This window comes from Anser anser, assembly GCF_964211835.1.
Source record: "Anser anser genome assembly, chromosome: 15".
In the NCBI taxonomy this organism is placed as follows: domain Eukaryota; kingdom Metazoa; phylum Chordata; class Aves; order Anseriformes; family Anatidae; genus Anser; species Anser anser.
The window spans coordinates 18,834,472-18,906,560 of NC_139736.1; the positions used below are offsets into that span (position 1 = coordinate 18,834,472).

Consider the following 72,089-nt stretch of genomic DNA (forward strand, 5'->3'; position numbering starts at 1 on the left):
TTTGCCTGAGTAGTACGTGACTACGTGTGAGATGATTCCGAACCCCGGTAGGATCAGAATATAGACTTCTGGGTGTCCGAAGAATCAGAATAGGTGTTGGTACAGGATTGGGTCTCCTCCTCCAGCGGGGTCGAAGAATGTGGTGTTTAGGTTTCGATCAGTTAGTAATACTGTAATACCGGCGGCGAGTACGGGGAGTGATAGAAGGAGTAGGATGGCGGTAATTAGTACGGATCAGACAAATAGTGGGGTTTGGTATTGTGAGAGTGCGGGGGGTTTTATGTTGATGGCTGTGGTGATAAAGTTGATGGCCCCAAGGATGGAGGAGATACCGGCTAAGTGGAGTGAGAAGATAGCCAGGTCTACTGAAGCTCCGGCGTGGGCAAGGTTACCTGCTAGGGGAGGGTAGAGAGTTCAGCCTGTGCCGGCGCCAGCTTCTACAGTGGATGAGACTAGTAGTAGGAGGAATGATGGGGGGAGGAGTCAAAAGCTTATGTTGTTTATTCGCGGGAATGCTATGTCGGGGGCACCGATTATGAGGGGGACTACTCAGTTGCCGAATCCTCCGATCATGAGCGGATGCAGTGCAGTGAGTCCAGAGAGTGCACTGGCACCACTGGGCATGAAGTGCAGTGAGTCCAGAGAGTGCACTGGCACCACTGGGGATGCACTTCAGTGACTCCAGAGAGTGCACTGGCACCACTGGGGATGCAGTGCAGTGAGTCCAAAGACTTCACTGGCAAAACTGGGGATGCAGTGCAGTGAGTCCAGAGAGTGCACTGGCACCACCGGGGCTGCAGTGCAGTGAGTCCAGAGAGTGCACTGGCACCACTGGGGATGCACTGCAGTGAGTCCAGAGAGTGCACTGGCACCACTGGTGATGCAGTACAGTGAGTCCAGAGAGTGCACTGGCACCACTGGGGATGCACTGCAGTGAGTCCAGAGAGTGCACTGGCACCACTGGGGATGCACTACAGTGAGTCCAGAGATTGCACTGGCACCACTGGGGATGCAGTGCACTGAGTCCAGAGAGTGCACTGGCACCACTGGGGATGCAGTGCATTGAGTCCAGAGAGTGCACTGGCACAACTGGGGATGCACTTCAGTGAGTCCAGAGAGTGCACTGACACGACTGGGGATGCAGTGCAGTGAGTCCAGAGAGTGCACTGGCACCACTGGGAATGCAGTGCAGTGAGTCCAGAGAGTGCTCTGGCACCACTGGGGATGCAGTGCAGTGAGTCCAGAGAGTGCACTGGCACCACTGGGGATGCAGTGCAGTGAGTCCAGAGAGTGCACTGGCACCACTGGGGATGCAGTGCAGTGAGTCCAGTGAGTGCACTGGCACCACTGGGGATGCAGCGCAGTGACTGCAGAGAGTACACTGGCACCACCGGGGATTCACTGCAGTGAGTCCAGAGAGTGCACTGGCACCACCTGTGATGCAGTGCAGTGAGTCCAGTGAGTGCACTGGCACCACTGGGGATGCAGTGCTGTGACTCCAGAGAGCGCACTGGCACCACTGGGGATGCAGTGCAGTCAGTCCAGTGAGTGCACTGGCACCACTGGGGGTGCAGTGCAGTGAGTCCAGAGAGTGCACTGACACCACTGGGGATGCAGTGCAGTGAGTCCAGACAGTGCACTGGCACCATTGGGGATGCAGTGCAGTGAGTCCAGAGAGTGCACTGGCACCACTGGGGCTTCAGTGCAGTGAGACCAGAGAGTGCACTGGCACCACTGGGGATGCAGTGCAGTGAGTCCAGAGAGTGCACTGGCAGCACTGGGGATGCACTGCAGTGAGTCCAGAGAGTGCACTGTCACCACTGGGGATGCAGTACAGTGAGTCCAGAGAGTGCACTGGCACCAGTGGGGATGCAGTACAGTGAGTCCACAGAGTGCACTGGCACCACTGGGGATGCAATGCAGTGAGTCCAGAGAGTGCACTGGCACCACTGGGGATGCACTTCAGTGACTCCAGAGAGTGCACTGGCACCACTGGGGATGCAGTGCAGTGAGTCCAAAGACTTCACTGGCACCACTGGGGATGCAGTGCAGTGAGTCCAGAGAGTGCACTGGCACCACTGGGGATGCACTACAGTGAGTCCAGAGAGTGCACTGGCACCACTGGGGATGCACTACAGTGAGTCCAGAGAGTGCACTGGCACCACTGGGGATGCAGTGCAGTGAGTCCAGAGAGTGCACTGGCACCACAGGGGATGCACTGCAGTGAGTCCAGTGAGTGTACTGGCACTACTGGGGATGCACTTCAGTGAGCCCAGAGAGTGCACTGGCACCACTGAGAATGCACTTCAGTGAGTCCAGAGAGTGCACTGGCACCACTGGGGATGCAGTGCAGTGAGTCCAGAGAGTGCACTGGCAGCAGTGGGGATGCAGTGCAGTGAGTCCAGAGACTTCACTGGCACCACTTTTGATGCAGTGCAGTGAGTCCAGAGAGTGCACTGGCACCACTGATGATGCAGTGCAGTGAGTCCAGAGAGTGCACTGGCACCACTGGGGATGCAGTGCAGTGAGTCCAGAGAGTGCATTGGCACCACTGGGGATGCAGTGCAGTGAGTCCAGAGAGTGCACTGGCACCACTGGGGATGCACTGCTGTGAGTCCAGAGAGTGCACTGGCACCACTGGTGATGCAGTACAGTGAGTCCAGAGAGTGCACTGGCACCACTGGGGATGCACTGCAGTGAGTCCAGAGAGTGCACTGGCACCACTGGGGATGCACTACAGTGAGTCCAGAGATTGCACTGGCACCACTGGGGATGCAGTGCAGTGAGTCCAGAGAGTGCACTGGCACCACTGGGGATGCAGTGCAGTGAGTCCAGAGAGCTCACTGGCACCACTGGGGATGCAGTGCAGTGAGTCCAGAGAGTGCACTGGCACCACTGGAGATGCAGTACAGTGAGTCCAGTGAATGCACTGGAACCACTGGGGATGCAGTGCAGTGAGTCCAGAGAGTGCACTGGCACCACTGGGGATGCAGTCCAGTGAGTCCAGTGAGTGCACTGGCACCACTGGGGATGCAGCGCAGTGACTGCAGAGAGTACACTGGCACCACCGGGGATTCACTGCAGTGAGTCCAGAGAGTGCACTGGCACCACCGATGATGCACTACAGTGAGTCCAGTGAGTGCACTGGCACCACTGGGGATGTAGTGCAGTGACTCGAGAGAGTGCACTGTCACCACTGGGGATGCAGTGCAGTGAGTCCAGAGAGTGCACTGGCACCACTGGGGATGCAGTGCAGTGAGTCCAGAGACTTCACTGGCACCACTGGGGATGCAGTGCAGTGAGTCCAGAGAGTGCATTGGCACCACTGGGGATGCAGTGCAGTGAGTCCAGAGAGTGCACTGGCACCACTGGGGATGCACTGCAGTGAGTCCAGAGAGTGCACTGGCACCACTGGTGATGCAGTACAGTGAGTCCAGAGAGTGCACTGGCACCACTGGGGATGCACTGCAGTGAGTCCAGAGAGTGCACTGGCACCACTGGGGATGCACTACAGTGAGTCCAGAGATTGCACTGGCACCACTGGGGATGCAGTGCAGTGAGTCCAGAGAGTGCACTGGCACCACTGGGGATGCAGTGCAGTGAGTCCAGAGAGTGCACTGGCACCACTGGGGATGCACGTCAGTGAGTACAGAGAGTGCACTGACACCACTGCGGATACAGTGCAGTGAGTCCAGAGAGTGCACTGGCACCACTGGGGATGCAGTGCAGTGAGTCCAGAGAGTGCACTGGCACCACTGGGGATGCAGTGCAGTGAGTCCAGAGAGTACACTGGCACCACTGGGGATGCAGTGCAGTGAGTCCAGAGAGTGCACTGGCACCTCAGGGGATGTAGTGCATTGAGTCCAGAGAGTGCACTGGCACCACTGGTGATGCAGTCCTGTGAGTCCAGATGAATGCACTGGCACCACTGGGGATGCTGTGCAGTGAGTGCAGAGAGTGCACTGGCACCACCTGTGTTGCAGTACAGTGTGTCCAGTGAGTGCACTGGCACCACTGGGGATGCAGTGCTGTGACTCCGGAGAGCGCACTGGCACCACTGGGGATGCATTGCAGTCAGTTCAGTGAGTGCACTGGCACCACTGGGGATGCAGTGCAGTGAGTGCAGAGAGTGCAATGGCACCACTGGGGATGCAGTGCAGTGAGTCCAGAGAGTGCACTGGCACCACTGGGGATGCAGTGCAGTGAGTCCAGAGATTGCACTGGCACCACTGGGGATGCAGTGCTGTGACTCCAGAGAGCGCACTGGCACCACTGTGGATGCAGTGCAGTGAGTGCAGAGAGTGCACTGGCACCACTGGGGATGCCCTGCAGTGAGCCCAGAGAGTGCACTGGCACCACTGGGGATGCAGTGCAGTGAGTGCAGAGAGTGCACTGGCACCACTGGGGATGCAGTGCAGTGAGTCCAGAGAGTGCACTGGCACCACTGGTGATGCAGTGCAGTGAGTCCAGAGAGTGCACTGGCACCACTGGGGATGCACTGCAGTGAGTCCAGAGAGTGCACTGGCACCACTGGGGATGCACTGCAGTGAGTCCAGCGAGTGCACTGGCACCACTGGGGATGCAGTGCTGTGACTCCAGAGAGCGCACTGGCACCACTGGGGATGCAGTGCAGTGAGTGCAGAGAGTGCACTGGCACCACTGGGGATGCACTTCAGTGAGTTCAGAGAGTGCACTGGCACCACTGGGGATGGGTTTCAAGCCAACTGCATTAACCGCTCATGCTTCTTTCTTATGAGACGTTAGTAAACCAATTACATAGCCTTGTCAAGACTAAATCACAGGTAAAAATCCTGTACATCTCATGTGGCCAACCACTCCCAACTAGGATTCCAAGAACCAGGAGGTTCGGTGAAAATAGGGCTAGTGCTATTAGAGGGGTGATTATTAGGGTAAGCCCTAAGCTGTCTTTAATGGAGAAGTATGGGTGGAATGGGATTTTGTCGCAGTCTGATACGATTCCTAGTGGATTATTTGAGCCTGATTCGTGTAGGAAGGTTAGGTGGACTAGGGTGATTCCTGCAATTAGGAAGGGCAGTAGGAAGTGGATGGCGAAGAATCGGGTTAAGGTTGGATTGTCTACTGAGAATCCTCCTCAGGCTCATTCTACTAGAGTTTGCCCAATGTACGGGATGGCTGAGAATAGGTTGGTGATTACGGTGGCCCCTCAGAATGACATTTGTCCTCATGGTAGGACATACCCTACGAAGGCAGTTGCTATTAGGGTGAGTAGGAGGATTACTCCTGTGTTTCAGGTTTCTTTGTATAGGTAGGAGCCGTAGTAGAGGCCTCGTCCGATGTGTAAGTAGATGCAGATAAAGAAGAGCGAAGCACCGTTGGCGTGGAGGTTGCGGATGAGCCATCCGTACTGGACGTCTCGGCATGTGTGAGCTACTGAGGAGAAGGCGAGTGAAGTGTCTGCGGTGTAGTGTATGGCTAGTAGCAGGCCTGTTAGGATTTGTGTGGCTAAGCAGATGGCTAGAAGGGAGCCGAAGTTTCATCAGGCAGAGATGTTGGAGGGGGCGGGTAGGTCGATTAGGGAGTTGTTGATTATTTTTAGTAGGGGATGGGATTTGCGGATGTTAGGGGCCATTAGTGAGTCTGTGTGTTATTAGGATTATTACCAGGATGGAGAGGGCGAAGGATCCTAGGTAGGCCTTAATTAGCCCTGTGTGTATTGAGGTTGCGGCTTTGCTTGCGGCTACTTGTAGTTCAGCAAGGCCCTCTGGCCCTATTTTTTTGAGTCAGGAGAGGTCGATCAAGTGTAGGGCAATGTTTTGTCCCTTTTCTAGTAGGTTTTTGGAGAAGAATCGGTGTACTAGGGGGTTGAAGTACCCTAATGCAGAGGAGAAGTTTATGAGGGGGTTTGGTTTGGGGTGAGTGAGGGTGTGTGTTATGTTCGATAGTTCTAGGGCTAGGATGATTCCTAGGATTGTTATGAGGATGGCAGCGGTTTTGGTGATAAGGGGTATGGTTATTGGGGGGGTTTTGGTTGGTGTGATGAAAGAGGTAATGATTATTCCTGCTGTAATGCTGCCTAGGGCGAGTCGGGTTAGGGGGGCGGTGATTAGTGGGTTGTTTTCGTTTATTGATACTATTGGGGGGATTCGGGTTTGTCCAGCTTGGACTAGGATGGTTATGCGGATGCTGTAGGTTGCGGTGAATGCTGTGGCTATAAGGGTTAGGAGTAGGGCTCAAGTATTTAGGTATGATGTGTTTAAGCTTTCGATGATGAGGTCTTTTGAGTAGAATCCGGCTAGGAATGGGGTTCCTATCAGCGCCAGGTTTCCGATGGTTAGGCAGGAAGTAGTGACTGGGAGTATTTTCTGTAGGCCTCCTATCTTTCGGATATCTTGTTCTCCGTTTAGGTTGTGGATGATAGACCCTGAGCATAGGAATAGTATGGCTTTAAAGAAGGCATGGGTTGAGATGTGTAGGAAGGCTAGTTGTGGGAGGTTTAGTCCGATAGTGACTATTATTAGTCCTAGTTGGCTGGATGTTGAGAAAGCAATGATTTTTTTGATGTCATTTTGGGTTAGGGCGCATGTGGCAGCGAATAGGGTTGATAGAGCACCTAGGCATAGGCAGGCAGTTAGGGCTGTCTGGTTGGTGGCTAGCAGGGGGTGCATGCGGATGAGCAGGAAGATTCCGGCTACTACTATGGTACTGGAGTGCAGTAGGGCTGATACTGGGGTGGGGCCTTCTATTGCTGCGGGCAGTCATGGGTGGAGTCCAAATTGGGCGGATTTTCCTGCGGCTGCGAGGATTAATCCTATGAGGGGGAGGATTGGGGTTTGGTGGGGGTGTACGGCTTGTTGGATCTCTCAGGTGTTGAATGTTGAAGCTAGTCATGCTATGCTCAGGATCAGTCCGATGTCTCCGATTCGGTTGTAGATTACGGCTTGTAGGGCGGCGGTGTTGGCATCTGCTCGGCCTTGTCATCAGCCGATGAGAAGGAAGGACATGATTCGTACTCCTTCCCAGCCTACGAATAGGAGGAATATGTTGTTTGCGGTTGTTAGGAGGAGTATGGCGACTAGGAATGTCAGTAGGTAGGTGAAAAATTTTGTTACGTATGGCTCTGAGGCCATGTATCATATGGCGAATTGTAGGATTGATCATGTTACAAATAGGGCGATTGGAAGAAATGTTATTGAGTATTGGTCTATTTTTAGGCTCAGGGGGATTTTAAAGTTTATAATGAATTTTCACTCCCAGTGGCAGGTGACAGATTCTACTCCCGAGTAGATGAATGCGGTTGTAGGGGCTAGGCTAATTAGGAATGCGGTTTTAACAGCGCGGGTGGTGGCTTGTGGGGTGTTTTTAAAGTTTTTAAATAGAAATGGCAGGATGATTGGGGTTAGGAGGATTGTCAGCGTGAGTAGTGTGAGGGAGTTGATTAGTAGTGTGGGGTTCACTACTTTTACTTGGATTTGCACCAAGATGGGTGGTTCCTAAGACCAGTGGATTGCTGTTATCCTTTAAAAGTAAGGGGGCTGAGGTTTTAGGCTCAGATGTAAGAGTTAGCAGCTCTTGTTGGTTAAACCCTCCCCTCGGCAGGTAAGAAGGTTTGAACTTCTATTCTTAGAATCACAGTCTAATGTTTGGTTTAAACTATACTTGCATGAGGGGATTCCGGAGATCAGTTCGGGTTTGAGGATTAGGAGGAATATTGGGATAATGTGGAGTGTTATGAGCAGGTGTTCTCGCGTGGTTGAGTTTTGCATAGATGTGATGTGGGAGGGGATTGAGCCTCGTTGGGTCATTAGTAGTATGAATAAGGTGTAGGAGGCGGTTAGTAGGGTTGCGATTCCTGTTAGGATGATCGTGAAGGCAGATCAGTTGAATAAGGTGATTATAATGGTTAGCTCTGCTATGAGGTTTGTTGTTGGGGGTAAGGCTATGTTTGTTAGATTGGCCAGCAATCATCAGGTAGCTATGAGTGGTAGGAGAGGTTGTAGGCCTCGTGTGAGTAGTAGAATTCGGCTGTGCGTACGTTCATAGTTTGTGTTGGCTAGGCAGAATAGTATGGAGGAAGTTAGTCCATGGGAAATTATTAGGATCATTGCCCCTGAGAATGATCAGTGGGTTTGGATTATTCCTGCGGCGATAACTAGGCCTATGTGGCTAACGGATGAATAAGCGATTAGTGATTTTAGGTCTGTCTGTCGTAGGCAGATTGAGCTAGTCATTAGGGCGCCTCATAGGGCCAGGGTTAGGAAGGGGTAGTGCAGGAGGTTGGACAGTGGGCCCATAAATAGAGTGACTCGTATAATTCCGTATCCTCCTAGCTTTAGTAGTAGGGCGGCGAGGAGTATTGAGCCTGCGATGGGTGCTTCTACGTGGGCTTTTGGCAGTCAGAGGTGTAGGCCGTATAGTGGGGCTTTTACTATGAATGCTATGAGCAGTGCTAGACCTGATAGTATTCCTGTCCATGAGGTGGATAGGGTTGGGTGGGTTAGTTGTAGGGTTGGCAGGTGCAGGGTGCCAATTTTCACGTATAGGTGTATGATTGTGATTAGCAGGGGTAGAGAGCTTACTGGCGTGTAGAATAGCAGGTAGATGCCAGCGCTTAGGCGTTCTGGTTGGTTCCCCCATCGGGTGATTAAGATTAGGGTGGGAATGAGGGTTGCTTCAAATGAGATGTAAAATAGTGCTAGTTCTGTGGTGGAAAAGGCTAGTAGGATGAATGGCTGGACTGCGACTAAGGTTGAGATAAAGATTCGTTTGCGTTGTAGGGGTTCTTGTTGCAGGTGGTTTTGGCTTGCTATGATTATGAGTGGGAGTAGTCAGCAGGATAGTACTAGGAGGGGGGATGAGATTTGGTCAATTCCTGTTCAGTTGGATAAAAATTTGTAGGGGTAGTAGGTTGGGATTAATCACTGTAGGCTTAGGGCAGCGATTAGGAGGCTGTATAAGGTGGTGTTAGTCCATAGAAATTTTGGTGGAGACAGCAGGGCTGTTGGAAGAAGTATGATTGTGGGTAGGATGATTTTTAGCATTGCAGGAGGTTTAGGTTGTGTAGATGGTCGGAGCCATGTGTGCGGGTGGAGGCTACTAGGATGGCCAGGCCTGTGCCCGCCTCACACGCTGAGAAGGTTAGCATGAGAATTGGTACCATGGTGAATGAGGAGACTTGGTTTTCGATGGATCATATTGATAGGCCTACGAATATCGATAATATTATGCTTTCAAGGCATAGTAGGGCGGATACTAGGTGGGTTCGGTGGAAGGCTAGTCCTAGTCCGCTGAAAATGAAGGCTGAGTAGAAGCTTAAATGTAGGGGCGACATAAGAAAGTTACAGGGTTGGCTGTAATCTGCTGGGTCGAAACCAGCTATCTTTTTGGTTAGACTAACTTTCTGTTATTCTGCTCATTCTAGGCCCCCTTGAATTCACTCGTAGGCCAGTCCGAGTGTTAGGAGAAGGAGGATCACTACAGTTCAGGTGAGGGTCATTAGGGGGGATTGGAGTTGGACGGCTCATGGCAGGGGGAGTAGGAGGGCGATTTCTAGGTCGAATAGGACGAACAGGATGGCTACTGAGGAAGAATCGGACTGAGAATGGTAATCGAGCAGATCCAAGTGGGTCGAATCCACATTCGTACGGTGAGAGTTTCTCTGAGTCGGGGTTTATTTGGGCGAGTCAGAAGTTTAATGCGGTTAGGGCGGCGCTTAGGATTGATGATAGGGCGAATATGAACATGAGTGCGTTCATTGCTCTCCTCTGGGTTTATACCAGATTCTAGAGATTGGAAGTCAATTGTAATTAATATACTAGAAGAGCAAGATCCTCATCAGTAGATGGTTATGTAGAGGAATAGTCAGATGACGTCTACGAAGTGTCAGTATCAGGCTGCTGCCTCGAATCCGAAGTGGTGGTCTGATGTAAAGTGGAACTTGATCAGTCGGAAGAGGCAGACGGTCAGGAAGGAGGATCCGATGATTACGTGGAGTCCGTGGAATCCAGTGGCAACGAAGAAGGTAGATCCGTAGACGCTATCGGCGATTGAGAATGGGGCTTCGTGGTATTCTATTGCTTGTAGGGCTGTGAAGTAGAATCCCAGGAGGATCGTTAGGGTTAGGGCGTGGATGGCGTGTTTTCGGTTTCCTTCTGTGATGCTGTGATGGGCTCACGTTACGGTAACGCCTGAGGCTAGTAGGATGGCTGTGTTTAGTAGGGGGACTTCTGTCGGGTTGAGTGGTTTAATTCCTGTTGGGGGTCATTGGCCTCCTAGTTCTGGGGTTGGGGCCAGGCTCGAGTGGAAGAACGCTCAGAAGAACCCTAAGAAGAAGAATGCTTCGGATGTGATGAAAAGGATTATGCCGTATCGTAGGCCTTTTTGGACTGTGGGAGTGTGATGGCCTTGGAAGGTGCTTTCTCGTACAATGTCTCGTCATCATTGGAGTATTACTAGGAGTATTGAGATGAGGCCTAGGGTTAGTAGTATGGATGAGTTGTAGTGGAATCACATGATTAATCCTGAGGTTGTGAGTAGGGCGGCGGCTGCCCCGAAGATTGGTCAAGGGCTTGGGTCAACTATGTGGTATGAGTGTGCTTGGTGTGCCATTAGATGTTTTCTTGTAAGTATAGGCTTAGAAGGAGCACGAAGACGTAGGCCTGGATTATGGCTACTGCTACTTCTAGGATGGTTAGGAGTAGTAGGATGATTATTGTTAGGATGGATACTGCAGGAAGGGTGGGTATTAATGCAATGGAGGCTGTAGAGATGAGTTGGATGAGTAAGTGTCCTGCTGTAAGGTTGGCTGTAAGGCGGACTCCGAGGGCTAGGGGGCGGATTAGTAGGCTGGTTGTTTCGATCAGGATTAGTGCGGGGATTAGGGGTGTAGGGGTACCTTCGGGTAATAGGTGGGCTAAAGAGGCTGATGGTTGGTTTCGTAGGCCTGTTAGTAGTGTGGCGAGCCATAGTGGGAAGGCTAGGGCTATGTTCATAGATAGTTGGGTGGTTGGGGTGAATGTATATGGAAGGAGGCCTAGAAGGTTGATTGTAAGAAGTATGATTATTAGGGATGTAAATATTATGGCTCATTTGTGGCCATTTTTGTTGAGTGGGACTATTAGTTGTTTTGTGATTAGGTGAAGGAGTCATGTTTGGATAGTAGAAAGGCGGTTGTTGATTCATCGGTTGTTTGGGGACGGGAATAGTAGGGCTGGGAAGAGTAGGGATAGTAGGATTAAGGGGATGCCAAATAGATTGGGGCTGGAAAATTGGTCAAAGAAGCTTAGGTTCATGGTCAGGATCATGGTGTGGGTTTGGTAGTGAGGGAGGTCTTATTTGATGGGGGGTTGGTTGTGGTGAAGGCTAGTAGTTTTGGTTGGATGAGGAGTGCTAGGGTTAATCAGGTTATAATTATGATTGAAAATCATGGTGCGGGGTTAAGCTGTGGCATATCATTAAGGAGGGGGAAGTCCCTCTTTGGCTAGCTTAAAAGGCTAGTGCTGTTGCATAGCTTCTTAATGATTAGGATGATGATAGAAGGGACGATCAGGCCTCGAAATGTGGGAGTGGGGTTGATTCTACTACAATGGGTATGTAGCTGTGATTAGCCCCGCAAATTTCTGAGCATTGTCCGTAAAAAATCCCAGGCCGGGTGGTAATGAATGAAGTTTGGTTTAGTCGGCCTGGGATTGCGTCTGTTTTAACTCCGAGCGTTGGGACTGCTCAGGAGTGGAGTACGTCTCCTGCAGTAATGATCACGCGGATGGGGGATTCTATTGGGATAACTACGCGGTGGTCAACTTCTAGCAGTCGGAAGTGGCCGTTGGGTAAGTCTGGGGTGGGCACTATGTAGGAGTCGAATGATAGGTCTTTGAAGTCTGTGTATTCGTAGCTTCAGTATCATTGGTGGCCGATGGCTTTTAGGGTGAGGTCTGGTTCATCGATTTTGTCCATTATGTAGAGGATTTGTAGGGATGGGAGGGCGAGGAGTACCAGGACGATAGCAGGTAGGATTGTCCAGATCAGCTCTACTTCTTGGGCGTCTACAGCATTGGACGAGAGTTTTTCTGTTAGTATGTGGGCTAAAAGGTAGAGAACTAGGCTGCAGATAGCTAGGGCAACGATTAGGGCGTGGTCATGGAATTCAACGAGTTCTTCTATGATGGGTGATGAGGCGTCTTGGAATCCTAGTTGGGAGTGGTTGGCCACATGAGATGTACAGGATTTTTACCTGTGATTTAGTCTTGACAAGGCTATGTAATTGGTTTACTAACGTCTCATAAGAAAGAAGCATGAGCGGTTAATGCAGTTGGCTTGAAACCAGCATGTGAGGGTTCGATTCCTTCCTTTCTTGTACTTGGACGAAGGCCGGTTCCTCGAAAGTATGGTATGGGGGAGGGCAGCCGTGGATTCATTCAACGTTTGTGGTAGTTAGTTCTGGTTGTAGGACTTTTCGTTTGGCCGGAAAGGCTTCTCAGATGATGAATATTAGTATGATTACGGCTACTATTGAGATTAGGGAGCCGATGGAGGAAATGGTGTTTCATAGTGTGTAGGCGTCGGGATAGTCCGAGTATCGTCGGGGTATTCCTGCTAGGCCTAGGAAGTGCTGGGGGAAGAACGTTAGGTTTACTCCTGTAAATATTACCCCGAAGTGGGCTTTTGCTCATGTTTGGTGTAGGGTAAACCCAGTGAGTAGTGGGAATCAGTGAGTAAATCCTGCTAGAGGCCATCCTAGTATAGGTAGAAGGTAAGTAAGGCCAATTTGGGGCTGTAAACTAGGATGATGGCGATTCAGCCTAAGTGGGAGATGGACGAGAAGGCTAGGATTTTGCGTGTTTGTGTTTGGTTCAGTCCTATTCAGCCTCCTAGTGCTGTTGAGGCTAGGGCCATGGCGGTGAGTAGAGCTGGGTCGAGGGATTTGGATGTTAGTAGGAGCAGGGTTAGTGGGGGGAATTTTATGAGGGTCGAGAGTAGCAGGGCTGTTATTAGTGGCGATCCTTGTAGTACTTCTGGGAATCAGAAGTGAAATGGCACTAGGCCCAGTTTAATAGCGATTGCTGCTGTCAGTAGTAGACAGGAGGTTGGGTGGTTTATTTGTGTGATGTCTCATTGGCCGGTGACTCAGGCATTGGTTATGCTAGAGAATAGGACCAGGGCGGAAGCAGCTGCTTGGGTTAGGAAGTATTTCGTTGCGGCTTCTACTGCTCGTGGGTGGTGGGATTGGGCAATTAGGGGAATGATGGCTAGTGCGTTGATCTCCAGTCCTGTCCAGGCCAGAACTCAGTGGTTGCTGGAAATTGTGATTGTGGTGCCCAAGATGAGGCTGAAGGTTATGATTGGGGTCGCGTAAGGGTTCATTAGTAGAGGAGGGGGTTAAACCATCATTTTCGGGGTATGGGCCCGATAGCTTGATTAGCTGACTCTACTAGAAAATAATATAAGGGAAGTATGGAGAATTTTGATTTCTCTTGTGTGGGTTCAATTCCTACTTTTCTAAGGTCAACAGGAAATGAGAGGGCTGTTATACCTCTATGTTCACTTTATCATAGTGACCCTTTGTAGTTCAGGCACATTTCCTTATGTAAGGAGGTAGGCCTGCATAGCAGATAGGTATGCTGATGTGTCAGAGGCACAGAGCTAGTGTGAGGGGTAGGAAGTTTTTTCATAGTAGGTGCATTAGTTGGTCATATCGGAATCGTGGGTATGAAGCTCGGACCCATAAGAAACCAGAAGATAGTAGGAGGACTTTTGTGGCTAGGATGACGGGGAATAGTTCTGTGGGTGGCCCTAGGGCGCTTGGGTTTAGGAATATGATGGCTGTAAGTGTATTTATTAGCATAATGTTCGCATATTCAGCTAGGAAGAATAAGGCGAAGGGTCCTGCGGCGTATTCAACGTTAAACCCTGAGACTAGCTCAGATTCACCCTCTGTGAGGTCAAAAGGAGCTCGGTTTGTCTCTGCTAGGGTGGATACGTATCATATTATTGCTAGGGGTCATGAGGAGAAAATGAAGTATAGAGGCTCCTGTGCGACGGCAAAGGAGCTGAGTGTGTAGCTTCCGCTTAGTATGATTATTGATAGCAGGATTATGGCCAGTGTCACTTCGTATGAAATGGTCTGTGCTACTGCCCGTAGGGCTCCGATTAGTGCGTATTTTGAGTTCGAGGCTCAGCCTGATCATAGGACTGAGTAGACGGCTAGGCTTGACATGGCTATTAGGAAGAGAACTCCGAGGTTTAGACCTGCTAGGGGAAATGGGAGTGGTAGTGGTGCTCAAGTGGTGAGGGCTAGGACAAGGGCTAGTATTGGTATCAGAATGAATAGAAGTGGGGAAGAGGTAGAGGGTCGGATGGGCTCTTTGGTAAATAGTTTCAGTCCGTCCGCAAATGGTTGAAGTAGGCCAAAAGGCCCGACAACGTTAGGGCCTTTGCGGGATTGTATGTAGCTTAGGATTTTCCGTTCTACTAGGGTTAGGAAGGCTACGGCAATCAGGATTGGGATGATGTATAGGAGGGATATAATGAGGCAGCTTAGTGTTGTTATTTGAATCATGGGTGAAGCTAGGGAGAGGATTTGAACCTCTGGGGAAAGGGCTTAAGCCTTCTGCACTTGCCGGGCTCTGCCACTCTAGCTGGTCCTTTTCTAGGATTGAAAGTGGTGGGGGAAGGCCCTCTTCACGGTTTAGTTGGTTTCACTGCTTAGAGGGGGGGGGCGTGCTTGTGGTATTGGCCCCACTTTCCCGGTCCTTTCGTACTGGGGAGAGTGTGTCATAGATAGAAACCGACCTGGATTGCTCCGGTCTGAACTCAGATCACGTAGGACTGTTAATCGTTGAACAAACGAACCCTTAATAGCGGCTGCACCATTAGGATGTCCTGATCCAACATCGAGGTCGTAAACCCCCCTGTCGATATGGGCTCTTGAGGGGGATTGCGCTGTTATCCCTGGGGTAGCTTGGTCCATTAATCAATTATATTGGGTCTGGTCACTGTTAGCACTTTGAGGGGTAGCTCTAGGTAAAGAGGTATGGTCTTGTTTTTGGAGGATTTGTTCTCCTCCAAGGTCGCCCCAACCGAAAAATATCGACCAGGCTCTGCGATGGTAGTGGCCCCAGTGGGGTTGATTGAGGATTCGCGGTGGTCGTTGATTTTTAAGTTCCACAGGGTCTTCTCGTCTTATGTTCACATCCCCGCTTTTGCACGGGGAGATCAATTTCACTGATTATCTGTGAGAGACAGTTAAGACCTCGTTTAGCCATTCATACAAGTCTCGATTTATGGGACAATTGATTGCGCTACCTTTGCACGGTTAGGATACCGCGGCCGTTAAACCTAAGTCACCGGGCAGGCATCACCTTCAATACTTGTTTAATTTGCTGAAGGCTATGTTTTTGGTAAACAGTCGGGCCTTATTAATTTGCCGAGTTCCTTTCACAGATTTTAATCGCTCTTATAGGCGCTCCTGAGTCGGGTTAACAGGGTTAGTTAATACGTGGTCTTGTAGGGGTTTTTGTATCTGTCTAGGTCTGTTAATAATGTTTCTATGTAAGCTTGCGCCGTTAGAGGGGTGTGGCCCTGAGTTACTTATTTTAGCATTAATTCTCCTATATTCATAGGTTGACCTGTTTGTGATAAGGGAATCATCTTATTTTGGTATTTTTAGGTGGTGGAGCTTTGACGCACTCTTTTTTGATGGCTGCTTTAGGGCCCACGGTAGGATCAGTAGTAAGAATTATCCGCTAGTCGAGGTTGTGTCCTTTTTTAATGGAGCTGTCCCTCCATTAAAGAGCTCTTAATCATCTCATTAGGGTTCAGGATGTCCGGTAGGGAGGATTAAGGGGGAACTTAGATTCGTTTCACAGGTAACCAGCTATCACCCAGCTCGGTTGGCTTTTCACCTCTACTGACAAGTCATCCCACTCTTTTGCAACAGAGACGGGTTCGCTCTCTTTAACTGCTTGAAAGTAGCTCGCTTGGCTTTCGGGGGGGCAAACTTTAGTTCACTTTGCTTGGTTGTTCTCGCTAAACCATGATGCAAAAGGTACAAGGGTTGATCTTTGCTGTCTGTCGCTTTGATTGTTTCACTGCTATTTCATCTTTCCCTTACGGTACTGGGGTCTCTATCGCGTCTAAGTGTCTTTTCTATCGCCTATACTAAGACTGTAAAATGCTTTACTTTAATTAGTTTAGTAAATTCTTTAGTTTTGGTGTACTATTTGTGTGGTTGAGCTAGAGGGGGGGCTTCAAGACGATCCGGTCTAGTAGATATCTTTCAGGTGTAAGCTGAGTGCTTTGGTGTTATAGCTACGTCTTGATATTCTAAGTACACCTTCCGGTACACTTACCTTGTTACGACTTACCTCATCTTCAGCGTATTTATGGTATTAGTTATGTGGGATGTGGCTTTTGAGGAGGGTGACGGGCGGTATGTACGTGCCCCAGGGCCGGCTTAAAGTAGGCTCTATTGTCCCACTTTACTGCTAAATCCGCCTTCCAGAAGTGGTTTCACGCTTCTTTCCGTGTGCCCTATGAATAGGGAATGTAGCCCATTTCTTCCACTCCATAGGCTATACCTTGACCTGTCTTATTAGCGGGGTGCTATTGTGTCCACTGTTGTGCTCTCATTCGAGGTGGGCTGGCGACGGCGGTATGTAGGCTGTGTTGGCAAGGGGTGGTTGGGTTAATCGGGGATTATCGATTGTAGAACAGGCTCCTCTAGGTGGGTTTGGGGCACCGCCAAGTCCTTAGAGTTTTAAGCGTTTGTGCTCGTAGTTCTCTGGCGGATACTTCGGTAAAGTAAGTATCAAGATTTAGGGCCAGGCATAGTGGGGTATCTAATCCCAGTTTGGGCCCTGGCTTTCGTGGGTTTAAATCAGTCGTTAGTTCCTAAGATCATCTTAATGGTGTGTTTAGGTGCATCTTGGGCTTATGACAGCTCAGTTGCATTTTGATCTTAGTTAGCTAGGATAGGCATTTTACCACTCTTTACGCCGTGTCAATAGGACGGTTGATTTGGGTTTCTTGTATGACCGCGGTGGCTGGCACAAGATTTACCAACCCTTGAAGTTAGGCTGTTGCTATAACTAAGTCAAGTTTGCACTCATTGCTTAATGTTAATTACTGCTGAATACCCGTGGGGGCGTGGCTTAGCGAGGCGTCTTGGGCTACTACTTGGGTGTGCCTGATACCCGCTCCTCAAGGCCTGTATGGGGGTAGGTGGTCGAGGGCGTTTACACTGGGGCGCGGATACTTGCATGTATATATTTAGCAAAAACCAACCGTAAGGTTAGGACTAAGTCTTTTGTCCGCAGGCATGTTTTATGCCATCTTGGCAACTTCAGTGCCATGCTTTGTGTTAAGCTATGTGGACGGGGGTGTGGTTAGCTGATAGTTGAGTGGTGAGTGAGAGTGAAGTATATGAAATTATTGCTTGTGTTTACTATTTTTAGTACTGGAGTTTCTCTAATAAGTTTAAGTTATTTTGTATGTGTTTGTGTGTATATATACATCGTTCCGATGATGTCATGGAAGGGATGATTAATGGAGTTTTAGAGGTAGTTTGCTGGGATTGGGCGATGAAGGTTTATGCTACATGGTGGTTAGCGAAAGTTTACTGGTTTAGTTTGTGAAGCGCAGGGGTTGCGCTTAATGATTTGTTGTTTTGTGCTATGTCCAACGAGCATTCATCCAATAGCCCCATTTAACCCGGAGGGTGGAGGTAACATTAACTGAATGTGGTCAAAGTGCATCAGTGTCAGGATGATTCCCCATATACGCCAACCGTCTCATCGAGGGACCCTTGAAATATAGGATAGGCCGTGAGGCAGGTGTGTCCAGGCTTAGATTGTGGGACCCCCGAGATCACTGGGAATAGCCACCTGTGAGGTAACCCCGGAAAAAATAAGAGGAACCAGAGGCGCCAAAAAGCTGGAACATGCCGCGATTACGCATTGAGAAGGTGAAAGTACTCACAGATGCCACTTTGAAGGGCAAGGAGGGGTGAGTGAACCCAATGGATGGCCCTGACCGAGGAACCAGAGGCGCAAAAATGTGAGGAGGGCGAGGGGTTTAGGGGGAACGTATGGGCCTGAAGCTAGTCATACCGGACATTATGTGCAACGGGTTGCTGATTTCACGTGAGGAGTACGATTAATAAATCCGTCTGATACGAACTGCATGAGATATGTGGTGGAGAGTTGTTGTTGGAGCATGTCCTGTGAGCATTCATTAAAATGGGGTCTTGTTATGCGCTTGAGTGGAGTTGTATTGGGTGTTGTGGGGTATGGTCCTAGAACATTCATGCCGGGTGGTTTGGTAGGAGTGTGTTTAAGGGTTTAATGGCCGTGTACATGTATGGGTTTAGCACCTGCTTATAAGATAGTCCGTATATAATGTATATTACTGGTACTATAGTATGTATGTATATGGGGTATATAAATTTATGCACGAATATGCATAACCAAATACCCCCGCCTCGGGGGGGGAGGGGGGGGGGGTTAAGCATAATGGCATAGATGGGGTAGAATTATTGGGGGCTTGCGGTTAGTTCCTGTAGTTGAGAACAATGGCGGCTTTTCGAGCCGCAGGCCTCGGGTAGTGTCCGGGCAGGAATAATGACTTATTTTATGTTTTTTTTAGGGATTTGCTTTGCGGTGGGTGTTTTGGGTGTGGCGTCGAATCCTTCGCCGTATTATGGGGTTGTTGGTTTGGTGTTAGCGTCTGTGGCGGGGTGCGGGTGGTTGCTGGGCCTTGGGGTTTCGTTCGTGGCTTTAGTGCTGTTTATGGTGTATTTGGGGGGTATGCTGGTGGTGTTTGTTTATTCAGTAGCTTTAGCAGCGGAGCCTTTCCCTGGGGCTTGGGGGGATTGACGGGTGATTGGATGTGCAGTAGCGTTTGTGGCAATTGTTTTTGGGGGGTTGGTGTTTGGGGGGTTTATGGGGGCTTGGAAGTTCGGGGTTTCTACTGTGAATAATGTTGGGGTGTTTGTTGTTCGGTCGGATTTTAGTGGAGTTTCCATGTTTTATTCACATGGGGCAGGGATGTTTTTAGTGGCGGGTTGGGGGCTGTTGTTGACTTTGTTTGTTGTATTGGAGCTTGTGCAGGGGTTGTCGCGGGGTGCTATTCGGGCGGTTTAGGGGTTAGGGTCAGAGAATAGTTTATTGAAAATGCCAGCTTTGGGAGCTGGAGATAAAGGTTTGAGTCCTTTTTTTCTGAGTTTGGGGTACTCTAAGAAGTGGTAAGTCTTCAATCTTTGGTTTACAAGACCAATGTTTTTATAAACTATTAGAGTATTTAGCAGTTGAGTATTTTGTTTTCTAGGGCGCTTGCGGCGGGGAGGAGAAATAGGAGGATAGTGAAGTAGGCGATTGAAGCGAGTTGGCCGATGATGATGAATGGGTGTTCGACGGGTTGGCTTCCTACTCTACTACTGAGTAGTGGGAATCAGTGAGTAAATCCTGCTAGAATGGCAAAGACGGCGCCTATGGATAGGACGTAGTGGAAGTGGACACTATTTGTCTGATCCGTACTAATTACCGCCATCCTACTCCTTCTATCACTCCCCGTACTCGCCGCCGGTATTACAATATTACTAACTGATCGAAACCTAAACACCACATTCTTCGACCCCGCTGGAGGAGGAGACCCAATCCTGTACCAACACCTATTCTGATTCTTCGGACACCCAGAAGTCTATATTCTGATCCTACCGGGGTTCGGAATCATCTCACACGTAGTCACGTACTACTCAGGCAAAAAGGAGCCCTTCGGCTACATGGGAATAGTCTGAGCCATACTATCCATCGGCTTCCTAGGATTCATCGTCTGAGCTCACCACATGTTTACAGTAGGAATAGACGTTGATACCCGAGCCTACTTTACATCAGCCACTATAATCATTGCCATCCCTACCGGAATCAAAGTATTTAGCTGACTAGCCACCCTGCATGGAGGAACAATCAAATGAGACCCCCCCAATACTATGAGCTCTAGGATTTATCTTCCTATTTACCATCGGAGGATTAACAGGAATCGTTCTTGCAAACTCTTCCCTAGACATCGCCCTGCACGACACGTACTACGTAGTTGCCCACTTCCACTACGTCCTATCCATAGGCGCCGTCTTTGCCATTCTAGCAGGATTTACTCACTGATTCCCACTACTCACTGGGTTTACCCTACACCAAACATGAGCAAAAGCCCACTTCGGGGTAATATTTACAGGAGTAAACCTAACGTTCTTCCCCCAGCACTTCCTAGGCCTAGCAGGAATACCCCGACGATACTCGGACTATCCCGACGCCTACACACTATGAAACACCATTTCCTCCATCGGCTCCCTAATCTCAATAGTAGCCGTAATCATACTAATATTCATCATCTGAGAAGCCTTTCCGGCCAAACGAAAAGTCCTACAACCAGAACTAACTACCACAAACGTTGAATGAATCCACGGCTGCCCTCCCCCATACCATACTTTCGAGGAACCGGCCTTCGTCCAAGTACAAGAAAGGAAGGAATCGAACCCTCACATGCTGGTTTCAAGCCAACTGCATTAACCGCTCATGCTTCTTTCTTATGAGACGTTAGTAAACCAATTACATAGCCTTGTCAAGACTAAATCACAGGTAAAAATCCTGTACATCTCATGTGGCCAACCACTCCCAACTAGGATTCCAAGACGCCTCATCACCCATCATAGAAGAACTCGTTGAATTCCACGACCACGCCCTAATCGTTGCCCTAGCTATCTGCAGCCTAGTTCTCTACCTTTTAGCCCACATACTAACAGAAAAACTCTCGTCCAATGCTGTAGACGCCCAAGAAGTAGAGCTGATCTGGACAATCCTACCTGCTATCGTCCTGGTACTCCTCGCCCTCCCATCCCTACAAATCCTCTACATAATGGACAAAATCGACGAACCAGACCTCACCCTAAAAGCCATCGACCACCAATGATACTGAAACTACGAATACACAGACTTCAAAGACCTATCATTCGACTCCTACATAGTGCCCACCCCAGACTTACCCAACGGCCACTTCCGACTGCTAGAAGTTGACCACCGCGTAGTTATCCCAATAGAATCCCCCATCCGCGTGATCATTACTGCAGGAGACGTACTCCACTCCTGAGCAGTCCCAACGCTCGGAGTTAAAACAGACGCAATCCCAGGCCGACTAAACCAAACTTCATTCATTACCACCCGGCCTGGGATTTTTTACGGACAATGCTCAGAAATTTGCGGGGCTAATCACAGCTACATACCCATTGTAGTAGAATCAACCCCACTCCCACATTTCGAGGCCTGATCGTCCCTTCTATCATCATCCTAATCATTAAGAAGCTATGCAACAGCACTAGCCTTTTAAGCTAGCCAAAGAGGGACTTCCCCCTCCTTAATGATATGCCACAGCTTAACCCCGCACCATGATTTTCAATCATAATTATAACCTGATTAACCCTAGCACTCCTCATCCAACCAAAACTACTAGCCTTCACCACAACCAACCCCCCATCAAATAAGACCTCCCTCACTACCAAACCCACACCATGATCCTGACCATGAACCTAAGCTTCTTTGACCAATTTTCCAGCCCCAATCTATTTGGCATCCCCTTAATCCTACTATCCCTACTCTTCCCAGCCCTACTATTCCCGTCCCCAAACAACCGATGAATCAACAACCGCCTTTCTACTATCCAAACATGACTCCTTCACCTAATCACAAAACAACTAATAGTCCCACTCAACAAAAATGGCCACAAATGAGCCATAATATTTACATCCCTAATAATCATACTTCTTACAATCAACCTTCTAGGCCTCCTTCCATATACATTCACCCCAACCACCCAACTATCTATGAACATAGCCCTAGCCTTCCCACTATGGCTCGCCACACTACTAACAGGCCTACGAAACCAACCATCAGCCTCTTTAGCCCACCTATTACCCGAAGGTACCCCTACACCCCTAATCCCCGCACTAATCCTGATCGAAACAACCAGCCTACTAATCCGCCCCCTAGCCCTCGGAGTCCGCCTTACAGCCAACCTTACAGCAGGACACTTACTCATCCAACTCATCTCTACAGCCTCCATTGCATTAATACCCACCCTTCCTGCAGTATCCATCCTAACAATAATCATCCTACTACTCCTAACCATCCTAGAAGTAGCAGTAGCCATAATCCAGGCCTACGTCTTCGTGCTCCTTCTAAGCCTATACTTACAAGAAAACATCTAATGGCACACCAAGCACACTCATACCACATAGTTGACCCAAGCCCTTGACCAATCTTCGGGGCAGCCGCCGCCCTACTCACAACCTCAGGATTAATCATGTGATTCCACTACAACTCATCCATACTACTAACCCTAGGCCTCATCTCAATACTCCTAGTAATACTCCAATGATGACGAGACATTGTACGAGAAAGCACCTTCCAAGGCCATCACACTCCCACAGTCCAAAAAGGCCTACGATACGGCATAATCCTTTTCATCACATCCGAAGCATTCTTCTTCTTAGGGTTCTTCTGAGCGTTCTTCCACTCGAGCCTGGCCCCAACCCCAGAACTAGGAGGCCAATGACCCCCAACAGGAATTAAACCACTCAACCCGACAGAAGTCCCCCTACTAAACACAGCCATCCTACTAGCCTCAGGCGTTACCGTAACGTGAGCCCATCAAAGCATCACAGAAGGAAACCGAAAACACGCCATCCACGCCCTAACCCTAACGATCCTCCTGGGATTCTACTTCACAGCCCTACAAGCAATAGAATACCACGAAGCCCCATTCTCAATCGCCGATAGCGTCTACGGATCTACCTTCTTCGTTGCCACTGGATTCCACGGACTCCACGTAATCATCGGATCCTCCTTCCTGACCGTCTGCCTCTTCCGACTGATCAAGTTCCACTTTACATCAGACCACCACTTCGGATTCGAGGCAGCAGCCTGATACTGACACTTCGTAGACGTCATCTGACTATTCCTCTACATAACCATCTACTGATGAGGATCTTGCTCTTCTAGTATATTAATTACAATTGACTTCCAATCTCTAGAATCTGGTATAAACCCAGAGGAGAGCAATGAACGCACTCATGTTCATATTCGCCCTATCATCAATCCTAAGCGCCGCCCTAACCGCATTAAACTTCTGACTCGCCCAAATAAACCCCGACTCAGAGAAACTCTCACCGTACGAATGTGGATTCGACCCACTTGGATCTGCTCGATTACCATTCTCAGTCCGATTCTTCCTCAGTAGCCATCCTGTTCGTCCTATTCGACCTAGAAATCGCCCTCCTACTCCCCCTGCCATGAGCCGTCCAACTCCAATCCCCCCTAATGACCCTCACCTGAACTGTAGTGATCCTCCTTCTCCTAACACTCGGACTGGCCTACGAGTGAATTCAAGGGGGCCTAGAATGAGCAGAATAACAGAAAGTTAGTCTAACCAAAAAGATAGCTGGTTTCGACCCAGCAGATTACAGCCAACCCTGTAACTTTCTTATGTCGCCCCTACATTTAAGCTTCTACTCAGCCTTCATTTTCAGCGGACTAGGGCTAGCCTTCCACCGAACCCACCTAGTATCCGCCCTACTATGCCTTGAAAGCATAATATTATCGATATTCGTAGGCCTATCAATATGATCCATCGAAAACCAAGTCTCCTCATTCACCATGGTACCAATTCTCATGCTAACCTTCTCAGCGTGTGAGGCGGGCACAGGCCTGGCCATCCTAGTAGCCTCCACCCGCACACATGGCTCTGACCATCTACACAACCTAAACCTCCTGCAATGCTAAAAATCATCCTACCCACAATCATACTTCTTCCAACAGCCCTGCTGTCTCCACCAAAATTTCTATGGACTAACACCACCTTATACAGCCTCCTAATCGCTGCCCTAAGCCTACAGTGATTAATCCCAACCTACTACCCCTACAAATTTTTATCCAACTGAACAGGAATTGACCAAATCTCATCCCCCCTCCTAGTACTATCCTGCTGACTACTCCCACTCATAATCATAGCAAGCCAAAACCACCTGCAACAAGAACCCCTACAACGCAAACGAATCTTTATCTCAACCTTAGTCGCAGTCCAGCCATTCATCCTACTAGCCTTTTCCACCACAGAACTAGCACTATTTTACATCTCATTTGAAGCAACCCTCATTCCCACCCTAATCTTAATCACCCGATGGGGGAACCAACCAGAACGCCTAAGCGCTGGCATCTACCTGCTATTCTACACGCCAGTAAGCTCTCTACCCCTGCTAATCACAATCATACACCTATACGTGAAAATTGGCACCCTGCACCTGCCAACCCTACAACTAACCCACCCAACCCTATCCACCTCATGGACAGGAATACTATCAGGTCTAGCACTGCTCATAGCATTCATAGTAAAAGCCCCACTATACGGCCTACACCTCTGACTGCCAAAAGCCCACGTAGAAGCACCCATCGCAGGCTCAATACTCCTCGCCGCCCTACTACTAAAGCTAGGAGGATACGGAATTATACGAGTCACTCTATTTATGGGCCCACTGTCCAACCTCCTGCACTACCCCTTCCTAACCCTGGCCCTATGAGGCGCCCTAATGACTAGCTCAATCTGCCTACGACAGACAGACCTAAAATCACTAATCGCTTATTCATCCGTTAGCCACATAGGCCTAGTTATCGCCGCAGGAATAATCCAAACCCACTGATCATTCTCAGGGGCAATGATCCTAATAATTTCCCATGGACTAACTTCCTCCATACTATTCTGCCTAGCCAACACAAACTATGAACGTACGCACAGCCGAATTCTACTACTCACACGAGGCCTACAGCCTCTCCTACCACTCATAGCTACCTGATGATTGCTGGCCAATCTAACAAACATAGCCTTACCCCCAACAACAAACCTCATAGCAGAGCTAACCATTATAATCACCTTATTCAACTGATCTGCCTTCACGATCATCCTAACAGGAATCGCAACCCTACTAACCGCCTCCTACACCTTATTCATACTACTAATGACCCAACGAGGCTCAATCCCCTCCCACATCACATCTATGCAAAACTCAACCACGCGAGAACACCTGCTCATAACACTCCACATTATCCCAATATTCCTCCTAATCCTCAAACCCGAACTGATCTCCGGAATCCCCTCATGCAAGTATAGTTTAAACCAAACATTAGACTGTGATTCTAAGAATAGAAGTTCAAACCTTCTTACCTGCCGAGGGGAGGGTTTAACCAACAAGAGCTGCTAACTCTTACATCTGAGCCTAAAACCTCAGCCCCCTTACTTTTAAAGGATAACAGCAATCCACTGGTCTTAGGAACCACCCATCTTGGTGCAAATCCAAGTAAAAGTAGTGAACCCCACACTACTAATCAACTCCCTCACACTACTCACGCTGACAATCCTCCTAACCCCAATCATCCTGCCATTTCTATTTAAAAACTTTAAAAACACCCCACAAGCCACCACCCGCGCTGTTAAAACCGCATTCCTAATTAGCCTAGCCCCTACAACCGCATTCATCTACTCGGGAGTAGAATCTGTCACCTGCCACTGGGAGTGAAAATTCATTATAAACTTTAAAATCCCCCTGAGCCTAAAAATAGACCAATACTCAATAACATTTCTTCCAATCGCCCTATTTGTAACATGATCAATCCTACAATTCGCCATATGATACATGGCCTCAGAGCCATACGTAACAAAATTTTTCACCTACCTACTGACATTCCTAGTCGCCATACTCCTCCTAACAACCGCAAACAACATATTCCTCCTATTCGTAGGCTGGGAAGGAGTACGAATCATGTCCTTCCTTCTCATCGGCTGATGACAAGGCCGAGCAGAAGCCAACACCGCCGCCCTACGAGCCGTAATCTACAACCGAATCGGAGACATCGGACTGATCCTGAGCATAGCATGACTAGCTTCAACATTCAACACCTGAGAGATCCAACAAGCCGTACACCCCCACCAAACCCCAATCCTCCCCCTCATAGGATTAATCCTCGCAGCCGCAGGAAAATCCGCCCAATTTGGACTCCACCCATGACTGCCCGCAGCAATAGAAGGCCCCACCCCAGTATCAGCCCTACTGCACTCCAGTACCATAGTAGTAGCCGGAATCTTCCTGCTCATCCGCATGCACCCCCTGCTAGCCACCAACCAGACAGCCCTAACTGCCTGCCTATGCCTAGGTGCTCTATCAACCCTATTCGCTGCCACATGCGCCCTAACCCAAAATGACATCAAAAAAATCATTGCTTTCTCAACATCCAGCCAACTAGGACTAATAATAGTCACTATCGGACTAAACCTCCCACAACTAGCCTTCCTACACATCTCAACCCATGCCTTCTTTAAAGCCATACTATTCCTATGCTCAGGGTCTATCATCCACAACCTAAACGGAGAACAAGATATCCGAAAGATAGGAGGCCTACAGAAAATACTCCCAGTCACTACTTCCTGCCTAACCATCGGAAACCTGGCGCTGATAGGAACCCCATTCCTAGCCGGATTCTACTCAAAAGACCTCATCATCGAAAGCTTAAACACATCATACCTAAATACTTGAGCCCTACTCCTAACCCTTATAGCCACAGCATTCACCGCAACCTACAGCATCCGCATAACCATCCTAGTCCAAGCTGGACAAACCCGAATCCCCCCAATAGTATCAATAAACGAAAACAACCCACTAATCACCGCCCCCCTAACCCGACTCGCCCTAGGCAGCATTACAGCAGGAATAATCATTACCTCTTTCATCACACCAACCAAAACCCCCCCAATAACCATACCCCTTATCACCAAAACCGCTGCCATCCTCATAACAATCCTAGGAATCATCCTAGGCCCCTCATGTACAGGGCCACACCCCTCTAACGGCGCAAGCTTACATAGAAACATTATTAACAGACCGAGACAGATACAAAAACCCCTACAAGACCACGTATTAACTAACCCTGTTAACCCGACTCAGGAGCGCCTATAAGAGCGATTAAAATCTGTGAAAGGAACTCGGCAAATTAATAAGGCCCGACTGTTTACCAAAAACATAGCCTTCAGCAAATTAAACAAGTATTGAAGGTGATGCCTGCCCGGTGACTTAGGTTTAACGGCCGCGGTATCCTAACCGTGCAAAGGTAGCGCAATCAATTGTCCCATAAATCGAGACTTGTATGAATGGCTAAACGAGGTCTTAACTGTCTCTCACAGATAATCAGTGAAATTGATCTCCCCGTGCAAAAGCGGGGATGTGAACATAAGACGAGAAGACCCTGTGGAACTTAAAAATCAACGACCACCGCGAATCCTCAATCAACCCCACTGGGGCCACTACCATCGCAGAGCCTGGTCGATATTTTTCGGTTGGGGCGACCTTGGAGGAGAACAAATCCTCCAAAAACAAGACCATACCTCTTTACCTAGAGCTACCCCTCAAAGTGCTAACAGTGACCAGACCCAATATAATTGATTAATGGACCAAGCTACCCCAGGGATAACAGCGCAATCCCCCTCAAGAGCCCATATCGACAGGGGGGTTTACGACCTCGATGTTGGATCAGGACATCCTAATGGTGCAGCCGCTATTAAGGGTTCGTTTGTTCAACGATTAACAGTCCTACGTGATCTGAGTTCAGACCGGAGCAATCCAGGTCGGTTTCTATCTATGACACACTCTCCCCAGTACGAAAGGACCGGGAAAGTGGGGCCAATACCACAAGCACGCCCCCCCCCTCTAAGCAGTGAAACCAACTAAACCGTGAAGAGGGCCTTCCCCCACCACTTTCAATCCTAGAAAAGGACCAGCTAGAGTGGCAGAGCCCGGCAAGTGCAGAAGGCTTAAGCCCTTTCCCCAGAGGTTCAAATCCTCTCCCTAGCTTCACCCATGATTCAAATAACAACACTAAGCTGCCTCATTATATCCCTCCTATACATCATCCCAATCCTGATTGCCGTAGCCTTCCTAACCCTAGTAGAACGGAAAATCCTAAGCTACATACAATCCCGCAAAGGCCCTAACGTTGTCGGGCCTTTTGGCCTACTTCAACCATTTGCGGACGGACTGAAACTATTTACCAAAGAGCCCATCCGACCCTCTACCTCTTCCCCACTTCTATTCATTCTGATACCAATACTAGCCCTTGTCCTAGCCCTCACCACTTGAGCACCACTACCACTCCCATTTCCCCTAGCAGATCTAAACCTCGGAGTTCTCTTCCTAATAGCCATGTCAAGCCTAGCCGTCTACTCAGTCCTATGATCAGGCTGAGCCTCGAACTCAAAATACGCACTAATCGGAGCCCTACGGGCAGTAGCACAGACCATTTCATACGAAGTGACACTGGCCATAATCCTGCTATCAATAATCATACTAAGCGGAAGCTACACACTCAGCTCCTTTGCCGTCGCACAGGAGCCTCTATACTTCATTTTCTCCTCATGACCCCTAGCAATAATATGATACGTATCCACCCTAGCAGAGACAAACCGAGCTCCTTTTGACCTCACAGAGGGTGAATCTGAGCTAGTCTCAGGGTTTAACGTTGAATACGCCGCAGGACCCTTCGCCTTATTCTTCCTAGCTGAATATGCGAACATTATGCTAATAAATACACTTACAGCCATCATATTCCTAAACCCAAGCGCCCTAGGGCCACCCACAGAACTATTCCCCGTCATCCTAGCCACAAAAGTCCTCCTACTATCTTCTGGTTTCTTATGGGTCCGAGCTTCATACCCACGATTCCGATATGACCAACTAATGCACCTACTATGAAAAAACTTCCTACCCTTCACACTAGCTCTGTGCCTCTGACACATCAGCATACCTATCTGCTATGCAGGCCTACCTCCTTACATAAAGAAATGTGCCTGAACTACAAAGGGTCACTATGATAAAGTGAACATAGAGGTATAACAGCCCTCTCATTTCCTGTTGACCTTAGAAAAGTAGGAATTGAACCCACACAAGAGAAATCAAAATTCTCCATACTTCCCTTATATTATTTTCTAGTAGAGTCAGCTAATCAAGCTATCGGGCCCATACCCCGAAAATGATGGTTTAACCCCCTCCTCTACTAATGAACCCTTACGCGACCCCAATCATAACCTTCAGCCTCATCTTGGGCACCACAATCACAGTTTCCAGCAACCACTGAGTTCTGGCCTGGACAGGACTGGAGATCAACGCACTAGCCATCATTCCCCTAATTGCCAAATCCCACCACCCACGAGCAGTAGAAGCCGCAACGAAATACTTCCTAACCCAAGCAGCTGCTTCCGCCCTGGTCCTATTCTCTAGCATAACCAATGCCTGAGTCACCGGCCAATGAGACATCACACAAATAAACCACCCAACCTCCTGTCTACTACTGACAGCAGCAATCGCTATTAAACTGGGCCTAGTGCCATTTCACTTCTGATTCCCAGAAGTACTACAAGGATCGCCACTAATAACAGCCCTGCTACTCTCGACCCTCATAAAATTCCCCCCACTAACCCTGCTCCTACTAACATCCAAATCCCTCGACCCAGCTCTACTCACCGCCATGGCCCTAGCCTCAACAGCACTAGGAGGCTGAATAGGACTGAACCAAACACAAACACGCAAAATCCTAGCCTTCTCGTCCATCTCCCACTTAGGCTGAATCGCCATCATCCTAGTTTACAGCCCCAAATTGGCCTTACTTACCTTCTACCTATACACAATCATAACATCAGCCGTATTCCTAGCCCTTAACAAAATCAAAGCCCTTAACCTATCCATGATCACAACCTCATGAACAAAAACCCCAGTGCTAAACGCCACCCTAATACTAGTACTTTTATCCCTAGCAGGCCTCCCCCCATTAACAGGCTTTATACCAAAGTGACTTATCATCCAAGAACTAACTAAACAGGAAATAACACCAGCAGCCATGGCAATTGCCATGCTATCACTGCTCAGCCTCTTCTTCTACCTACGCCTCGCATACCACTCAACAATTACCCTTCCCCCCAACTCCTCTAACCACATAAAACAATGATACACTAGCAAAGCCCCAAGCACACCTACTGCGGTCCTTGCCTCACTATCAATCCTCTTACTTCCCCTGTCCCCAATAATACATGCCATTGTCTAGAAACTTAGGATAACACCCCAAACCGAAGGCCTTCAAAGCCTTAAATAAGAGTTAAACCCTCTTAGTTTCTGCACATTAAGACTTACAGAATATTAACCTGTATCTTCTGAATGCAAGTCAGACGCTTTAATTAAGCTAAAGCCTCCCTAGACAGATGGGCTTCGATCCCACAAAACTCTAGTTAACAGCTAAATGCCTAAACCAATTGGCTTCTGCCTACAAAGACCCTGACGCACCCTAGTGCGCATCGATGAGCTTGCAACTCAACATGAATTTCACTACAGAGCCGATAAGAAGAGGAATTAAACCTCTGTAAAAAGGACTACAGCCTAACGCTTCAACACTCAGCCATCTTACCCGTCACCTTCATCAACCGATGACTATTTTCCACTAACCATAAGGATATTGGCACCCTGTACCTCATCTTCGGGGCATGAGCAGGAATAGTCGGCACCGCACTCAGCCTATTAATCCGTGCAGAACTAGGACAACCAGGAACTCTCCTAGGCGACGACCAAATTTACAATGTAATCGTTACCGCTCACGCCTTTGTAATAAGCTTCTTTATAGTCATACCCATCATGATCGGAGGATTCGGCAACTGAGTAGTCCCCCTCATAATCGGTGCCCCCGACATAGCATTCCCGCGAATAAACAACATAAGCTTTTGACTCCTCCCCCCATCATTCCTCCTCCTACTAGCCTCATCCACTGTAGAAGCTGGCGCCGGCACAGGCTGAACTCTCTACCCTCCCCTAGCAGGTAACCTTGCCCACGCCGGAGCTTCAGTAGACCTGGCTATCTTCTCACTCCACTTAGCCGGTATCTCCTCCATCCTTGGGGCCATCAACTTTATCACCACAGCCATCAACATAAAACCCCCCGCACTCTCACGATACCAAACCCCACTATTTGTCTGATCCGTACTAATTACCGCCATCCTACTCCTTCTATCACTCCCCGTACTCGCCGCCGGTATTACAATATTACTAACTGATCGAAACCTAAACACCACATTCTTCGACCCCGCTGGAGGAGGAGACCCAATCCTGTACCAACACCTATTCTGATTCTTCGGACACCCAGAAGTCTATATTCTGATCCTACCGGGGTTCGGAATCATCTCACACGTAGTCACGTACTACTCAGGCAAAAAGGAGCCCTTCGGCTACATGGGAATAGTCTGAGCCATACTATCCATCGGCTTCCTAGGATTCATCGTCTGAGCTCACCACATGTTTACAGTAGGAATAGACGTTGATACCCGAGCCTACTTTACATCAGCCACTATAATCATTGCCATCCCTACCGGAATCAAAGTATTTAGCTGACTAGCCACCCTGCATGGAGGAACAATCAAATGAGACCCCCCCAATACTATGAGCTCTAGGATTTATCTTCCTATTTACCATCGGAGGATTAACAGGAATCGTTCTTGCAAACTCTTCCCTAGACATCGCCCTGCACGACACGTACTACGTAGTTGCCCACTTCCACTACGTCCTATCCATAGGCGCCGTCTTTGCCATTCTAGCAGGATTTACTCACTGATTCCCACTACTCACTGGGTTTACCCTACACCAAACATGAGCAAAAGCCCACTTCGGGGTAATATTTACAAGAGTAAACCTAACGTTCTTCCCCCAGCACTTCCTAGGCCTAGCAGGAATACCCCGACGATACTCGGACTATCCCGACGCCTACACACTATGAAACACCATTTCCTCCATCGGCTCCCTAATCTCAATAGTAGCCGTAATCATACTAATATTCATCATCTGAGAAGCCTTTCCGGCCAAACGAAAAGTCCTACAACCAGAACTAACTACCACAAACGTTGAATGAATCCACGGCTGCCCTCCCCCATACCATACTTTCGAGGAACCGGCCTTCGTCCAAGTACAAGAAAGGAAGGAATCGAACCCTCACATGCTGGTTTCAAGCCAACTGCATTAACCGCTCATGCTTCTTTCTTATGAGACGTTAGTAAACCAATTACATAGCCTTGTCAAGACTAAATCACAGGTAAAAATCCTGTACATCTCATGTGGCCAACCACTCCCAACTAGGATTCCAAGACGCCTCATCACCCATCATAGAAGAACTCGTTGAATTCCACGACCACGCCCTAATCGTTGCCCTAGCTATCTGCAGCCTAGTTCTCTACCTTTTAGCCCACATACTAACAGAAAAACTCTCGTCCAATGCTGTAGACGCCCAAGAAGTAGAGCTGATCTGGACAATCCTACCTGCTATCGTCCTGGTACTCCTCGCCCTCCCATCCCTACAAATCCTCTACATAATGGACAAAATCGATGAACCAGACCTCACCCTAAAAGCCATCGGCCACCAATGATACTGAAGCTACGAATACACAGACTTCAAAGACCTATCATTCGACTCCTACATAGTGCCCACCCCAGACTTACCCAACGGCCACTTCCGACTGCTAGAAGTTGACCACCGCGTAGTTATCCCAATAGAATCCCCCATCCGCGTGATCATTACTGCAGGAGACGTACTCCACTCCTGAGCAGTCCCAACGCTCGGAGTTAAAACAGACGCAATCCCAGGCCGACTAAACCAAACTTCATTCATTACCACCCGGCCTGGGATTTTTTACGGACAATGCTCAGAAATTTGCGGGGCTAATCACAGCTACATACCCATTGTAGTAGAATCAACCCCACTCCCACATTTCGAGGCCTGATCGTCCCTTCTATCATCATCCTAATCATTAAGAAGCTATGCAACAGCACTAGCCTTTTAAGCTAGCCAAAGAGGGACTTCCCCCTCCTTAATGATATGCCACAGCTTAACCCCGCACCATGATTTTCAATCATAATTATAACCTGATTAACCCTAGCACTCCTCATCCAACCAAAACTACTAGCCTTCACCACAACCAACCCCCCATCAAATAAGACCTCCCTCACTACCAAACCCACACCATGATCCTGACCATGAACCTAAGCTTCTTTGACCAATTTTCCAGCCCCAATCTATTTGGCATCCCCTTAATCCTACTATCCCTACTCTTCCCAGCCCTACTATTCCCGTCCCCAAACAACCGATGAATCAACAACCGCCTTTCTACTATCCAAACATGACTCCTTCACCTAATCACAAAACAACTAATAGTCCCACTCAACAAAAATGGCCACAAATGAGCCATAATATTTACATCCCTAATAATCATACTTCTTACAATCAACCTTCTAGGCCTCCTTCCATATACATTCACCCCAACCACCCAACTATCTATGAACATAGCCCTAGCCTTCCCACTATGGCTCGCCACACTACTAACAGGCCTACGAAACCAACCATCAGCCTCTTTAGCCCACCTATTACCCGAAGGTACCCCTACACCCCTAATCCCCGCACTAATCCTGATCGAAACAACCAGCCTACTAATCCGCCCCCTAGCCCTCGGAGTCCGCCTTACAGCCAACCTTACAGCAGGACACTTACTCATCCAACTCATCTCTACAGCCTCCATTGCATTAATACCCACCCTTCCTGCAGTATCCATCCTAACAATAATCATCCTACTACTCCTAACCATCCTAGAAGTAGCAGTAGCCATAATCCAGGCCTACGTCTTCGTGCTCCTTCTAAGCCTATACTTACAAGAAAACATCTAATGGCACACCAAGCACACTCATACCACATAGTTGACCCAAGCCCTTGACCAATCTTCGGGGCAGCCGCCGCCCTACTCACAACCTCAGGATTAATCATGTGATTCCACTACAACTCATCCATACTACTAACCCTAGGCCTCATCTCAATACTCCTAGTAATACTCCAATGATGACGAGACATTGTACGAGAAAGCACCTTCCAAGGCCATCACACTCCCACAGTCCAAAAAGGCCTACGATACGGCATAATCCTTTTCATCACATCCGAAGCATTCTTCTTCTTAGGGTTCTTCTGAGCGTTCTTCCACTCGAGCCTGGCCCCAACCCCAGAACTAGGAGGCCAATGACCCCCAACAGGAATTAAACCACTCAACCCGACAGAAGTCCCCCTACTAAACACAGCCATCCTACTAGCCTCAGGCGTTACCGTAACGTGAGCCCATCACAGCATCACAGAAGGAAACCGAAAACACGCCATCCACGCCCTAACCCTAACGATCCTCCTGGGATTCTACTTCACAGCCCTACAAGCAATAGAATACCACGAAGCCCCATTCTCAATCGCCGATAGCGTCTACGGATCTACCTTCTTCGTTGCCACTGGATTCCACGGACTCCACGTAATCATCGGATCCTCCTTCCTGACCGTCTGCCTCTTCCGACTGATCAAGTTCCACTTTACATCAGACCACCACTTCGGATTCGAGGCAGCAGCCTGATACTGACACTTCGTAGACGTCATCTGACTATTCCTCTACATAACCATCTACTGATGAGGATCTTGCTCTTCTAGTATATTAATTACAATTGACTTCCAATCTCTAGAATCTGGTATAAACCCAGAGGAGAGCAATGAACGCACTCATGTTCATATTCGCCCTATCATCAATCCTAAGCGCCGCCCTAACCGCATTAAACTTCTGACTCGCCCAAATAAACCCCGACTCAGAGAAACTCTCACCGTACGAATGTGGATTCGACCCACTTGGATCTGCTCGATTACCATTCTCAGTCCGATTCTTCCTCAGTAGCCATCCTGTTCGTCCTATTCGACCTAGAAATCGCCCTCCTACTCCCCCTGCCATGAGCCGTCCAACTCCAATCCCCCCTAATGACCCTCACCTGAACTGTAGTGATCCTCCTTCTCCTAACACTCGGACTGGCCTACGAGTGAATTCAAGGGGGCCTAGAATGAGCAGAATAACAGAAAGTTAGTCTAACCAAAAAGATAGCTGGTTTCGACCCAGCAGATTACAGCCAACCCTGTAACTTTCTTATGTCGCCCCTACATTTAAGCTTCTACTCAGCCTTCATTTTCAGCGGACTAGGGCTAGCCTTCCACCGAACCCACCTAGTATCCGCCCTACTATGCCTTGAAAGCATAATATTATCGATATTCGTAGGCCTATCAATATGATCCATCGAAAACCAAGTCTCCTCATTCACCATGGTACCAATTCTCATGCTAACCTTCTCAGCGTGTGAGGCGGGCACAGGCCTGGCCATCCTAGTAGCCTCCACCCGCACACATGGCTCCGACCATCTACACAACCTAAACCTCCTGCAATGCTAAAAATCATCCTACCCACAATCATACTTCTTCCAACAGCCCTGCTGTCTCCACCAAAATTTCTATGGACTAACACCACCTTATACAGCCTCCTAATCGCTGCCCTAAGCCTACAGTGATTAATCCCAACCTACTACCCCTACAAATTTTTATCCAACTGAACAGGAATTGACCAAATCTCATCCCCCCTCCTAGTACTATCCTGCTGACTACTCCCACTCATAATCATAGCAAGCCAAAACCACCTGCAACAAGAACCCCTACAACGCAAACGAATCTTTATCTCAACCTTAGTCGCAGTCCAGCCATTCATCCTACTAGCCTTTTCCACCACAGAACTAGCACTATTTTACATCTCATTTGAAGCAACCCTCATTCCCACCCTAATCTTAATCACCCGATGGGGGAACCAACCAGAACGCCTAAGCGCTGGCATCTACCTGCTATTCTACACGCCAGTAAGCTCTCTACCCCTGCTAATCACAATCATACACCTATACGTGAAAATTGGCACCCTGCACCTGCCAACCCTACAACTAACCCACCCAACCCTATCCACCTCATGGACAGGAATACTATCAGGTCTAGCACTGCTCATAGCATTCATAGTAAAAGCCCCACTATACGGCCTACACCTCTGACTGCCAAAAGCCCACGTAGAAGCACCCATCGCAGGCTCAATACTCCTCGCCGCCCTACTACTAAAGCTAGGAGGATACGGAATTATACGAGTCACTCTATTTATGGGCCCACTGTCCAACCTCCTGCACTACCCCTTCCTAACCCTGGCCCTATGAGGCGCCCTAATGACTAGCTCAATCTGCCTACGACAGACAGACCTAAAATCACTAATCGCTTATTCATCCGTTAGCCACATAGGCCTAGTTATCGCCGCAGGAATAATCCAAACCCACTGATCATTCTCAGGGGCAATGATCCTAATAATTTCCCATGGACTAACTTCCTCCATACTATTCTGCCTAGCCAACACAAACTATGAACGTACGCACAGCCGAATTCTACTACTCACACGAGGCCTACAACCTCTCCTACCACTCATAGCTACCTGATGATTGCTGGCCAATCTAACAAACATAGCCTTACCCCCAACAACAAACCTCATAGCAGAGCTAACCATTATAATCACCTTATTCAACTGATCTGCCTTCACGATCATCCTAACAGGAATCGCAACCCTACTAACCGCCTCCTACACCTTATTCATACTACTAATGACCCAACGAGGCTCAATCCCCTCCCACATCACATCTATGCAAAACTCAACCACGCGAGAACACCTGCTCATAACACTCCACATTATCCCAATATTCCTCCTAATCCTCAAACCCGAACTGATCTCCGGAATCCCCTCATGCAAGTATAGTTTAAACCAAACATTAGACTGTGATTCTAAGAATAGAAGTTCAAACCTTCTTACCTGCCGAGGGGAGGGTTTAACCAACAAGAGCTGCTAACTCTTACATCTGAGCCTAAAACCTCAGCCCCCTTACTTTTAAAGGATAACAGCAATCCACTGGTCTTAGGAACCACCCATCTTGGTGCAAATCCAAGTAAAAGTAGTGAACCCCACACTACTAATCAACTCCCTCACACTACTCACGCTGACAATCCTCCTAACCCCAATCATCCTGCCATTTCTATTTAAAAACTTTAAAAACACCCCACAAGCCACCACCCGCGCTGTTAAAACCGCATTCCTAATTAGCCTAGCCCCTACAACCGCATTCATCTACTCGGGAGTAGAATCTGTCACCTGCCACTGGGAGTGAAAATTCATTATAAACTTTAAAATCCCCCTGAGCCTAAAAATAGACCAATACTCAATAACATTTCTTCCAATCGCCCTATTTGTAACATGATCAATCCTACAATTCGCCATATGATACATGGCCTCAGAGCCATACGTAACAAAATTTTTCACCTACCTACTGACATTCCTAGTCGCCATACTCCTCCTAACAACCGCAAACAACATATTCCTCCTATTCGTAGGCTGGGAAGGAGTACGAATCATGTCCTTCCTTCTCATCGGCTGATGACAAGGCCGAGCAGATGCCAACACCGCCGCCCTACAAGCCGTAATCTACAACCGAATCGGAGACATCGGACTGATCCTGAGCATAGCATGACTAGCTTCAACATTCAACACCTGAGAGATCCAACAAGCCGTACACCCCCACCAAACCCCAATCCTCCCCCTCATAGGATTAATCCTCGCAGCCGCAGGAAAATCCGCCCAATTTGGACTCCACCCATGACTGCCCGCAGCAATAGAAGGCCCCACCCCAGTATCAGCCCTACTGCACTCCAGTACCATAGTAGTAGCCGGAATCTTCCTGCTCATCCGCATGCACCCCCTGCTAGCCACCAACCAGACAGCCCTAACTGCCTGCCTATGCCTAGGTGCTCTATCAACCCTATTCGCTGCCACATGCGCCCTAACCCAAAATGACATCAAAAAAATCATTGCTTTCTCAACATCCAGCCAACTAGGACTAATAATAGTCACTATCGGACTAAACCTCCCACAACTAGCCTTCCTACACATCTCAACCCATGCCTTCTTTAAAGCCATACTATTCCTATGCTCAGGGTCTATCATCCACAACCTAAACGGAGAACAAGATATCCGAAAGATAGGAGGCCTACAGAAAATACTCCCAGTCACTACTTCCTGCCTAACCATCGGAAACCTGGCGCTGATAGGAACCCCATTCCTAGCCGGATTCTACTCAAAAGACCTCATCATCGAAAGCTTAAACACATCATACCTAAATACTTGAGCCCTACTCCTAACCCTTATAGCCACAGCATTCACCGCAACCTACAGCATCCGCATAACCATCCTAGTCCAAGCTGGACAAACCCGAATCCCCCCAATAGTATCAATAAACGAAAACAACCCACTAATCACCGCCCCCCTAACCCGACTCGCCCTAGGCAGCATTACAGCAGGAATAATCATTACCTCTTTCATCACACCAACCAAAACCCCCCCAATAACCATACCCCTTATCACCAAAACCGCTGCCATCCTCATAACAATCCTAGGAATCATCCTAGGCCCCTCATGTACAGGGCCACACCCCTCTAACGGCGCAAGCTTACATAGAAACATTATTAACAGACCGAGACAGATACAAAAACCCCTACAAGACCACGTATTAACTAACCCTGTTAACCCGACTCAGGAGCGCCTATAAGAGCGATTAAAATCTGTGAAAGGAACTCGGCAAATTAATAAGGCCCGACTGTTTACCAAAAACATAGCCTTCAGCAAATTAAACAAGTATTGAAGGTGATGCCTGCCCGGTGACTTAGGTTTAACGGCCGCGGTATCCTAACCGTGCAAAGGTAGCGCAATCAATTGTCCCATAAATCGAGACTTGTATGAATGGCTAAACGAGGTCTTAACTGTCTCTCACAGATAATCAGTGAAATTGATCTCCCCGTGCAAAAGCGGGGATGTGAACATAAGACGAGAAGACCCTGTGGAACTTAAAAATCAACGACCACCGCGAATCCTCAATCAACCCCACTGGGGCCACTACCATCGCAGAGCCTGGTCGATATTTTTCGGTTGGGGCGACCTTGGAGGAGAACAAATCCTCCAAAAACAAGACCATACCTCTTTACCTAGAGCTACCCCTCAAAGTGCTAACAGTGACCAGACCCAATATAATTGATTAATGGACCAAGCTACCCCAGGGATAACAGCGCAATCCCCCTCAAGAGCCCATATCGACAGGGGGGTTTACGACCTCGATGTTGGATCAGGACATCCTAATGGTGCAGCCGCTATTAAGGGTTCGTTTGTTCAACGATTAACAGTCCTACGTGATCTGAGTTCAGACCGGAGCAATCCAGGTCGGTTTCTATCTATGACACACTCTCCCCAGTACGAAAGGACCGGGAAAGTGGGGCCAATACCACAAGCACGCCCCCCCCCCTCTAAGCAGTGAAACCAACTAAACCGTGAAGAGGGCCTTCCCCCACCACTTTCAATCCTAGAAAAGGACCAGCTAGAGTGGCAGAGCCCGGCAAGTGCAGAAGGCTTAAGCCCTTTCCCCAGAGGTTCAAATCCTCTCCCTAGCTTCACCCATGATTCAAATAACAACACTAAGCTGCCTCGTTATATCCCTCCTATACATCATCCCAATCCTGATTGCCGTAGCCTTCCTAACCCTAGTAGAACGGAAAATCCTAAGCTACATACAATCCCGCAAAGGCCCTAACGTTGTCGGGCCTTTTGGCCTACTTCAACCATTTGCGGACGGACTGAAACTATTTACCAAAGAGCCCATCCGACCCTCTACCTCTTCCCCACTTCTATTCATTCTGATACCAATACTAGCCCTTGTCCTAGCCCTCACCACTTGAGCACCACTACCACTCCCATTTCCCCTAGCAGATCTAAACCTCGGAGTTCTCTTCCTAATAGCCATGTCAAGCCTAGCCGTCTACTCAGTCCTATGATCAGGCTGAGCCTCGAACTCAAAATACGCACTAATCGGAGCCCTACGGGCAGTAGCATAGACCATTTCATACGAAGTGACACTGGCCATAATCCTGCTATCAATAATCATACTAAGCGGAAGCTACACACTCAGCTCCTTTGCCATCGCACAGGAGCCTCTATACTTCATTTTCTCCTCATGACCCCTAGCAATAATATGATACGTATCCACCCTAGCAGAGACAAACCGAGCTCCTTTTGACCTCACAGAGGGTGAATCTGAGCTAGTCTCAGGGTTTAACGTTGAATACGCCGCAGGACCCTTCGCCTTATTCTTCCTAGCTGAATATGCGAACATTATGCTAATAAATACACTTACAGCCATCATATTCCTAAACCCAAGCGCCCTAGGGCCACCCACAGAACTATTCCCCGTCATCCTAGCCACAAAAGTCCTCCTACTATCTTCTGGTTTCTTATGGGTCCGAGCTTCATACCCACGATTCCGATATGACCAACTAATGCACCTACTATGAAAAAACTTCCTACCCCTCACACTAGCTCTGTGCCTCTGACACATCAGCATACCTATCTGCTATGCAGGCCTACCTCCTTACATAAGGAAATGTGCCTGAACTACAAAGGGTCACTATGATAAAGTGAACATAGAGGTATAACAGCCCTCTCATTTCCTGTTGACCTTAGAAAAGTAGGAATTGAACCCACACAAGAGAAATCAAAATTCTCCATACTTCCCTTATATTATTTTCTAGTAGAGTCAGCTAATCAAGCTATCGGGCCCATACCCCGAAAATGATGGTTTAACCCCCTCCTCTACTAATGAACCCTTACGCGACCCCAATCATAACCTTCAGCCTCATCTTGGGCACCACAATCACAGTTTCCAGCAACCACTGAGTTCTGGCCTGGACAGGACTGGAGATCAACGCACTAGCCATCATTCCCCTAATTGCCCAATCCCACCACCCACGAGCAGTAGAAGCCGCAACGAAATACTTCCTAACCCAAGCAGCTGCTTCCGCCCTGGTCCTATTCTCTAGCATAACCAATGCCTGAGTCACCGGCCAATGAGACATCACACAAATAAACCACCCAACCTCCTGTCTACTACTGACAGCAGCAATCGCTATTAAACTGGGCCTAGTGCCATTTCACTTCTGATTCCCAGAAGTACTACAAGGATCGCCACTAATAACAGCCCTGCTACTCTCGACCCTCATAAAATTCCCCCCACTAACCCTGCTCCTACTAACATCCAAATCCCTCGACCCAGCTCTACTCACCGCCATGGCCCTAGCCTCAACAGCACTAGGAGGCTGAATAGGACTGAACCAAACACAAACACGCAAAATCCTAGCCTTCTCGTCCATCTCCCACTTAGGCTGAATCGCCATCATCCTAGTTTACAGCCCCAAATTGGCCTTACTTACCTTCTACCTATACACAATCATAACATCAGCCGTATTCCTAGCCCTTAACAAAATCAAAGCCCTTAACCTATCCATGATCACAACCTCATGAACAAAAACCCCAGTGCTAAACGCCACCCTAATACTAGTACTTTTATCCCTAGCAGGCCTCCCCCCATTAACAGGCTTTATACCAAAGTGACTTATCATCCAAGAACTAACTAAACAGGAAATAACACCAGCAGCCATGGCAATTGCCATGCTATCACTGCTCAGCCTCTTCTTCTACCTACGCCTCGCATACCACTCAACAATTACCCTTCCCCCCAACTCCTCTAACCACATAAAACAATGATACACTAGCAAAGCCCCAAGCACACCTACTGCGGTCCTTGCCTCACTATCAATCCTCTTACTTCCCCTGTCCCCAATAATACATGCCATTGTCTAGAAACTTAGGATAACACCCCAAACCGAAGGCCTTCAAAGCCTTAAATAAGAGTTAAACCCTCTTAGTTTCTGCACATTAAGACTTACAGAATATTAACCTGTATCTTCTGAATGCAAGTCAGACGCTTTAATTAAGCTAAAGCCTCCCTAGACAGATGGGCTTCGATCCCACAAAACTCTAGTTAACAGCTAAATGCCTAAACCAATTGGCTTCTGCCTACAAAGACCCTGACGCACCCTAGTGCGCATCGATGAGCTTGCAACTCAACATGAATTTCACTACAGAGCCGATAAGAAGAGGAATTAAACCTCTGTAAAAAGGACTACAGCCTAACGCTTCAACACTCAGCCATCTTACCCGTCACCTTCATCAACCGATGACTATTTTCCACTAACCATAAGGATATTGGCACCCTGTACCTCATCTTCGGGGCATGAGCAGGAATAGTCGGCACCGCACTCAGCCTATTAATCCGTGCAGAACTAGGACAACCAGGAACTCTCCTAGGCAACGACCAAATTTACAATGTAATCGTTACCGCTCACGCCTTTGTAATAAGCTTCTTTATAGTCATACCCATCATGATCGGAGGATTCGGCAACTGAGTAGTCCCCCTCATAATCGGTGCCCCCGACATAGCATTCCCGCGAATAAACAACATAAGCTTTTGACTCCTCCCCCCATCATTCCTCCTCCTACTAGCCTCATCCACTGTAGAAGCTGGCGCCGGCACAGGCTGAACTCTCTACCCTCCCCTAGCAGGTAACCTTGCCCACGCCGGAGCTTCAGTAGACCTGGCTATCTTCTCACTCCACTTAGCCGGTATCTCCTCCATCCTTGGGGCCATCAACTTTATCACCACAGCCATCAACATAAAACCCCCCGCACTCTCACAATACCAAACCCCACTATTTGTCTGATCCGTACTAATTACCGCCATCCTACTCCTTCTATCACTCCCCGTACTCGCCGCCGGTATTACAATATTACTAACTGATCGAAACCTAAACACCACATTCTTCGACCCCGCTGGAGGAGGAGACCCAATCCTGTACCAACACCTATTCTGATTCTTCGGACACCCAGAAGTCTATATTCTGATCCTACCGGGGTTCGGAATCATCTCACACGTAGTCACGTACTACTCAGGCAAAAAGGAGCCCTTCGGCTACATGGGAATAGTCTGAGCCATACTATCCATCGGCTTCCTAGGATTCATCGTCTGAGCTCACCACATGTTTACAGTAGGAATAGACGTTGATACCCGAGCCTACTTTACATCAGCCACTATAATCATTGCCATCCCTACCGGAATCAAAGTATTTAGCTGACTAGCCACCCTGCATGGAGGAACAATCAAATGAGACCCCCCCAATACTATGAGCTCTAGGATTTATCTTCCTATTTACCATCGGAGGATTAACAGGAATCGTTCTTGCAAACTCTTCCCTAGACATCGCCCTGCACGACACGTACTACGTAGTTGCCCACTTCCACTACGTCCTATCCATAGGCGCCGTCTTTGCCATTCTAGCAGGATTTACTCACTGATTCCCACTACTCACTGGGTTTACCCTACACCAAACATGAGCAAAAGCCCACTTCGGGGTAATATTTACAAGAGTAAACCTAACGTTCTTCCCCCAGCACTTCCTAGGCCTAGCAGGAATACCCCGACGATACTCGGACTATCCCGACGCCTACACACTATGAAACACCATTTCCTCCATCGGCTCCCTAATCTCAATAGTAGCCGTAATCATACTAATATTCATCATCTGAGAAGCCTTTCCGGCCAAACGAAAAGTCCTACAACCAGAACTAACTACCACAAACGTTGAATGAATCCACGGCTGCCCTCCCCCATACCATACTTTCGAGGAACCGGCCTTCGTCCAAGTACAAGAAAGGAAGGAATCGAACCCTCACATGCTGGTTTCAAGCCAACTGCATTAACCGCTCATGCTTCTTTCTTATGAGACGTTAGTAAACCAATTACATAGCCTTGTCAAGACTAAATCACAGGTAAAAATCCTGTACATCTCATGTGGCCAACCACTCCCAACTAGGATTCCAAGACGCCTCATCACCCATCATAGAAGAACTCGTTGAATTCCACGACCACGCCCTAATCGTTGCCCTAGCTATCTGCAGCCTAGTTCTCTACCTTTTAGCCCACATACTAACAGAAAAACTCTCGTCCAATGCTGTAGACGCCCAAGAAGTAGAGCTGATCTGGACAATCCTACCTGCTATCGTCCTGGTACTCCTCGCCCTCCCATCCCTACAAATCCTCTACATAATGGACAAAATCGATGAACCAGACCTCACCCTAAAAGCCATCGGCCACCAATGATACTGAAGCTACGAATACACAGACTTCAAAGACCTATCATTCGACTCCTACATAGTGCCCACCCCAGACTTACCCAACGGCCACTTCCGACTGCTAGAAGTTGACCACCGCGTAGTTATCCCAATAGAATCCCCCATCCGCGTGATCATTACTGCAGGAGACGTACTCCACTCCTGAGCAGTCCCAACGCTCGGAGTTAAAACAGACGCAATCCCAGGCCGACTAAACCAAACTTCATTCATTACCACCCGGCCTGGGATTTTTTACGGACAATGCTCAGAAATTTGCGGGGCTAATCACAGCTACATACCCATTGTAGTAGAATCAACCCCACTCCCACATTTCGAGGCCTGATCGTCCCTTCTATCATCATCCTAATCATTAAGAAGCTATGCAACAGCACTAGCCTTTTAAGCTAGCCAAAGAGGGACTTCCCCCTCCTTAATGATATGCCACAGCTTAACCCCGCACCATGATTTTCAATCATAATTATAACCTGATTAACCCTAGCACTCCTCATCCAACCAAAACTACTAGCCTTCACCACAACCAACCCCCCATCAAATAAGACCTCCCTCACTACCAAACCCACACCATGATCCTGACCATGAACCTAAGCTTCTTTGACCAATTTTCCAGCCCCAATCTATTTGGCATCCCCTTAATCCTACTATCCCTACTCTTCCCAGCCCTACTATTCCCGTCCCCAAACAACCGATGAATCAACAACCGCCTTTCTACTATCCAAACATGACTCCTTCACCTAATCACAAAACAACTAATAGTCCCACTCAACAAAAATGGCCACAAATGAGCCATAATATTTACATCCCTAATAATCATACTTCTTACAATCAACCTTCTAGGCCTCCTTCCATATACATTCACCCCAACCACCCAACTATCTATGAACATAGCCCTAGCCTTCCCACTATGGCTCGCCACACTACTAACAGGCCTACGAAACCAACCATCAGCCTCTTTAGCCCACCTATTACCCGAAGGTACCCCTACACCCCTAATCCCCGCACTAATCCTGATCGAAACAACCAGCCTACTAATCCGCCCCCTAGCCCTCGGAGTCCGCCTTACAGCCAACCTTACAGCAGGACACTTACTCATCCAACTCATCTCTACAGCCTCCATTGCATTAATACCCACCCTTCCTGCAGTATCCATCCTAACAATAATCATCCTACTACTCCTAACCATCCTAGAAGTAGCAGTAGCCATAATCCAGGCCTACGTCTTCGTGCTCCTTCTAAGCCTATACTTACAAGAAAACATCTAATGGCACACCAAGCACACTCATACCACATAGTTGACCCAAGCCCTTGACCAATCTTCGGGGCAGCCGCCGCCCTACTCACAACCTCAGGATTAATCATGTGATTCCACTACAACTCATCCATACTACTAACCCTAGGCCTCATCTCAATACTCCTAGTAATACTCCAATGATGACGAGACATTGTACGAGAAAGCACCTTCCAAGGCCATCACACTCCCACAGTCCAAAAAGGCCTACGATACGGCATAATCCTTTTCATCACATCCGAAGCATTCTTCTTCTTAGGGTTCTTCTGAGCGTTCTTCCACTCGAGCCTGGCCCCAACCCCAGAACTAGGAGGCCAATGACCCCCAACAGGAATTAAACCACTCAACCCGATAGAAGTCCCCCTACTAAACACAGCCATCCTACTAGCCTCAGGCGTTACCGTAACGTGAGCCCATCAAAGCATCACAGAAGGAAACCGAAAACACGCCATCCACGCCCTAACCCTAACGATCCTCCTGGGATTCTACTTCACAGCCCTACAAGCAATAGAATACCACGAAGCCCCATTCTCAATCGCCGATAGCGTCTACGGATCTACCTTCTTCGTTGCCACTGGATTCCACGGACTCCACGTAATCATCGGATCCTCCTTCCTGACCGTCTGCCTCTTCCGACTGATCAAGTTCCACTTTACATCAGACCACCACTTCGGATTCGAGGCAGCAGCCTGATACTGACACTTCGTAGACGTCATCTGACTATTCCTCTACATAACCATCTACTGATGAGGATCTTGCTCTTCTAGTATATTAATTACAATTGACTTCCAATCTCTAGAATCTGGTATAAACCCAGAGGAGAGCAATGAACGCACTCATGTTCATATTCGCCCTATCATCAATCCTAAGCGCCGCCCTAACCGCATTAAACTTCTGACTCGCCCAAATAAACCCCGACTCAGAGAAACTCTCACCGTACGAATGTGGATTCGACCCACTTGGATCTGCTCGATTACCATTCTCAGTCCGATTCTTCCTCAGTAGCCATCCTGTTCGTCCTATTCGACCTAGAAATCGCCCTCCTACTCCCCCTGCCATGAGCCGTCCAACTCCAATCCCCCCTAATGACCCTCACCTGAACTGTAGTGATCCTCCTTCTCCTAACACTCGGACTGGCCTACGAGTGAATTCAAGGGGGCCTAGAATGAGCAGAATAACAGAAAGTTAGTCTAACCAAAAAGATAGCTGGTTTCGACCCAGCAGATTACAGCCAACCCTGTAACTTTCTTATGTCGCCCCTACATTTAAGCTTCTACTCAGCCTTCATTTTCAGCGGACTAGGGCTAGCCTTCCACCGAACCCACCTAGTATCCGCCCTACTATGCCTTGAAAGCATAATATTATCGATATTCGTAGGCCTATCAATATGATCCATCGAAAACCAAGTCTCCTCATTCACCATGGTACCAATTCTCATGCTAACCTTCTCAGCGTGTGAGGCGGGCACAGGCCTGGCCATCCTAGTAGCCTCCACCCGCACACATGGCTCTGACCATCTACACAACCTAAACCTCCTGCAATGCTAAAAATCATCCTACCCACAATCATACTTCTTCCAACAGCCCTGCTGTCTCCACCAAAATTTCTATGGACTAACACCACCTTATACAGCCTCCTAATCGCTGCCCTAAGCCTACAGTGATTAATCCCAACCTACTACCCCTACAAATTTTTATCCAACTGAACAGGAATTGACCAAATCTCATCCCCCCTCCTAGTACTATCCTGCTGACTACTCCCACTCATAATCATAGCAAGCCAAAACCACCTGCAACAAGAACCCCTACAACGCAAACGAATCTTTATCTCAACCTTAGTCGCAGTCCAGCCATTCATCCTACTAGCCTTTTCCACCACAGAACTAGCACTATTTTACATCTCATTTGAAGCAACCCTCATTCCCACCCTAATCTTAATCACCCGATGGGGGAACCAACCAGAACGCCTAAGCGCTGGCATCTACCTGCTATTCTACACGCCAGTAAGCTCTCTACCCCTGCTAATCACAATCATACACCTATACGTGAAAATTGGCACCCTGCACCTGCCAACCCTACAACTAACCCACCCAACCCTATCCACCTCATGGACAGGAATACTATCAGGTCTAGCACTGCTCATAGCATTCATAGTAAAAGCCCCACTATACGGCCTACACCTCTGACTGCCAAAAGCCCACGTAGAAGCACCCATCGCAGGCTCAATACTCCTCGCCGCCCTACTACTAAAGCTAGGAGGATACGGAATTATACGAGTCACTCTATTTATGGGCCCACTGTCCAACCTCCTGCACTACCCCTTCCTAACCCTGGCCCTATGAGGCGCCCTAATGACTAGCTCAATCTGCCTACGACAGACAGACCTAAAATCACTAATCGCTTATTCATCCGTTAGCCACATAGGCCTAGTTATCGCCGCAGGAATAATCCAAACCCACTGATCATTCTCAGGGGCAATGATCCTAATAATTTCCCATGGACTAACTTCCTCCATACTATTCTGCCTAGCCAACACAAACTATGAACGTACGCACAGCCGAATTCTACTACTCACACGAGGCCTACAGCCTCTCCTACCACTCATAGCTACCTGATGATTGCTGGCCAATCTAACAAACATAGCCTTACCCCCAACAACAAACCTCATAGCAGAGCTAACCATTATAATCACCTTATTCAACTGATCTGCCTTCACGATCATCCTAACAGGAATCGCAACCCTACTAACCGCCTCCTACACCTTATTCATACTACTAATGACCCAACGAGGCTCAATCCCCTCCCACATCACATCTATGCAAAACTCAACCACGCGAGAACACCTGCTCATAACACTCCACATTATCCCAATATTCCTCCTAATCCTCAAACCCGAACTGATCTCCGGAATCCCCTCATGCAAGTATAGTTTAAACCAAACATTAGACTGTGATTCTAAGAATAGAAGTTCAAACCTTCTTACCTGCCGAGGGGAGGGTTTAACCAACAAGAGCTGCTAACTCTTACATCTGAGCCTAAAACCTCAGCCCCCTTACTTTTAAAGGATAACAGCAATCCACTGGTCTTAGGAACCACCCATCTTGGTGCAAATCCAAGTAAAAGTAGTGAACCCCACACTACTAATCAACTCCCTCACACTACTCACGCTGACAATCCTCCTAACCCCAATCATCCTGCCATTTCTATTTAAAAACTTTAAAAACACCCCACAAGCCACCACCCGCGCTGTTAAAACCGCATTCCTAATTAGCCTAGCCCCTACAACCGCATTCATCTACTCGGGAGTAGAATCTGTCACCTGCCACTGGGAGTGAAAATTCATTATAAACTTTAAAATCCCCCTGAGCCTAAAAATAGACCAATACTCAATAACATTTCTTCCAATCGCCCTATTTGTAACATGATCAATCCTACAATTCGCCATATGATACATGGCCTCAGAGCCATACGTAACAAAATTTTTCACCTACCTACTGACATTCCTAGTCGCCATACTCCTCCTAACAACCGCAAACAACATATTCCTCCTATTCGTAGGCTGGGAAGGAGTACGAATCATGTCCTTCCTTCTCATCGGCTGATGACAAGGCCGAGCAGAAGCCAACACCGCCGCCCTACGAGCCGTAATCTACAACCGAATCGGAGACATCGGACTGATCCTGAGCATAGCATGACTAGCTTCAACATTCAACACCTGAGAGATCCAACAAGCCGTACACCCCCACCAAACCCCAATCCTCCCCCTCATAGGATTAATCCTCGCAGCCGCAGGAAAATCCGCCCAATTTGGACTCCACCCATGACTGCCCGCAGCAATAGAAGGCCCCACCCCAGTATCAGCCCTACTGCACTCCAGTACCATAGTAGTAGCCGGAATCTTCCTGCTCATCCGCATGCACCCCCTGCTAGCCACCAACCAGACAGCCCTAACTGCCTGCCTATGCCTAGGTGCTCTATCAACCCTATTCGCTGCCACATGCGCCCTAACCCAAAATGACATCAAAAAAATCATTGCTTTCTCAACATCCAGCCAACTAGGACTAATAATAGTCACTATCGGACTAAACCTCCCACAACTAGCCTTCCTACACATCTCAACCCATGCCTTCTTTAAAGCCATACTATTCCTATGCTCAGGGTCTATCATCCACAACCTAAACGGAGAACAAGATATCCGAAAGATAGGAGGCCTACAGAAAATACTCCCAGTCACTACTTCCTGCCTAACCATCGGAAACCTGGCGCTGATAGGAACCCCATTCCTAGCCGGATTCTACTCAAAAGACCTCATCATCGAAAGCTTAAACACATCATACCTAAATACTTGAGCCCTACTCCTAACCCTTATAGCCACAGCATTCACCGCAACCTACAGCATCCGCATAACCATCCTAGTCCAAGCTGGACAAACCCGAATCCCCCCAATAGTATCAATAAACGAAAACAACCCACTAATCACCGCCCCCCTAACCCGACTCGCCCTAGGCAGCATTACAGCAGGAATAATCATTACCTCTTTCATCACACCAACCAAAACCCCCCCAATAACCATACCCCTTATCACCAAAACCGCTGCCATCCTCATAACAATCCTAGGAATCATCCTAGGCCCCTCATGTACAGGGCCACACCCCTCTAACGGCGCAAGCTTACATAGAAACATTATTAACAGACCGAGACAGATACAAAAACCCCTACAAGACCACGTATTAACTAACCCTGTTAACCCGACTCAGGAGCGCCTATAAGAGCGATTAAAATCTGTGAAAGGAACTCGGCAAATTAATAAGGCCCGACTGTTTACCAAAAACATAGCCTTCAGCAAATTAAACAAGTATTGAAGGTGATGCCTGCCCGGTGACTTAGGTTTAACGGCCGCGGTATCCTAACCGTGCAAAGGTAGCGCAATCAATTGTCCCATAAATCGAGACTTGTATGAATGGCTAAACGAGGTCTTAACTGTCTCTCACAGATAATCAGTGAAATTGATCTCCCCGTGCAAAAGCGGGGATGTGAACATAAGACGAGAAGACCCTGTGGAACTTAAAAATCAACGACCACCGCGAATCCTCAATCAACCCCACTGGGGCCACTACCATCGCAGAGCCTGGTCGATATTTTTCGGTTGGGGCGACCTTGGAGGAGAACAAATCCTCCAAAAACAAGACCATACCTCTTTACCTAGAGCTACCCCTCAAAGTGCTAACAGTGACCAGACCCAATATAATTGATTAATGGACCAAGCTACCCCAGGGATAACAGCGCAATCCCCCTCAAGAGCCCATATCGACAGGGGGGTTTACGACCTCGATGTTGGATCAGGACATCCTAATGGTGCAGCCGCTATTAAGGGTTCGTTTGTTCAACGATTAACAGTCCTACGTGATCTGAGTTCAGACCGGAGCAATCCAGGTCGGTTTCTATCTATGACACACTCTCCCCAGTACGAAAGGACCGGGAAAGTGGGGCCAATACCACAAGCACGCCCCCCCCCTCTAAGCAGTGAAACCAACTAAACCGTGAAGAGGGCCTTCCCCCACCACTTTCAATCCTAGAAAAGGACCAGCTAGAGTGGCAGAGCCCGGCAAGTGCAGAAGGCTTAAGCCCTTTCCCCAGAGGTTCAAATCCTCTCCCTAGCTTCACCCATGATTCAAATAACAACACTAAGCTGCCTCATTATATCCCTCCTATACATCATCCCAATCCTGATTGCCGTAGCCTTCCTAACCCTAGTAGAACGGAAAATCCTAAGCTACATACAATCCCGCAAAGGCCCTAACGTTGTCGGGCCTTTTGGCCTACTTCAACCATTTGCGGACGGACTGAAACTATTTACCAAAGAGCCCATCCGACCCTCTACCTCTTCCCCACTTCTATTCATTCTGATACCAATACTAGCCCTTGTCCTAGCCCTCACCACTTGAGCACCACTACCACTCCCATTTCCCCTAGCAGATCTAAACCTCGGAGTTCTCTTCCTAATAGCCATGTCAAGCCTAGCCGTCTACTCAGTCCTATGATCAGGCTGAGCCTCGAACTCAAAATACGCACTAATCGGAGCCCTACGGGCAGTAGCATAGACCATTTCATACGAAGTGACACTGGCCATAATCCTGCTATCAATAATCATACTAAGCGGAAGCTACACACTCAGCTCCTTTGCCATCGCACAGGAGCCTCTATACTTCATTTTCTCCTCATGACCCCTAGCAATAATATGATACGTATCCACCCTAGCAGAGACAAACCGAGCTCCTTTTGACCTCACAGAGGGTGAATCTGAGCTAGTCTCAGGGTTTAACGTTGAATACGCCGCAGGACCCTTCGCCTTATTCTTCCTAGCTGAATATGCGAACATTATGCTAATAAATACACTTACAGCCATCATATTCCTAAACCCAAGCGCCCTAGGGCCACCCACAGAACTATTCCCCGTCATCCTAGCCACAAAAGTCCTCCTACTATCTTCTGGTTTCTTATGGGTCCGAGCTTCATACCCACGATTCCGATATGACCAACTAATGCACCTACTATGAAAAAACTTCCTACCCTTCACACTAGCTCTGTGCCTCTGACACATCAGCATACCTATCTGCTATGCAGGCCTACCTCCTTACATAAGGAAATGTGCCTGAACTACAAAGGGTCACTATGATAAAGTGAACATAGAGGTATAACAGCCCTCTCATTTCCTGTTGACCTTAGAAAAGTAGGAATTGAACCCACACAAGAGAAATCAAAATTCTCCATACTTCCCTTATATTATTTTCTAGTAGAGTCAGCTAATCAAGCTATCGGGCCCATACCCCGAAAATGATGGTTTAACCCCCTCCTCTACTAATGAACCCTTACGCGACCCCAATCATAACCTTCAGCCTCATCTTGGGCACCACAATCACAATTTCCAGCAACCACTGAGTTCTGGCCTGGACAGGACTGGAGATCAACGCACTAGCCATCATTCCCCTAATTGCCCAATCCCACCACCCACGAGCAGTAGAAGCCGCAACGAAATACTTCCTAACCCAAGCAGCTGCTTCCGCCCTGGTCCTATTCTCTAGCATAACCAATGCCTGAGTCACCGGCCAATGAGACATCACACAAATAAACCACCCAACCTCCTGTCTACTACTGACAGCAGCAATCGCTATTAAACTGGGCCTAGTGCCATTTCACTTCTGATTCCCAGAAGTACTACAAGGATCGCCACTAATAACAGCCCTGCTACTCTCGACCCTCATAAAATTCCCCCCACTAACCCTGCTCCTACTAACATCCAAATCCCTCGACCCAGCTCTACTCACCGCCATGGCCCTAGCCTCAACAGCACTAGGAGGCTGAATAGGACTGAACCAAACACAAACACGCAAAATCCTAGCCTTCTCGTCCATCTCCCACTTAGGCTGAATCGCCATCATCCTAGTTTACAGCCCCAAATTGGCCTTACTTACCTTCTACCTATACACAATCATAACATCAGCCGTATTCCTAGCCCTTAACAAAATCAAAGCCCTTAACCTATCCATGATCACAACCTCATGAACAAAAACCCCAGTGCTAAACGCCACCCTAATACTAGTACTTTTATCCCTAGCAGGCCTCCCCCCATTAACAGGCTTTATACCAAAGTGACTTATCATCCAAGAACTAACTAAACAGGAAATAACACCAGCAGCCATGGCAATTGCCATGCTATCACTGCTCAGCCTCTTCTTCTACCTACGCCTCGCATACCACTCAACAATTACCCTTCCCCCCAACTCCTCTAACCACATAAAACAATGATACACTAGCAAAGCCCCAAGCACACCTACTGCGGTCCTTGCCTCACTATCAATCCTCTTACTTCCCCTGTCCCCAATAATACATGCCATTGTCTAGAAACTTAGGATAACACCCCAAACCGAAGGCCTTCAAAGCCTTAAATAAGAGTTAAACCCTCTTAGTTTCTGCACATTAAGACTTACAGAATATTAACCTGTATCTTCTGAATGCAAGTCAGACGCTTTAATTAAGCTAAAGCCTCCCTAGACAGATGGGCTTCGATCCCACAAAACTCTAGTTAACAGCTAAATGCCTAAACCAATTGGCTTCTGCCTACAAAGACCATACCCCTTATCACCAAAACTGCTGCCATCCTCATAACAATCCTAGGAATCATCCTAGCCCTAGAACTATCGAACATAACACACACCCTCACTCACCCCAAACCAAACCCCCTCATAAACTTCTCCTCTGCATTAGGGTACTTCAACCCCCTAGTACACCGATTCTTCTCCAAAAACCTACTAGAAAAGGGACAAAACATTGCCCTACACTTGATCGACCTCTCCTGACTCAAAAAAATAGGGCCAGAGGGCCTTGCTGAACTACAAGTAGCCGCAAGCAAAGCCGCAACCTCAATACACACAGGGCTAATTAAGGCCTACCTAGGATCCTTCGCCCTCTCCATCCTGGTAATAATCCTAATAACACACAGACTCACTAATGGCCCCTAACATCCGCAAATCCCATCCCCTACTAAAAATAATCAACAACTCCCTAATCGACCTACCCGCCCCCTCCAACATCTCTGCCTGATGAAACTTCGGCTCCCTTCTAGCCATCTGCTTAGCCACACAAATCCTAACAGGCCTGCTACTAGCCATACACTACACCGCAGACACTTCACTCGCCTTCTCCTCAGTAGCTCACACATGCCGAGACGTCCAGTACGGATGGCTCATCCGCAACCTCCACGCCAACGGTGCTTCGCTCTTCTTTATCTGCATCTACTTACACATCGGACGAGGCCTCTACTACGGCTCCTACCTATACAAAGAAACCTGAAACACAGGAGTAATCCTCCTACTCACCCTAATAGCAACTGCCTTCGTAGGGTATGTCCTACCATGAGGACAAATGTCATTCTGAGGGGCCACCGTAATCACCAACCTATTCTCAGCCATCCCGTACATTGGGCAAACTCTAGTAGAATGAGCCTGAGGAGGATTCTCAGTAGACAATCCAACCTTAACCCGATTCTTCGCCATCCACTTCCTACTGCCCTTCCTAATTGCAGGAATCACCCTAGTCCACCTAACCTTCCTACACGAATCAGGCTCAAATAACCCACTAGGAATCGTATCAGACTGCGACAAAATCCCATTCCACCCATACTTCTCCATTAAAGACAGCTTAGGGCTTACCCTAATAATCACCCCTCTAATAGCACTAGCCCTATTTTCACCGAACCTCCTGGTTCTTGGAATCCTAGTTGGGAGTGGTTGGCCACATGAGATGTACAGGATTTTTACCTGTGATTTAGTCTTGACAAGGCTATGTAATTGGTTTACTAACGTCTCATAAGAAAGAAGCATGAGCGGTTAATGCAGTTGGCTTGAAACCCATCCCCAGTGGTGCAAGTGCACTCTCTGAACTCACTGTAGTGCATCCCCAGTGGTGCCAGTGCACTCTCTGGACTCACTGCACTGCATCCCCAGTGGTGTCAGTGCAATCTCTGGACTCACTGCAGTGCATCCCCAGTGGTGCCAGTGCACTCTCTGGACTCACTGCACTGCAGCCCCAGTGGTGCCAGTGCACTCTCTGGACTCACTGCAGTGCATCCCCAGTGGTGCCAGTGCACTCTCTGGACTCACTGCAGTGCATCCCCAGTGGTGCCAGTGCACTCCCTGCACTCACTGCACTGCATCCCCAGTGGTGCCAGTGCACTCCCTGCACTCACTGCACTGCATGTCCAGTGGTGCCAGTGCGCTCTCTGGAGTCACAGCACTGCATCCCCAGTGGTGCCAGTGCAATCTCTGGACTCACTGCACTGCATCCCCAGTGGTGTCTGCGCACTCTCTGGACTTACTGAAGTGCATCCCCATTGGTGCCATTGCACTCTCTGCACTCACTGCACTGAATCCCCAGTGGTGCCAGTGCACTCACTGGACTGACTACTCTGCATCCCCAGTGGTGCCAGTGCGCTCTCCGGAGTCACAGCACTGCATCCCCAGTGGTGCCAGTGCACTCACTGGACACACTGTACTGCATCACAGGTGGTGCCAGTGCACTCTCTGGACTCACTGCACTGCATCCCCAGTGGTGCCAGTGCACTCTCTGGACAAACTGAAGTGCATCACCAGTGGTGCCAGTGCACTCCCTGCACTCACTGCACTGCATGTCCAGTGGTGCCAGTGCGCTCTCTGGAGTCACAGCACTGCATCCCCAGTGGTGCCAGTGCAATCTCTGGACTCACTGCACTGAATCCCCAGTGGTGTCTGCGCACTCTCTGGACTTACTGAAGTGCATCCCCATTGGTGCCATTGCACTCTCTGCACTCACTGCACTGAATCCCCAGTGGTGCCAGTGCACTCACTGGACTGACTACTCTGCATCCCCAGTGGTGCCAGTGCGCTCTCCGGAGTCACAGCACTGCATCCCCAGTGGCGCCAGTGCACTCACTGGACACACTGTACTGCATCACAGGTGGTGCCAGTGCACTCTCTGCACTCACTGCACAGCATCCCCAGTGGTGCCAGTGCATTCACTGGACTCACTGGACTGCATCACCAGTGGTGCCAGTGCACTCTCTGGACTCACTGCAGTGCATCCCCAGTGGTGCCAGTGCACTCTCTGGACTCACTGCAGTGCATCCCCAGTGGTGCCAGTGCACTCTCTGGACTCACTGCACTGCATCCCCAGTGGTGCCAGAGCACTCTCTGGACTCACTGCACTGCATCCCCAGTGGTGCCAGTGCACTCTCTGGACTCACTGCAGTGCATCCCCAGTGGTGTCAGTGCACTCTCTGGACTCAGTGCACTGCATCCCCAGTGGTGCCAGTGCACTCTCTGGACTCACTGCAGTGCATCCCCAGTGGTGCCAGTGCACTCTCTGGACTCACTGCACTGCATCCCCAGTGGTGCCAGTGCAATCTCTGGACTCACTGTAGTGCATCCCCAGTGGTGCCAGTGCACTCTCTGGACTCACTGCACTGCATCCCCAGTGGTGCCAGTGCACTCTCTGGACTCACTGCACTGCATCCCCAGTGGTGCCAGTGCACTCTCTGGACTCACTGCAGTGCATCCCCAGTGGCGCCAGTGCACTCTCTGGACTCACTGCACTGCATCCCCAGTGGTGCCAGTGCACTCTCTGCACTCACTGCACTGCATTCCCAGTGGTGCCAGTGAAGTCTCTGGACTCACTGCACTGCATCCCCAGTGGTGCCAGTGCACTCTCTGGACTCACTGCACTGCATCCCCAGTGGTGCCAGTGCACTCTCTGGACTCACTGCACTGCATCCCCAGTGGTGCCAGTGTACTCTCTGGACTCACTGCACTGCAGGCCCAGTGGTACCAGTGCACTCACTGGACTCACTGTACTGCATCACCACTGGTGCCAGTGCACTCTCTGGACTCACTGCACTGCATCCCCAGTGGTTCCAGTGCATTCACTGGACTCACTGTACTGCATCTCCAGTGGTGCCAGTGCACTCTCTGGACTCACTGCACTGCATCCCCAGTGGTGCCAGTGTACTCACAGGATTCACTGCACTGCATCCCCAGTGGTGCTAGTGCAGTCTCTGGACTCACTGCAGTGCATCCCCAGTGGTGCCAGTGCACTCTCTGGACTCACTGAAGTGCATTCTCAGTGGTGCCAGTGCACTCTCTGGGCTCACTGAAGTGCATCCCCAGTGGTGCCAGTACACTCACTGGACTCACTGCACTGCATCCCCAGTGGTGCCAGTGCACTCTCTGGACTCACTGCACTGCATCCCCAGTGGTGCCAGTGCACTCTCTGGACTCACTGTAGTGCATCCCCAGTGGTGCCAGTGCACTCTGTGGAGTCACTGAAGTGCATCCCCAGTGGTACCAGTGCACTCTCTGGACTCACTGCACTGCATGTCCAGTGGTGCCAGTGCACTCTCTGGACTCACTGTACTGCATCCCCACTGGTGCCAGTGCACTATGTGGACTCACTGTACTGCATCACCAGTGGTGACAGTGCACTCTCTGGACTCACTGCACTGCATCCCCAGTGGTGCCAGTGCACTCTCTGGACTCACTGCAGTGCATCCCCAGTGGTGCCAGTGCACTCTCTGGACTCACTGTACTGCATCACCAGTGGTGCCAGTGCACTCTCTGGACTCACTGCAGTGCATCCCCAGTGGTGCCAGTGCACTCTCTGGACTCACTGCAGTGCATCCCCAGTGGCGCCAGTGCACTCTCTGGACTCACTGCACTGCATCCCCACTGGTGCCAGTGCACTCTCTGCACTCACTGCACTGCATCCCCAGTGGTGCCAGTGCACTCTCTGGACTCACTGCACTGCATCCCCACTGCTGCCAGTGCACTCTCTGGACTCACTGCACTGCATCCCCAGTGGTGCCAGTGCACTTCACTGGACTCACTGTACTGCATCATCGGTGGTGCCAGTGCACTCTCTGGACTCACTGCACTGCATCCCCAGTGGTGCCAGTGTACTCTCTGGACTCACTGCACTGCAGGCCCAGTGGTACCAGTGCACTCACTGGACTCACTGTACTGCATCCCCAGTGGTGCCAGTGCACTCTCTGGACTCACTGCACTGCATCCCCAGTGGTTCCAGTGCATTCACTGGACTCACTGTACTGCATCTCCAGTGGTGCCAGTGCACTCTCTGGACTCACTGCACTGCATCCCCAGTGGTGCCAGTGAGCTCTCTGGACTCACTGCACTGCATCCCCAGTGGTGCCAGTGTACTCACAGGATTCACTGCACTGCATCCCCAGTGGTGCTAGTGCAGTCTCTGGACTCACTTTAGTGCATCCCCAGTGGTGCCAGTGCACTCTCTGGACTCACTGAACTGCATTCTCAGTGGTGCCAGTGCACTCTCTGGACTCACTGAAGTGCATCCCCAGTGGTGCCAGTACACTCACTGGACTCACTGCACTGCATCCCCAGTGGTGCCAGTGCACTCTCTGGACTCACTGTACTGCATCCCCAGTGGTGCCAGTGCACTCTCTGGACTCACTGCAGTGCATCCCCAGTGGTGCCAGTGCACTCTCTGGACTCACTGCACTGCATCCCCAGTGGTGCCAGTGAAGTCTTTGGACTCACTGCACTGCATCCCCAGTGGTGCCAGTGCACTCTGTGGAGTCACTGAAGTGCATCCCCAGTGGTGCCAGTGCACTCTCTGGACTCACTGCACTGCATGTCCAGTGGTGCCAGTGCACTCTCTGGACTCACTGTACTGCATCCCCACTGGTGCCAGTGCACTATGTGGACTCACTGTACTGCATCCCCAGTGGTGCCAGTGCACTCTCTGGACTAACTGCAGTGCATCCCCAGTGGTGCCAGTGCACTCTCTGGACTCACTGCAGTGCATCCCCAGTGGTGCCAGTGCAGTCTCTGGACTCACTGCACTGCATCCCCAGTGGTGCCAGTGCACTGTCTGGACTCACTGCAGTGCATCCCCAGTGGTGTCAGTGCACTCTCTGGACTCACTGTACTGCACCCCCAGTGGTGCCAGTGCACTCACTGGACTGACTGCACTGCATCCCCAGTGGTGCCAGTGCGCTCTCTGGAGTCACAGAACTGCATCCCCAGTGGTGCCAGTGCACTCACTGGACTCACTGCACTGCATCACAGGTGGTGCCAGTGCACTCTCTGGACTCACTGCAGTGAATCCCCGGTGGTGCCAGTGTACTCTCTGCAGTCACTGCACTGCATCCCCAGTGGTGCCAGTGCACTCACTGGACTGCATCCCCAGTGGTGCCAGTGCACTCTCTGGACTCACTGCACTGCATCCCCAGTGGTGCCAGTGTACTCTCTGGACTCACTGCAGTGCATCCCCAGTGGTGCCAGAGCACTCTCTGGACTCACTGCACTGCATCCCCAGTGGTGCCACTGCACTCTCTGGACTCACTGCACTGCATCCCCAGTGGTGTCAGTGCACTCTCTGGACTCACTGAAGTGCATACCCAGTTGTGCCAGTGCACTCTCTGGACTCAATGCACTGCATCCCCAGTGGTGCCAGTGCACTCTCTAGACTCAGTGCAGTGCATTCCCTCTGGTGCCAGTGCACTCTCTGGACTCACTGCACTGCATCCCCAGTGGTGCCAGTGCACTCTCTGGACTCACTGCACTGCATCCCCAGTGGTGCCAGTGCATTCTCTGGACTCACTGCAGTGCATCCCCAGTGGTGCCAGTGCACTCTCTGGACTCACTGAGGTGCATCCCCAGTGGTGCCAGTGCACTCTCTGGAGTCACTGCAGTGCATCCCCAGTGGTGCCAGTGCACTCTCTGGACTCACTGCACTGCATCCCCAGTGGTGCCAGTGCACTCTCTGGACTCACTGAACTGCATCCCCAGTGGTGCCAGTGCACTCTCTGGACTCACTGCACTGCATCCCCAGTGCTGCCAGTGCACTCTCTGGACTCACTGCACTGCATCCCTAGTGGTGCCACTGCACTCTCTGGACTCACTGCACTGCTTCCCCAGTGGTGCTAGTGCACTCTCAGGACTCACTGCACTGCATCCCCAGTGGTGCCAGTGTACTCACTGGACTCACTGCAGTGCATCCCCACTGGTGCCAGTGCACTCTCTGGACTCACTGCACTGCATCGCCAGTGGTGCCAGTGCACTCTCTGGACTAACTGCACTGCATCCCCAGTGGTTCCAGTGCACTCTCTGGACTCACTGCACTGCATCCCCAGTGGTGCTAGTGCACTCTGTGGACTCACTGCACTGCATCCCCAGTGGTGCCAGTGCACTCTCTGGACTCACTGAAGTGCATTCTCAGTGGTGCCAGTGCACTCTCTGGACTCACTTCAGTGCATCCCCAGTGGTGCCAGTGCACTCTCTGGACTCACTGCAGTGCATCCCCAGTGGAGCCAGTGCACTCTCTGGACTCACTGCAGTGCATCCGCAGTGGTGCCATTGCACTCTCTGGACTCACTGCACTGCATCTCCAGTGGTGCCAGTGCACTCTCTGGACTCACTGCACTGCATCCCCAGTGCTGCCAGTGCACTCTCTTGAGTCACTGCACTGCATCCCCTGTGGTGCAAGAGCACTCTCTGGACTCACAGCAGTGCTCACCAGTGGTGCCAGTGCACTCTCTGGACTCACTGCACTGCATCCCCAGTGGTGCCAGTGCACTCTCTGGACTCACTGCACTGCATCCCCAGTGGTGCCAGTGCACTCTCTGGACTCACTGCAGTGCATCCCCAGTGGTGCCAGTGCACTCTCTGGACTCATTGAAGTGCATTCTCAGTGGTGCCAGTGCACTCTCTGGACTCACTGCAGTGCATCCCCAGTGGTGCCAGTACACTCACTGGACTCACTGCACTACATCCCCAGTGGTGCCAGTGCACTCTCTGGACTCACTAAACTGCATCACCAGTGGTGCCACTGCACTCTCTGGACTCACTGCACTGCTTCCCCAGTGGTGCCAGTGCACTCACTGGACTCACTGCAGTGCATCCCCTTGGTGCCAGTGCACTCTCTGGACTCACTGCACCGCATCCCCAGTGGTGCCAGTGAAGTCTTTGGACTCACTGCACTGCATCCCCAGTGGTGCCAGTGCACTCTGTGGAGTCACTGAAGTGCATCCCCAGTGGTGCCAGTGCACTCTCTGGACTCACTGCACTGCATGTCCAGTGGTGCCAGTGCACTCTCTGGACTCACTGTACTGCATCCCCACTGGTGCCAGTGCACTATGTTGACTCACTGTACTGCATCCCCAGTGGTGACAGTGCACTCTCTGGACTAACTGCAGTGCATCCCCAGTGGTGCCAGTGCACTCTCTGGACTCACTGCAGTGCATCCCCAGTGGTGCCAGTGCACTCTCTGGTCTCACTGCAGTGCATCCCCAGTGGTGCCAGTGCACTCTCTGGACTCACTGCACTGCATCCCCAGTGGTGCCAGTGCACTGTCTGGACTCACTGCAGTGCATCCCCAGTGGTGTCAGTGCACTCTCTGGACTCACTGTACTGCACCCCCAGTGGTGCCAGTGCACTCACTGGACTGACTGCACTGCATCCCCAGTGGTGCCAGTGCGCTCTCTGGAGTCACAGCACTGCATCCCCAGTGGTGCCAGTGCACTCACTGGACTCACTGCACTGCATCACAGGTGGTGCCAGTGCACTCTCTGGACTCACTGCAGTGAATCCCCGGTGGTGCCAGTGTACTCTCTGCAGTCACTGCACTGCATCCCCAGTGGTGACAGTGCACTCACTGGACTGCATCCCCAGTGGTGCCAGTGCACTCTCTGGACTCACTGCACTGCATCCCCAGTGGTGCCAGTGTACTCTCTGGACTCACTGCAGTGCATCCCCAGTGGTGCCAGAGCACTCTCTGGACTCACTGCACTGCATCCCCAGTGGTGCCACTGCACTCTCTGGACTCACTGCACTGCATCCCCAGTGGTGTCAGTGCACTCTCTGGACTCACTGAAGTGCATACCCAGTTGTGCCAGTGCACTCTCTGGACTCAATGCACTGCATCCCCAGTGGTGCCAGTGCACTCTCTGGACTCACTGTAGTGCATCCCCAGTGGTGCCAGTGCACTCTCTGGACTCACTGCAGTGCATCCCCAGTGGTGCCAGTGCACTCTCTGGACTCACTGTACTGCATCCCCAGTGGTGCCAGTGCACTCTCTGGACTCACTGCACTGCATCCCCAGTGGTGCCAGTGCACTCTCTGGACTCACTGCACTGCATCCCCAGTAGTGCCAGTGCACTCTCTGGAGTCACTGAAGTGCATCCCCAGTGGTGCCAGTGCACTCTCTGGACTCACTGCACTGCATGCCCAGTGGTGCCAGTGCACTCTCTGGACTCACTGTACTGCATCCCCACTGGTACCAGTGCACTCTGTGGACTCACTGTACTTCATCTCCAGTGGTGACAGTGCACTCTCTGGACTCACTGCAGTGCATCCCCAGTGGTGCCAGTGCACTCTCTGGACTCACTGCACTGCATCCCCAGTGGTGCCAGTGCACTCTCTGGACTCACTGCAGTGCATCCACAGTGGTGCCAGTGCACTCACTGGACTCACTGCAGTGCATTCCCTCTGGTGCCAGTGCACTCTCTGGACTCACTGCACTGCATCCCCAGTGGTGCCAGTGCACTCTCTGGACTCACTGCACTGCATCCCCAGTGGTGCCAGTGCATTCTCTGGACTCACTGCAGTGCATCACCAGTGGTGCCAGTGCACTCTCTGGACTCACTGAGGTGCATCCCCAGTGGTGCCAGTGCACTCTCTGGACTCACTGAAGTGCATCCCCAGTGGTGCCAGTGCACTCTCTGGACTCACTGCACTGCATCCCCAGTGGTGCCAGTGCACTCTCTGGACTCACTGAACTGCATCCCCAGTGGTGCCAGTGCACTCTCTGGACTCACTGCACTGCATCCCCAGTGCTGCCAGTGCACTCTCTGGACTCACTGCACTGCATCCCTAGTGGTGCCACTGCACTCTCTGGACTCACTGCAGTGCATCCCCAGTGGTGCCAGTGCACTCTCAGGACTCACTGCACTGCATCCCCAGTGGTGCCAGTGCACTCACTGGACTCACTGCAGTGCATGCCCACTGGTGCCAGTGCACTCTCTGGACTCACTGCACTGCATCCCCAGTGGTGCCAGTGCACTCTCTGGACTCACTGCACTGCATCCCCAGTGGTTCCAGCGCACTCTCTGTACTCACTGCACTGCATCCCCAGTGGTGCTAGTGCACTCTCTGGACTCACTGCAGTGCATCCCCAGTGGTGCCAGTGTACTCTCTGGACTCACTGAAGTGCATTCTCAGTGGTGCCAGTGCACTCTCTGGACTCACTTCAGTGCATCCCCAGTGGTGTCAGTGCACTCTCTGGACTCACTGCAGTGCATCCCCAGTGGAGCCAGTGCACTCTCTGGACTCACTGCAGTGCATCCGCAGTGGTGCCATTGCACTCTCTGGACTCACTGCACTGCATCTCCAGTGGTGCCAGTGCACTCTCTGGACTCACTGCACTGCATCCCCAGTGCTGCCAGTGCACTCTCTTGAGTCACTGCACTGCATCCCCTGTGGTGCAAGAGCACTCTCTGGACTCACAGCAGTGCTCACCAGTGGTGCCAGTGCACTCTCTGGACTCACTGCACTGCATCCCCAGTGGTGCCAGTGCACTCTCTGGACTCACTGCACTGCATCCCCAGTGGTGCTAGTGCACTGTGTGGACTCACTGTACTGCATCCCCAGTGGTGCCAGTGCAATCTCTGGACTCACTGCACTGCATCCCCAGTGGTGCCAGTGCACTCTCAGGACTCACTGCACTGCATCGCCAGTGGTGCCAGTGCACTCTCTGGACTCACTGCAGTGCATCCCCAGTGGTGCCAGTGCACTCTCTGGACTCATTGAAGTGCATTCTCAGTGGTGCCAGTGCACTCTCTGGACTCACTGCAGTGCATCCCCAGTGGTGCCAGTACACTCACTGGACTCACTGCACTGCATCCCCAGTGGTGCCAGTGCACTCTCTGGACTCACTAAACTGCATCACCTGTGGTGCCACTGCACTCTCTGGACTCACTGCACTGCTTCCCCAGTGGTGCCAGTGCACTCACTGGACTCACTGCAGTGCATCCCCACTGGTGCCAGTGCACTCTCTGGGCTCACTGCAGTGCATCCCCAGTGGTGCCAGTGCACTCTCTGGACTCACTGCAGTGCATCCCCAGTGGTGCCAGTGCGCTCTCTGGAGTCACAGCACTGCATCCCCAGTGGTGCCAGTGCAATCTCTGGACTCAGTGCACTGCATCCCCAGTGGTGCCAGTGCACTCTCTGGACTCACTGCACTGCATCCCCGGTGGTGCCAGTGCAGTCTCTGGAGTAACTGCACTGCATCCCCACTGGTGCCAAAGCACTCTCTGGACTTCCAGCACCGCATCCCCAGTGGTGCCAGTGCACTCTCTGGACTCACTGCACTGCATGCCCAGTGGTGCCAGTGCACTCTCTGGACTCACTGTACTGCATACCCACTGGTGCCAGTGCACTCTGTGGACTCACTGTACTGCATCCCCAGTGGTGCCAGTGCACTCTCTGGACTCACTGCAGTGCATCCCCTGTGGTGCCAGTGCACTCTCTGGACTCACTGCACTGCATCCCCAGTGGTGCCAGTGCACTCTCTGGACTCACTGCACTGAAGCCCCAGTGGTGCCACTGCACTCTCTGGACTCACTGCACTGCATCCCCAGTGGTGCCAGTGCACTCTCTGGACTCACTGCAGGGCATCCCCAGTGGTGCCAGTGCACTGTCTGGACTCACTGCAGTGCATCCCCAGTGGTGCCAGTGCACTCTCTGGACTCACTGTACTGCACCCCCAGTGGTGCCAGTGCACTCACTGGACTGACTGCACTGCATCCCCAGTGGTGCCAGTGCACTCTCTGGACTCACTGCACTGCATCCCCACTGGTGCCAGTGTACTCTCTGGACTCACTGCACTGCATCCCCAGTGGTGCCAGTGCACTCTGTGGAGTCACTGAAGTGCATCCCCAGTGGTGCCAGTGCACTCTCTGGACTCACTGCACTGCATGTCCAGTGGTGCCAGTGCACTCTCTGGACTCACTGTACTGCATCCCCACTGGTGCCAGTGCACTATGTTGACTCACTGTACTGCATCCCCAGTGGTGACAGTGCACTCTCTGGACTAACTGCAGTGCATCCCCAGTGGTGCCAGTGCACTCTCTGGACTCACTGCAGTGCATCCCCAGTGGTGCCAGTGCACTCTCTGGTCTCACTGCAGTGCATCCCCAGTGGTGCCAGTGCACTCTCTGGACTCACTGCACTGCATCCCCAGTGGTGCCAGTGCACTGTCTGGACTCACTGCAGTGCATCCCCAGTGGTGTCAGTGCACTCTCTGGACTCACTGTACTGCACCCCCAGTGGTGCCAGTGCACTCACTGGACTGACTGCACTGCATCCCCAGTGGTGCCAGTGCGCTCTCTGGAGTCACAGCACTGCATCCCCAGTGGTGCCAGTGCACTCACTGGACTCACTGCACTGCATCACAGGTGGTGCCAGTGCACTCTCTGGACTCACTGCAGTGAATCCCCGGTGGTGCCAGTGTACTCTCTGCAGTCACTGCACTGCATCCCCAGTGGTGACAGTGCACTCACTGGACTGCATCCCCAGTGGTGCCAGTGCACTCTCTGGACTCACTGCACTGCATCCCCAGTGGTGCCAGTGTACTCTCTGGACTCACTGCAGTGCATCCCCAGTGGTGCCAGAGCACTCTCTGGACTCACTGCACTGCATCCCCAGTGGTGCCACTGCACTCTCTGGACTCACTGCACTGCATCCCCAGTGGTGTCAGTGCACTCTCTGGACTCACTGAAGTGCATACCCAGTTGTGCCAGTGCACTCTCTGGACTCAATGCACTGCATCCCCAGTGGTGCCAGTGCACTCTCTGGACTCACTGTAGTGCATCCCCAGTGGTGCCAGTGCACTCTCTGGACTCACTGCAGTGCATCCCCAGTGGTGCCAGTGCACTCTCTGGACTCACTGTACTGCATCCCCAGTGGTGCCAGTGCACTCTCTGGACTCACTGCACTGCATCCCCAGTGGTGCCAGTGCACTCTCTGGACTCACTGCACTGCATCCCCAGTAGTGCCAGTGCACTCTCTGGAGTCACTGAAGTGCATCCCCAGTGGTGCCAGTGCACTCTCTGGACTCACTGCACTGCATGCCCAGTGGTGCCAGTGCACTCTCTGGACTCACTGTACTGCATCCCCACTGGTACCAGTGCACTCTGTGGACTCACTGTACTTCATCTCCAGTGGTGACAGTGCACTCTCTGGACTCACTGCAGTGCATCCCCAGTGGTGCCAGTGCACTCTCTGGACTCACTGCACTGCATCCCCAGTGGTGCCAGTGCACTCTCTGGACTCACTGCAGTGCATCCACAGTGGTGCCAGTGCACTCACTGGACTCACTGCAGTGCATTCCCTCTGGTGCCAGTGCACTCTCTGGACTCACTGCACTGCATCCCCAGTGGTGCCAGTGCACTCTCTGGACTCACTGCACTGCATCCCCAGTGGTGCCAGTGCATTCTCTGGACTCACTGCAGTGCATCACCAGTGGTGCCAGTGCACTCTCTGGACTCACTGAGGTGCATCCCCAGTGGTGCCAGTGCACTCTCTGGACTCACTGAAGTGCATCCCCAGTGGTGCCAGTGCACTCTCTGGACTCACTGCACTGCATCCCCAGTGGTGCCAGTGCACTCTCTGGACTCACTGAACTGCATCCCCAGTGGTGCCAGTGCACTCTCTGGACTCACTGCACTGCATCCCCAGTGCTGCCAGTGCACTCTCTGGACTCACTGCACTGCATCCCTAGTGGTGCCACTGCACTCTCTGGACTCACTGCACTGCTTCCCCAGTGGTGCCAGTGCACTCTCAGGACTCACTGCACTGCATCCCCAGTGGTGCCAGTGCACTCACTGGACTCACTGCAGTGCATGCCCACTGGTGCCAGTGCACTCTCTGGACTCACTGCACTGCATCCCCAGTGGTGCCAGTGCACTCTCTGGACTCACTGCACTGCATCCCCAGTGGTTCCAGCGCACTCTCTGTACTCACTGCACTGCATCCCCAGTGGTGCTAGTGCACTCTCTGGACTCACTGCAGTGCATCCCCAGTGGTGCCAGTGTACTCTCTGGACTCACTGAAGTGCATTCTCAGTGGTGCCAGTGCACTCTCTGGACTCACTTCAGTGCATCCCCAGTGGTGTCAGTGCACTCTCTGGACTCACTGCAGTGCATCCCCAGTGGAGCCAGTGCACTCTCTGGACTCACTGCAGTGCATCCGCAGTGGTGCCATTGCACTCTCTGGACTCACTGCACTGCATCTCCAGTGGTGCCAGTGCACTCTCTGGACTCACTGCACTGCATCCCCAGTGCTGCCAGTGCACTCTCTTGAGTCACTGCACTGCATCCCCTGTGGTGCAAGAGCACTCTCTGGACTCACAGCAGTGCTCACCAGTGGTGCCAGTGCACTCTCTGGACTCACTGCACTGCATCCCCAGTGGTGCCAGTGCACTCTCTGGACTCACTGCACTGCATCCCCGGTGGTGCTAGTGCACTGTGTGGACTCACTGTACTGCATCCCCAGTGGTGCCAGTGCAATCTCTGGACTCACTGCACTGCATCCCCAGTGGTGCCAGTGCACTCTCAGGACTCACTGCACTGCATCGCCAGTGGTGCCAGTGCACTCTCTGGACTCACTGCAGTGCATCCCCAGTGGTGCCAGTGCACTCTCTGGACTCATTGAAGTGCATTCTCAGTGGTGCCAGTGCACTCTCTGGACTCACTGCAGTGCATCCCCAGTGGTGCCAGTACACTCACTGGACTCACTGCACTGCATCCCCAGTGGTGCCAGTGCACTCTCTGGACTCACTAAACTGCATCACCTGTGGTGCCACTGCACTCTCTGGACTCACTGCACTGCTTCCCCAGTGGTGCCAGTGCACTCACTGGACTCACTGCAGTGCATCCCCACTGGTGCCAGTGCACTCTCTGGGCTCACTGCAGTGCATCCCCAGTGGTGCCAGTGCACTCTCTGGACTCTCTGCAGTGCATCCCCAGTGGTGCCAGTGCGCTCTCTGGAGTCACAGCACTGCATCCCCAGTGGTGCCAGTGCAATCTCTGGACTCAGTGCACTGCATCCCCAGTGGTGCCAGTGCACTCTCTGGACTCACTGCACTGCATCCCCGGTGGTGCCAGTGCAGTCTCTGGAGTAACTGCACTGCATCCCCACTGGTGCCAAAGCACTCTCTGGACTTCCAGCACCGCATCCCCAGTGGTGCCAGTGCACTCTCTGGACTCACTGCACTGCATGCCCAGTGGTGCCAGTGCACTCTCTGGACTCACTGTACTGCATACCCACTGGTGCCAGTGCACTCTGTGGACTCACTGTACTGCATCCCCAGTGGTGCCAGTGCACTCTCTGGACTCACTGCAGTGCATCCCCTGTGGTGCCAGTGCACTCTCTGGACTCACTGCACTGCATCCCCAGTGGTGCCAGTGCACTCTCTGGACTCACTGCACTGAAGCCCCAGTGGTGCCACTGCACTCTCTGGACTCACTGCACTGCATCCCCAGTGGTGCCAGTGCACTCTCTGGACTCACTGCACTGCAGCCCCAGTGGTGCCAGTGCACTCTCTGGACTCACTGCAGTGCATCCCCAGTGGTGCCAGTGCACTCTCTGGACTCACTGCACTGCATCCCCAGTGGTGCCAGTGCACTCCCTGCACTCACTGCACTGCATCCCCAGTGGTGCCAGTGCACTCCCTGCACTCACTGCACTGCATGTCCAGTGGTGCCAGTGCGCTCTCTGGAGTCACAGCACTGCATCCCCAGTGGTGCCAGTGCAATCTCTGGACTCACTGCACTGCATCCCCAGTGGTGTCTGCGCACTCTCTGGACTTACTGAAGTGCATCCCCATTGGTGCCATTGCACTCTCTGCACTCACTGCACTGAATCCCCAGTGGTGCCAGTGCACTCACTGGACTGACTACTCTGCATCCCCAGTGGTGCCAGTGCGCTCTCCGGAGTCACAGCACTGCATCCCCAGTGGTGCCAGTGCACTCTCTGGACTCACTGAAGTGCATCCCCAGTTGTGCCAGTGCACTCTCTGGACTCACTGCAGTGCATTCCCAGTGTTGCCAGTGCACTCTTTGGACTCACTGCACTGCAGCCCCATTGGTGCCAGTGCACTCTGTGGACTCACTGCACTGCATCACAGGTGGTGCCAGTGCACTCTCTGGACTCACTGCACTGCATCCCCAGTGGTGCCAGTGCACTCTCTGGACTCACTGAACTGCATCCCCAGTGGTGCCAGTGCACTCTATGGACTCACTGCACTGCATCCCCAGTGCTGCCAGTGCACTCTCTGGACTCACTGCACTGCATCCCTAGTGGTGCCACTGCACTCTCTGGACTCACTGCACTGCTTCCCCAGTGGTGCCAGTGCACTCTCAGGACTCACTGCACTGCATCCCCAGTGGTGCCAGTGCACTCACTGGACTCACTGCAGTGCATCCCCACTGGTGCCAGTGCACTCTCTGGACTCACTGCACTGCATCCCCAGTGGTGCCAGTGCACTCTCTGGACTCACTGCACTGCATCCCCAGTGGTTCCAGCGCACTCTCTGGACTCACTGCACTGCATCCCCAGTGGTGCTAGTGCACTCTGTGGACTCACTGCAGTGCATCCCCAGTGGTGCCAGTGCACTCTCTGGACTCACTGCTGTGCATCCCCAGTGGTGCCAGTGCACTCTCTGGAGTCACTGAAGTGCATCCCCAGTGGTGCCAGTGCACTCTCTGGACTCACTGAACTGCATCCCCAGTGGTGCCAGTGCACTCTCTCGACTCACTGCACTGCATCCCCAGTGCTGCCAGTGCACTCTCTGGACTCACTGCACTGCATCCCTAGTGGTGCCACTGCACTCTCTGGACTCACTGCACTGCTTCCCCAGTGGTGCCAGTGCACTCTCAGGACTCACTGCACTGCATCCCCAGTGGTGCCAGTGCACTCACTGGACTCACTGCAGTGCATCCCCACTGGTGCCAGTGCACTCTCTGGACTCACTGCACTGCATCCCCAGTGGTGCCAGTGCACTCTCTGGACTCACTGCACTGCATCCCCAGTGGTTCCAGTGCACTCTGTGGACTCACTGCACTGCATCCCCAGTGGTGCTAGTGCACTCTCTGGACTCACTGCAGTGCATTCCCAGTGGTGCCAGTGCACTCTCTGGACTCACTGAAGTGCAATCTCAGTGGTGCCAGTGCACTCTCTGGACTCACTTCAGTGCATCCCCAGTGGTGCCAGTGCACTCTCTGGACTCACTGCAGTGCATCCCCAGTGGAGCCAGTGCACTCTCTGGACTCACTGCAGTGCATCCGCAGTGGTGCCATTGCACTCTCTGGACTCACTGAACTGCATTCTCAGTGGTGCCAGTGCACTCTCTGGACTCACTGAAGTGCATCCCCAGTGGTGCCAGTACACTCACTGGACTCACTGCACTGCATCCCCAGTGGTGCCAGTGCACTCTCTGGACTCACTGTACTGCATCCCCAGTGGTGCCAGTGCACTCTCTGGACTCACTGCAGTGCATCCCCAGTGGTGACAGTGCACTCTCTGGACTCACTGCACTGCATCCCCAGTGGTGCCAGTGAAGTCTTTGGACTCACTGCACTGCATCCCCAGTGGTTCCAGTGCACTCTGTGGAGTCACTGAAGTGCATCCCCAGTGGTGCCAGTGCACTCTCTGGACTCACTGCACTGCATGTCCAGTGGTGCCAGTGCACTCTCTGGACTCACTGTACTGCATCCCCACTGGTGCCAGTGCACTATGTGGACTCACTGTACTGCATCCCCAGTGGTGACAGTGCACTCTCTGGACTAACTGCAGTGCATCCCCAGTGGTGCCAGTGCACTCTCTGGACTCACTGCAGTGCATCCCCAGTGGTGCCAGTGCAGTCTCTGGACTCACTGCACTGCATCCCCAGTGGTGCCAGTGCACTGTCTGGACTCACTGCAGTGCATCCCCAGTGGTGTCAGTGCACTCTCTGGACTCACTGTACTGCACCCCCAGTGGTGCCAGTGCACTCACTGGACTGACTGCACTGCATCCCCAGTGGTGCCAGTGCGCTCTCTGGAGTCACAGAACTGCATCCCCAGTGGTGCCAGTGCACTCACTGGACTCACTGCACTGCATCACAGGTGGTGCCAGTGCACTCTCTGGACTCACTGCAGTGAATCCCCGGTGGTGCCAGTGTACTCTCTGCAGTCACTGCACTGCATCCCCAGTGGTGCCAGTGCACTCACTGGACTGCATCCCCAGTGGTGCCAGTGCACTCTCTGGACTCACTGCACTGCATCCCCAGTGGTGCCAGTGTACTCTCTGGACTCACTGCAGTGCATCCCCAGTGGTGCCAGAGCACTCTCTGGACTCACTGCACTGCATCCCCAGTGGTGCCACTGCACTCTCTGGACTCACTGCACTGCATCCCCAGTGCTGTCAGTGCACTCTCTGGACTCACTGAAGTGCATACCCAGTTGTGCCAGTGCACTCTCTGGACTCAATGCACTGCATCCCCAGTGGTGCCAGTGCACTCTCTAGACTCAGTGCAGTGCATTCCCTCTGGTGCCAGTGCACTCTCTGGACTCACTGCACTGCATCCCCAGTGGTGCCAGTGCACTCTCTGGACTCACTGCACTGCATCCCCAGTGGTGCCAGTGCATTCTCTGGACTCACTGCAGTGCATCACCAGTGGTGCCAGTGCACTCTCTGGACTCACTGAGGTGCATCCCCAGTGGTGCCAGTGCACTCTCTGGAGTCACTGCAGTGCATCCCCAGTGGTGCCAGTGCACTCTCTGGACTCACTGCACTGCATCCCCAGTGGTGCCAGTGCACTCTCTGGACTCACTGAACTGCATCCCCAGTGGTGCCAGTGCACTCTCTGGACTCACTGCACTGCATCCCCAGTGCTGCCAGTGCACTCTCTGGACTCACTGCACTGCATCCCTAGTGGTGCCACTGCACTCTCTGGACTCACTGCACTGCTTCCCCAGTGGTGCTAGTGCACTCTCAGGACTCACTGCACTGCATCCCCAGTGGTGCCAGTGTACTCACTGGACTCACTGCAGTGCATCCCCACTGGTGCCAGTGCACTCTCTGGAC

At 50.8% G+C, this 72,089-nt stretch overlaps 1 long non-coding RNA gene across 1 annotated transcript; it reads right to left on the reverse strand.

Moving 5' to 3' along the window:
* Positions 1-16,294: 16,294 nt before the first annotated feature.
* LOC310882077 lies at positions 16,295-54,791 on the reverse strand. The gene is made up of 2 exons (XR_014572800.1): positions 32,482-54,791; positions 16,295-20,907 (listed from the first exon to the last, which is right to left on the reverse strand). It is a non-coding gene; the product is annotated as an uncharacterized lncRNA (long non-coding RNA).
* Positions 54,792-72,089: the final 17,298 nt, after the last annotated feature.